We start from the raw sequence: 72089 nt of genomic DNA, 5'->3' as shown, positions 1-72089 counted from the left end.
TTCATTAAAGTAAAAGCGGTTTAGTTACATAAATTGACACAATAACCAAAATCAATCAGAGCATATTTAACTCAACCAATTAGTACATGCCAACTATATTCAAAATAACCAAAATCATTTATATCATCTATTTTTTGATCTGAAATTTTGTAAGGGAGATTCTGACCTGTCTTGCTCCTCATAACTTTTCTTCTAGCTTTCCGGAACCTACGTGTGAAACAATCACACGCTAAGTCTATGACTTAGTGAGGCAAATAAACATGTAATATAAACTATAGCTTGTAATCATGCATGAACACTTACTGCTATCACTTATACCCTTATTCAGGTAACAACTCCCTATAACACATATACAATTCATCATTACATGTACGAACATATATATACACCCATATATTCATCATTCATCATTTTCATCTTTAGCCTTATTCCATTCTCAATATTTTTATCGTTTATATCACTTAATACATTTCCTTTTATACCTAGCCTTTTAACTAACATTTGACTAATTTAATCATACCATCCACATATCATCATATAATATCATTCATAGCACAAAAGCATACAAATCACATGTAATATATGTTTGTTGTTATTGCTTTATTAGCCCATGGTACACTTGTGAGAACTATCGATATGTGAGTCTATAGAGGTTGTGCACTAATGCTGTCACCACAGCTCGTATCATTGCACCGAAGTGCACGTAGAATTGCACTGTAGTGCCATATAATAATGTCCATAAGGACCACATATCATTCCTTAAGGACCACATATCATTCCTTAAGAATCATATACATATAACAGGGATCAAGTATGTGTCTCACAAGACTTCATACATGTTCCAAAGAATATATATATATCCTAAAAGACCGCGTAGACCCTTGACTCTTGGCATGCCAACTATACCTCTAGCTCTCAAGACACATAACATGGGCATTGTCATTTCACATATTCATATATACACATAGTTTAATTACACGTAGAACATTTTCATATGATTCACATAACTTATATACTTTCTCACATAGTCACATAGATCCATGTCATATAACATATATCCAAAGTGCAGATAATCACATATATCATATCATATCGCTTAGATCATTTCTCATGTATTCATATAAACATACATATCATATCTTGTTCACATATGATCATATATACTTCATATAACTCATAGAAACACCTAGAACACCCTCACATAGTTTATATAAATATATCGTATTTCTAAACATATATCATTTAATAGTATTTTTATTTAAGTATTAATTTAATCTCTTTACTTAATTCAATTTCATATATTCCTTATAACCTTTTCATCTAACTCCATAGATCTTTAGCATATACTTTATCATATATATATATATATATATATATATATATTCATATCATCGCTTTATATTCAAGTTCCCTAATGGATATATTATTCACATTTCATTCTATAATTCAATCTTATTTCCTTTCCTCAATTCTCATTACATCAATTAACTCTATTTTACTAATTATCATAATGAATCATACCACTATGTACTTGTCCAACTCATGTTTCCATTATGCATATACTGTTACCCATGTTTACCTAGTTCCTATCATTTCTCATGAACTCACTTTCATCATATTTTCCTATTATTACATATTTTATCTCATAACCATGTATTCACATAGTCTTATATTTCATTATCATATTACTTATATTTGTTCTCCTATGACTCTTCTTAAACATCTATTTTTCATTTCCTTACATCTCTTGACTTATCTTCTATATTCCTATAATTTCATAACTTATTTTATATTCTCACATTAACACTTAATCGTGTTTGTACATAAACCACATAGCACATACAAAACATATCAATTCATATCATAAAGCATACATACACTCATATTCAACTCATGCCTTTAATCATGTAACACTTCAGGAAATAGACTCATCGCAAGTCTTATTCCCATCACACATAATATACTATTGAATATGCACTCACCTGGCCTCACTAGTCAATCTCGATCTCTAACCTTTCCCTTGATCAATCTTACTTGCCAAATGTTCCGGAATTGCCTTATGCTCAGAATCTACATAAATGTACATTTTAAGGCAAATATTAGATACCTACACCTTGTAATTGGATACTATCCACTTAAACAACTTATTAAACCCATATTCCTAATTTTCCTTTAGGGGGAATCGGTTCCCTCCTGTGGGGGTATCGATTCCCCTATGACATTCTGGAAATTCTTGTTCGTTTGAGGGGGTATCGGTTCCCCTTGAATGGGTACCGATTCCCCTAGCCTAGAAATCATATTTTGAGCTCGAAAATCACTTCATTTTCAGCTCAACACTTCATACTTCAACCCCTTTTATATACTAAACTCAAACACACATACTTAAGCCCATTTGTACTCATTTATCCCTTCTTAAGTCTCAAAATCCTATCTTCCCTATGGAATTCAAGAATCATACTAAATTTTCTACTTGTTCTAAATTCAATTCCATCACTTCGTATCTCCTAATTAAGTTGAGGACAAGTCAAATTCATCCTTAGAATTTCAAAAACCTTTCTATATCAAAAGTTCATTTCTAATCTCTTAATAGAAATTCCTTTCTAATTCTCTCTTCTTGATGTTTTAAGTTTATATAAGCTTTCCTTAAGCTTATATAACCCCCAAAGATTCAAAACCAACTTATAAATTCCAGAAATTAACAGTTAAAAATCAAACTTACCTTTAAGCTGGAGCTACGAGAAGAAGAAGAGAGTAAGAAGAAGGCTTCCAGAAATCTCCCAAAACCCACGTGTACAACTCTTATTTAAAGGAAACACAAAATATCCTTTAAGCTGAAAATACTAAATTGCCCCTTTAATTATCCATCTATGCTATTTAATCCATCATCAAAATTCTTTACTTAAATCCCAAAACTTTTAACTTATTTCAAAATTGAGCACAAAGTTTCCAAAATTTACATTTTAGTCACTGACCCGGCTTTTGGGATGCTACAAATCTCCCCTCCTTTTAAGAAAATTCGTCCTCAAATTTTCACTGCATACCATTATAATATAATGTCTTCTAATATTTTCATGTTGCTTCCTTTTCTGAATCTTTCCTGCTACCGCTAGCAAACTTACCATTCCCCAAACTCAATTCTTCATATACGTCCACATCTTTTTAAGTCCATATAATATCATTCATTATATAGACATTTACCCCAATCCTTATTCCTTATTATTATGAATCAATTGATCTTTTTTTTTCCCATCATTCACTATGTGCTTTGCACATGAATCAATCTTTTGCTCATTTCTCAATCCTTGTCTGTATTACTATACACACAATCTTTTCATATAACCCTTACGTATTTACTCAAAGAATAATCACCCGTTCTTATTCTTCTAATAATTGAAAATTATATCGTTTCAATATCAAACTTATAACTTATATCTCAATATACTTCTTGTCATACTTGATCTTTCAACTCCATCTTTAACTTTTTATATCCCTTTATTCTTTCATTTATACTCATCTCTGATTACCGATTTTCATCGTATCTTCGTAACTTTGATAATCTACTGTACTTATACAGAACCTTATTCTTCGCAAAGTCCTTATTCAAATCATAATACATATATCCTAGACTTCCTTCAAACATATTAATCTTTTACTCTTTCACTACATCACCTTTACATAATCAAATACATAACCATTTACAAATTTACGCCATACTCTGTTAGCTTAACCTGACATCATCTTTAATCTTTTGACTACATTCTTCATCACATAGCCTTGTCAATCATTAACCGTTCCTCTAATCATATGCACTCTTTCCGGTCGAAACTAACTCAGTATTAATTTGTTTAACTCATTCAACTCACATTCTTACTCATTCACAATGCAATTTTCTTGGGTTTAAACTCAGGCATTACAACTTCCTTTACCTTATAAATCAATCTTAAACCCTTGCAAAACAATACATATATCACTTGATCCTTTGATATGGAATACAACTAATTCAAATCGAGTCTGTAATTGAAAATCTTAATCTATGTCTCTCTTCGAGAGTGTTGATGTTTATAAGGTACCAATTCTCTTAATTCTTCTGAGATCTCTTTAGATCTTTAATACAATTCATCATTTCTTGAAAAGAACAAATTTTAACATCAATAATATTCTTTTTGTCTAGACACAAACCCTCCATACCTCACTTACATACATCATTTTTTTCCTTCAAATAACTTAACAACAATTTCTTAGACTTATCAAACTACATTCATATCCCTACACGTTACGATTCCTCTGTTTTCAAACTTAAGCATTTTAACTTTCTCTGTCTTATAAACTGATTGCTGATATAATCCTTCTTCAACTTTTCTATTACTTTATAACTTTCCTTAACCATACGAATCCTTATCTCCTTCACTACGTCACATTTACATGATCGAGATACACAACTATATCCATATCCGTTTCATATTCGGTTAACTTATCCTAACAATATCTTCAAATCTTTTAACTCCAATACACTTTTCGTCACATAATCTAGTTAGCCAATGCTAACTCTTTTCATCTAGAATGCAAACTCTTATAATATCCAAATTTTTGCTTATACACAGTACTATCTCTTTGTTTCAAATTCATCACACTGATTGCATTTATCTTATAAACTGGTCACTGATTCACTTATTCTTGAACTCTCCTATAATTCTAGACACATCCTTTGATCTTTTAACTTTCTTATGGTGACACTTGTTCACCATATTCAATCGGATCCATAAAATAATAAGAATACTTCATATCACTTTTCTGATTCAGACTTGTGAAACTTTCTATCACTATTCTAATATGATTTCAACTTTCTGAAATCAGTATTTGATCTTATGAGGCACTTCCTGAGGTGTCCGCTCTTCCCCCTGCCTGGCCAGGGCAGGTGAATTGCTATCACAATTAGGAAAATCACATCGTACTTCACTTCGAAATTACTATAATCATACTTCTATTAGAACGTAGCAATCTAATTCTATTAACAAGACAACACACTCCTTACACTATCAGATCAGAAATTTTTCACCTTATGTTGGCATGTACACATTTTATGACACTTTAAACTTCAGTTTATGCCGAGAATCGGCTAAACCTTAGCTCTGATACCATTAAATGTAACACCCCCATCCCGTACCCGACCCGGATACGAGTCTGAGGCGTCACATTGACTTTTCCAAACTTTGACTTATGACAAAATTCAAAGAAAATTTAAAACTTTCATTAAAGTAAAAGCGGTTTAGTTACATAAATTGACACAATAACCAAAATCAATCAGAGCATATTTAACTCAACCAATTAGTACATGCCAACTATATTCAAAATAACCAAAATCATTTATATCATCTATTTTCTGATCTGAAATTTTGTAAGGGATATGCTGACCTGTCTTGCTCCTCATAACTTTTCTTCTAGCTTTCCGGAACCTACGTGTGAAACAATCACACGCTAAGTCTATGACTTAGTGAGGCAAATAAACATGTAATAAAAACTATAGCTTGTAATCATGCATGAACACTTACTGCTATCACTTATACCCTTATTCAGGTAACAACTCCCTATAACACATATGCAATTCATCATTACATGTACGAACATATATATACACCCATATATTCATCATTCATCATTTTCATCTTTAGCCTTATTCCATTCTCAATATTTTTATCGTTTATATCACTTAATACATTTCCTTTTATACCTAGCCTTTTAACTAACATTTGACTAATTTAATCATACCATCCACATATCATCATATAATATCATTCATAGCACAAAAGCATACAAATCACATGTAATATATGTTTGTTGTTATTGCTTTATTAGCCCATGGTACACTTGTGAGAACTATCGATATGTGAGTCTATAGAGGTTGTGCACTAATGTTGTCACCACAGATCGTATCATTGCACCAAAGTGCACGTAGAATTGCACCATAGTGCCATATAATAATGTCCATAAGGACCACATATCATTCCTTAAGGACCATATATCATTCCTTAAGGACCACATATCATTCCTTAAGAATCATATACATATACCAGGGATCAAGTATGTGTCTCACAAGACTTCATACATGTTCCAAAGAATATATATATATCCCAAAGGACCGCGTAGACCCTCGACTCTTGGCATGCCAACTATACCTCTAGCTCTCAAGACACATAACATGGGCATTGTCATTTCACATATTCATATATACACATAGTTTAATTACACGTAGAACATTTTCATATGATTCACATAGCTTATATACTTTCTCACGTAGTCACATAGATCCATGTTATATAACATATATCCAAAGTGCAGATAATCACATATATCATATCATATCGCTTAGATCATTTCTCATGTATTCATATAAACATACATATCATATATTGTTCACATATGATCATATATACTTCATATAACTCATAGAAACACCTAGAACACTCTCACATATTTTATATAAATATATCGTATTTCTAAACATATATCATTTAATAGTATTTTTATTTAAGTATTAATTTAATCTCTTTACTTAATTCAATTTCATATATTCCTTATAACCTTTTCATCTAACTCCATAGATCTTTAGCATATACTTTATCATATATATATATATATATATATATATATATATATATATATATAATATATATATATATATATATATATATTCCTATCATCGCTTTATATTCAAGTTCCCTAATGGATATATTATTCACATTTCATTCTATAATTCAATCTTATTTCTTTTCCTCAATTCTCATTACATCAATTAACTCTATTTTACTAATTATCATAATGAATCGTACCACTATGTACTTGTCCAACTCATGTTTCCATTATGCATATACTGTTACCCATGTTTACCTAATTCATATCATTTCTCATGAACTCACTTTCATCATATTTTCCTATTATTACATATTTTATCTCATAACCATGTATTCACATAGTCTTATATTTCATTATCATATTACTTATATTTGTTCTCCTATGACTCTTCTTAAACATCTATTTTTCATTTCCTTACATCTCTTGACTTATCTTCTATATTCCTATAATTTCATAACTTATTTTATATTCTCACATTAACACTTAATCGTGTTTGTACATAAACCACATAACACATAAAAAACATATCAATTCATATCATCAAGCATACATACACTCATATTCAACTCATGCCTTTAATCATGAATTCATATGTAACACTTCAGGAAATAGACTCATCGCAAGTCTTATTCCCATCACACATAATATACTATTGAATATGCACTCACCTGGCCTCACTAGTCAATCTCGATCTCTAACCTTTCCCTTGATCAATCTTACTTGCCAAATGTTCCGGAATTGCCTTATGCTCAGAATCTACATAAATGTACATTTTAAGGCAAACATTAGATACCTACACCTTGTAATTGGATACTATCCACTTAAACAACTTATTAAACCCATATTCCTAATTTTCCTTTAGGGGGAATCGGTTCCCTCCTGTGGGGGTATCGATTCCCCTATGACATTCTGAAAATTCTTGTTTGTTTGAGGGGGTATCTGTAACCCCCCCAGACCGATGGGGGTAGCCCGATCCGATCCGAGAAGTCACATTAGGGCCACCGGAGCGACCCATTGTAAAAATAGCGGAAAATTTAAATCTTTTTATCAGAACATGTAAACTTATAAAATCATTTGTCACTATTTAAAAATAAAACATATTTCCAGAGTCGTATATAAATCAAAATACAATTACATACCCCCTAATCACATGTACCATACTCTGCAACAATGCCGGAAGAACTCCCTTACTGAAGTCGATAGATGCACTGGTACAATTCTTTTAACCTGAAAAAGTGAGTAATAGAGTGAGCTTCGAAAAGCTCAGTAATACAGAACTACCAGATGATGCTGAAAAACGTGCAGATACAGATAAACATATTTTCCTTATTGGTTCAGATATTTACAGATCTTTATGTTGAGCTGAGGTCCATTGATATCGCATGTAGTAACAAATAGTATTCATTTCAGATGGAAATATTTCGGATGTCTAGGTTCAGGAGATCAGAACAGGTTTTCTAGTGTGTTCCCAAAAATCATGTAACTTTTCAGATCTTTTTTTTCAAAACATATATATATATATAGCCCCATCCAACAAGTCCAAGTTGTGTAGGTTCCCCAGAACTATACACCCACCATCAAGTCCAGTTGGCCCTGAGCACACAGCCGAGGAACCGGTAAATAAGGCCCTGAGCACACAGCCGAGGAGCCTCCAGGTATACTTCCTCCAACATTACCCCCCCAAGTAAGATATGTCCGTCCGTAAACGAATATATCAAAAATCAAAACATAAATCAGGTCAAGTATCATATCAGAAATCAGGTCAAGTAACAGATCAGAATCCAAGTCAAGTATCAGATCAGAATCCATGTCAGATATCAGATCAGAATCCATGTCAAGTATCAGATCAGAAATCAAATCGAAAATCAGGTAAAATATTCATGTGAGTAGGGAACACACCAGAATTTACAGATAGTATTCAAAGATATTGGATAATCTTAACAAGTATGGGAACACGAATCTTTAGTATACCGATAGAATATCGGAATTCAGAATCACTATTGAAAGAGTTCAATAACTGACAGAATCATCAGTTATTCAGAAAGTGACTTGAGCTGATAAGGAAGAAATGAAGGTTCAAGACATTTATATTATCTATCGATTGATCGAATTATCGGACAACTCTTAGATGAATAGTTTCCAGAACTAATGCCTGTCGATTGGTCAATTCATTGTTCTTCCAGGGTATTTACTCTTTAATACCACAATTCTTATCCATAGACCATTTTCGGAATCATCGTTGAATAGATCTTCCAATGTCTTTATTTCATTTCCACACTTCTACAATATCATGAAATGCTGACGTACTTGATTAATTTGTTCAAACTCATTGTAATTGTACACTACGTAAACTCATCAGAGTTTCCAGACTTATCCAAGTCACTTACTAAATCCTCAGTCATTGAAGTTACCTATTTCATTTAGCAGTCATCTCTATTCCAGTTACTTCAGGATTTTCCAGAGTAATTCAAACGTTCCTGAATTTCAGATACATGTTGTACTTCCATTCCATTCAATTTGGTCTTCGTGGTTGATTGTCGAACAAACGTTCAATTCTTAGTACTGAATACAATCTAGAGCTGAGTTGAATACTTCCAAAATTTATCATCGAGCCAAACTTGAGAAGATGAACACATGTTCCAGTAATATCTATGTCATTCAGGTATTGACATAACTTTAGGGTTGATCTATTCACTTGAATTGTTTTCCATTACCTTTAAAGGTAGTCCAATACTTATCTTACTTGGATTCCTTAATTAATCCAAGACATTTACTTAATTTAGGCCATAAGGGTATTTTGGTAATTTTGATGTTCAGTTTTATTCCATTCATTTCAGAGCTCGAGGATATTCAATCATTCCTGAGCTTGGTGATATTCTTGGGTCATTTCTATTACAGGGGTATTTTGGTCATTTTACAGATTCACGGTATTTCAACCTTTTTCCTCAATCCGGTCTTATTATTTAATTCTAATTTATTATCTATTCCAGTCCGTTCGAACAATTCTGATAGCAGAATACCCCCGATAAATTACTCTTCAAGTATTTACTCATTATTTGAATATTTTCAGGTCAAGTGTCTTCTCAGACTTTACAAACGGAATATCATAAATTTTCCTGCACTAAGTCGGGATCTTAACAATTAAATCCGTACTTAATCGAGTTAAGTACGAATCCTCTAAGTATTTTCTCATTCAGAGTCATCTCAGACTATTCTACCTCTTAAGGGCATTTCCGTAATTTCTTAACCAGATAAGTTCGATATTAGCTCTTAACGAAAATAATATAATTTAGAGATCCTATGATTAATTGCTTTCTTGAACACTCTCTGATCTTGAAATAATTCCCTTAACACACTTCTAGTATCTTGTATAAACCCTCTTGGGGTTAAAAACCGGTTATCCATAATTTCTAAGTATAACTATCATTTCTTATGCACATCAATATATTTATCGTATCAATATGTCTTTTCAGATTTATTAGTCCACTTCCAGGGACAATTCTTATCATTTTCCAATATAAGGGTAATTTCCTATTTTTACCATACCGAAGTATTCTCATAATTTCCCATCCAAGTACCTTTAACATTTAATCCTTTGATGATATAAAATATAATTTACAAATCCATGTCTGATTTCTTTATCACTATTCACAAAATTGTAATTTAATTCTAACAATCTTTCAATCTCATATATTAGGCATTCGATCCGTATTCAGTTACAGAATTTCTACCACATTCATATCGAGTGAATAAATTATTCAACTCCACAAAAGTGACCAACATTATCTTATTCATGCATTTACCAATATCAACATGTTCCATAAAGCATAAAGAGGTAGTAAAGTATTACCTTGATTTCCGTGCAATACTGATCGACCATAAAAATTCCATTCGAACGCCTTTGATCTTCAATTCAACTTCCAATAATTCCTCAGATACATATCAACATAAATTATATCAGAAACGGAGCTTAATTACGATAAACGGATCGAATCGGGTGATAAATTAGTGAAAGACGGCTTACCGGGTTCGAATTTGGTGAAACGGACTTCGGATTCGGATTCAGGACGTCGAAAGCATAAAATATGACTTTTTGGAAATTTGAAATTTTCGGTCAAAATCAAAGTCAACGGGTTTGACTGACAATTTCGAGGCCTTCGGGTTCCAATTTCGTAAAACGGATAGTGGAATCGGATTTGGAACGTCGAAAAATGTCAGGATAGGTATACTCGGTCGAAGTCAAAGGTCGTTTAATGCCCGATCAAAGCCAGTCAAAGTTTTGGTCAACAGTGGTCAACTCCGGTCAACGGTCAACGGTCAACGGGTCAACGGTCAACGGGTCGGGTCAACGGGTCGAGTCGGGTCAACGGGTCGGGTAAACGGGTCGGGTCGGGTCAACGGGTCGGGTCGGGTTGTGACCGGTCAAACCGGTCAAAACAGTTCCAAAACCGGTCAAACCGGTCACTTTTCCCTTCCCCACGCGCAGTGGCGGCGCGTGGGGGCGCGTGAACAGTGATAAAATCCCGGAAAAATTTCTAAAAATTATTTTGAGCGATTTCGAGATACTTACAAAGCTCGGTTCACAATTTTGAACGGCGGAGAGCTCGATTTCAACAAATCGGGAAGTTTGACCGATTCACCTCCCAACGCGCCGCCGCCGCCGGAGAAAAAGGAGAACACCGGTGGACTCAGAACGGCACAAGGAACACGATGGTGCGGGAGGTGTCGTAAACGGATGACCCGATCGTCGTGAATCGATGAAAAACCAACTAAAACCGAGTTATTACCGACGATACTTCCGACTGAAATTCACGACGAACGGCGATGATTCACGACGAAAGGTTTGAGGGGTTTTGTTCCTCGGTTGACAACGAACACGATGGTTGTTTCGGCTTGTCGTTTGGAGGTCGGACGGCGAGTAGATCGGAGTTGGAAGTAGGGAGAACGGGAGAGGAAAACTGGAAAATTTTCCAGAAACATACGGGAGTCTGGGGGGTTTATAACATCTGATAATTAAAAATGGCTAAACCAAGAGTTTAGCCACTGAACTTCCTGCACTTCTTAAAACGGTCTGTCAACTTTGAAATCTTACAATTTAATCCCTTATTTCTTTCAAAATACCAAATTAAATCCACCAATTTATATTTTCTTAAATTTAGCCCCTAAATTGGGGTGTTACAATTCTCCCCTCCTTAAAAAAATTTCGTCCTCGAAATTCATTCAAGTCACATAATTGCATAAATGAAACTTCCATCAGTTCTTTCAAATCTATCAATAGTTTTTATAAAAGTACGATTCCTCCACTTATCCTTAACCAGCTGAGCATACATTCTTATCATAAATTTTTCCTTATTTCAATAAAAGAATTTAAAATTTTCTCGAGTAATCAATCTCTTCAGAATTCTCCCTCAGTCCAAGTAAATAATCAGAACAACTTTATTCTTGTGAAATTAATTCAGCATTGGATACGTGAATAGGCTCGTAGAGCAGCAACATATCTCAATTTCATTTCCGGAGCCGAGTCAGAAATTCTCAGATGAATAACTCTCACATGACTCATGAGATACTTTACAGCGTTTAGACAGATGTTACTGGTATTCCTTTTTGTACAAGTATAGCCTTAGCAGATAGAAACTTTGGTTTACTCAATACAGATAGGGACTCAGCCCTGGAGTTCCGGCTCAGAGAGGTACGATTGCAGTCTAGGGGCATGTACTGATCAGACATATTTTGACATTTGACCGGTCGGTCTATCTTGAAAAATTTTGACTCAAACCATAGCTCTGATACCACTAAATGTAACCCCCCCAGACCGATGGGGGTAGCCCGATCCGATCCGAGAAGTCACATTAGGGCCACCGGAGCGACCCATTGTAAAAATAGCGGAAAATTTAAATCTTTTTATCAGAACATGTAAACTTATAAAATCATTTGTCACTATTTAAAAATAAAACATATTTCTAGAGTCGTATATAAATCAAAATACAATTACATGCCCCCTAATCACATGTACCATACTCTGCAACAACGCCGGAAGAACTCCCTTACTGAAGTCGATAGATGCACTGGTACAATTCTTTTAACCTGAAAAGGTGAGTAATAGAGTGAGCTTCGAAAAGCTCAGTAATACAGAACTACCAGATGATGCTGAAAAACGTGTAGATACAGATAAACATATTTTCCTTATTGGTTCAGATATTTACAGATCTTTATGTTGAGCTGAGGTCCATTGATATCGCATGTAGTAACAAATAGTATTCATTTCAGATGGAAATATTTCGGATGTCTAGGTTCAGGAGATCAGAACAGGTTTTCTAGTGTGTTCCCAAAAATCATGTAACTTTTCAGATCTTTTTTTTCAAAACATAAATATATATACCCCCATCCAACAAGTCCAAGTTGTGTAGGTTCCCCAGAACTATACACCCACCATCAAGTCCAGTTGGCCCTGAGCACACAGCCGAGGAACCGGTAAATAAGGCCCTGAGCACACAGCCGAGGAGCCTCCAGGTATACTTCCTCCAACATTACCCCCCAAGTAAGATATGTCCGTCCGTAAACGGATATATCAAAAATCAAAACATAAATCAGGTCAAGTATCATATCAGAAATCAGGTCAAGTAACAGATCAGAATCCAAGTCAAGTATCAGATCAGAATCCATGTCAGATATCAGATCAGAATCCATGTCAAGTATCAGATCAGAAATCAAATCGAAAATTAGGTAAAATATTCATGTGAGTAGGGAACACACCAGAATTTACAGATAGTATTCAAAGATATTGGATAATCTTAACAAGTAGGGGAACACGGATCTTTAGTATACCGATAGAATATCGGAATTCAGAATCACTATTGAAAGAGTTCAATAACTGACAGAATCATCAGTTATTCAGAAAGTGACTTGAGCTGATAAGGAAGAAATGAAGGTTCAGGACATTTATATTATCTATCGATTGATCGAATTATCGGACAACTCTTAGATGAATAGTTTCCAGAACTAATGCCTGTTGATTGGTCAATTCATTGTTCTTCCAGGGTATTTACTCTTTAATACCACAATTCTTATCCATAGACCATTTTCGGAATCATCGTTGAATAGATCTTCCAATGTCTTTATTTCATTTCCATACTTCTACAATATCATGAAATGCTGACGTACTTGATTAATTTGTTCAAACTCATTGTAATTGTACACTACGTAAACTCATCAGAGTTTCCAGACTTATCCAAGTCACTTACTAAATCCTCAGTCATTGAAGTTACCTATTTCATTTAGCAGTCATCTCTATTCCAGTTACTTCAGGATTTTCCAGAGTAATTCAAACGTTCCTGAATTTCAGATACATGTTGTACTTCCATTCCATTCAATTTGGTCTTCGTGGTTGATTGTCGAACAAACGTTCAATTCTTAGTACTGAATACAATCTAGAGCTGAGTTGAATACTTCCAAAATTTATCATCGAGCCAAACTTGAGAAGATGAACACATGTTCCAGTAATATCTATGTCATTCAGGTATTGACATAACTTTAGGGTTGATCTATTCATTTGAATTGTTTTCCATTACCTTTAAAGGTAGTCCAATACTTATCTTACTTGGATTCCTTAATTAATCCAAGACATTTACTTAATTTAGGCCATAAGGGTATTTTGGTAATTTTGATGTTCAGTTTTATTCCATTCATTTCAGAGCTCGAGGATATTCAATCATTCCTGAGCTTGGTGATATTCTTGGGTCATTTCTATTACAGGGGTATTTTGGTCATTTTACAGATTCACGGTATTTCAACCTTTTTCCTCAATCCGGTCTTATTATTTAATTCCAATTTATTATCTATTCCAGTCCGTTCGAACAATTCTGATAGCAGAATACCCCCGATAAATTACTCTTCAAGTATTTACTCATTATTTGAATATTTTCAGGTCAAGTGTCTTCTCAGACTTTACAAACGGAATATCATAAATTTTCCTGCACTAAGTCGGGATCTTAACAATTAAATCCGTACTTAATCGAGTTAAGTACGAATCCTCTAAGTATTTTCTCATTCAGAGTCATCTCAGACTATTCTACCTCTTAAGGGCATTTCCGTAATTTCTTAACCAGATAAGTTCGATATTAGCTCTTAACGAAAATAATATAATTTAGAGATCCTATGATTAATTGCTTTCTTGAACACTCTCTGATCTTGAAATAATTCCCTTAACACACTTCTAGTATCTTGTATAAACCCTCTTGGGGTTAAAAACCGGTTATCCATAATTTCTAAGTATAACTATCATTTCTTATGCACATCAATATATTTATCGTATCAATATGTCTTTTCAGATTTATTAGTCCACTTCCAGGGACAATTCTTATCATTTTCCAATATAAGGGTAATTTCCTATTTTTACCATACCGAAGTATTCTCATAATTTCCCATCCAAGTACCTTTAACATTTAATCCTTTGATGTATAAAATATAATTTACAAATCCATGTCTGATTTCTTTATCACTATTCACAAAATTGTAATTTAATTCTAACAATCTTTCAATCTCATATATTAGGCATTCGATCCGTATTCAGTTACAGAATTTCTACCACATTCATATTGAGTGAATAAATTATTCAACTCCACAAAAGTGACCAACATTATCTTATTCATGCATTTACCAATATCAACATGTTCCATAAAGCATAAAGAGGTAGTAAAGTATTACCTTGATTTCCGTGCAATACTGATCGACCATAAAAATTCCATTCGAACGCCTTTGATCTTCAATTCAACTTCCAATAATTCCTCAGATACATATCAACATAAATTATATCAGAAACGGAGCTTAATTACGATAAACGGATCGAATCGGGTGATAAATTAGTGAAAGACGGCTTACCGGGTTCGAATTTGGTGAAACGGACTTCGGATTCGGATTCAGGACGTCGAAAGCATAAAATATGACTTTTTGGAAATTTGAAATTTTCGGTCAAAATCAAAGTCAACGGGTTTGACTGACAATTTTGAGGCCTTCGGGTTCGAATTTAGAAAAACGGATAGCGGAATCGGATTTGGAACGTCGAAAAATGTCAGGATAGGTATACTCGGTCGAAGTCAAAGGTCGTTTAATGCCCGATCAAAGCCAGTCAAAGTTTTGGTCAACAGTGGTCAACTCCGGTCAACGGTCAACGGGTCAACGGTCAACGGGTCGGGTCAACGGGTCGAGTCGGGTCAACGGGTCGGGTCGGGTCAACGGGTCGGGTCGGGTCAACGGGTCGGGTCGGGTCGGCGCGTGGGGGCGCGTGAACAGTGATAAAATCCCGGAAAAATTTCTAAAAATTATTTTGAGCGATTTCGAGATACTTACAAAGCTCGGTTCACAATTTTGAACGGCGGAGAGCTCGATTTCAACAAATCGGGAAGTTTGACCGATTCACCTCCCAACGCGCCGCCGCCGCCGGAGAAAAAGGAGAACACCGGTGGACTCGAAATGGCACAAGGAACACGATGGTGCGGGAGGTGTCGTAAACGGATGACCCGATCGTCGTGAATCGATGAAAAACCAACTAAAACCGAGTTATTACCGACGATACTTCCGACTGAAATTCACGACGAACGGCGATGATTCACGACGAAAGGTTTGAGGGGTTTTGTTCCTCGGTTGACAATGACACGATGGTTGTTTCGGCTTGTCGTTGGAGGTCGGACGGCGAGTAATCGGAGTTGGAAGTAGGGAGAACGGGAGAGGAAAACTGGAAAATTTTCCAGAAACATACGGGTGTCTGGGGGGTTTATAACATCTCATAATTAAAAATGGCTAAACCAAGAGTTTAGCCACTGAACTTCCTGCACTTCTTAAAACGGTCTGTCAACTTTGAAATCTTACAATTTAATCCCTTATTTCTTTCAAAATACCAAATTAAATCCACCAATTTATATTTTCTTAAATTTAGCCCCTAAATTGGGGTGTTACAGTATCGGTTCCCCTTGAATGGGTACCGATTCCCCTAGCCCAGAAATCATATTTTGAGCTCGAAAATCACTTCATTTTCAGCTCAACACTTCATACTTCAACCCCTTTTATATACTAAACTCAAACACACATTCTTAAGCCCATTTGTACTCATTTATCCCTTCTTAAGTCTCAAAATCCTATCTTCCCTATGGAATTCAAGAATCATACTAAATTTTCTACTTGTTCTAAATTCAATTCCATCACTTCGTATCTCCTAATTAAGTTGAGGACAAGTCAAATTCATCCTTAGAATTTCAAAAACCTTTCTATATCAAAAGTTCATTTCTAATCTCTTAATAGAAATTCCTTTCTAATTCTCTCTTCTTGATGTTTTAAGTTTATATAAGCTTTCCTTAAGCTTATATAACCCCCGAAGATTCAAAACCAACTTATAAATTCCAGAAATTAACAGTTAAAAATCAAACTTACCTTTAAGCTGGAGCTACGAGAAGAAGAAGAGAGTAAGAAGAAGGCTTCCAGAAATCTCCCAAAACCCACGTGTACAACTCTTATTTAAAGGAAACACAAAATATCCTTTAAGTTGAAAAGACTAAATTGCCCCTTTAATTATCCATCTATGCTATTTAATCCATCATCAAAATTCTTTACTTAAATCCCAAAACTTTTAACTTATTTCAAAATTGAGCACAAAGTTTCCAAAATTTACATTTTAGTCACTGGCCCGGCTTTTGGGATGTTACAACCATGATATTCGCAGTGAGCGTTTTCGTCATACCATCTCGGATACGGGGGCTTCATCGGATCCATTGGGTAAGGCGGCACCGCGTGAGTGTCGAAGAGCTGTTGGTATAACTCTTTGTACGTTATGGGAATGGGATCGAACTGCTCCCTTTCCCTTCTTGGTTCTCTTTGAGCTTGGGTAGAAGTACCAGACGGTACAATTGCAGTGGTTTTTGAGCTTGAGACCGTAACACCTTTGTTGGTATTATAAGTGTTGACATTGTTGATCTCTCGGTCTTTGTTTTTCATTGGAGGTTTTTTATTGGAGTCTCCTCCCTCAATTTTTCCTTGTTTAATGCCATGACTAAATCCGAGAAACCTCCATATGTAATTGCCACCAGGTGCCCGAAGTAAGGTTCCTTCAGGGTTTGTACAAACAGCTTTCTAGTTTTCTTTTCATCCAATGGTGGATGAACCTGCACAGACAAATCCCTCTATCGTTGTGCATATTGTCGGAAACTCTCGTTGTGTTTCTTCTCCAAGCTTTGTAGCATAACCCGGTCTGGTCTCATATCCTTGATATGCTTATATTGTTCCAGGAAAGATTTGGCTAAGTCTTTCCATGTCTTGATATGAGTTCGGCTGAGTTGCTTGTACCACCGGATAGCTGAACCGGACAAGCTCTCCTGAAAACAGTGGATCGGGAGTTGGTCATTCCCTCCGTATCCTGTCATTTTTTGACAGAACATAGTGATATGGGCTGATGGGCAACTGTTCCCATCAAACTTCTCAAACTCAGGAACTTTAAACTTTGGCGGAAGCACCAAATCTGGAACCAGGCTCAGTTCCCTTGCGTCTACTCCATAATAATCATAGTCCCCTTGGACCATTGTCATTTGATCTTCTAACATCCTGATCTTCTCTTCCAATGTTTTTCGCTTTGTCATCTTCATTGAAATCCGGGATATTGTAATCATCTGGATGATTATCAGGATTGGTTTTGGAAGTTTGCATCTTTGCGGTAGATGATGCTTTTCCTTTGACAGTAGAAGAATTCTCTTGTGGTCTGGGTAAGATCTCGGGTGAAATAACCACCTGTGGGGTTGGTGATATGGTTACCCCTTCAGAGGGACTTCCCCCTACTGCACTAGCTTGCTGTAAACCTGATAACTTGGCCACTATTTGGTCAACCAAGGACTCCTGGTTTTTCTTGATGGACTCCAGAGTGTTCTGACTGTTTTGAGCCATCTTATCTTCTAGTTCTTTTTGTAGTCTTGCCATGTTCTCCTTGATTTTTTCTATTTTGGCCTCCATTTGTATTTTCTTTGCTCGGGTATTATGCGGGTGATGCGTATTTAATGCTTGCGGTGGTAAGCTTGGTGTTTGCTCTTTCCCTTTCTAAGACATGTTCTGTTAGTTAATATGAATGTAAAAACATGGAAAATATAAAAAAACATGAAATATAAAATGCAAAGTATGCAATGTATGATGTATGCGATTTAGAGGCACTGATCCAGAAAAAGTGTTCATTATTATAAATAATCTTTATTTAGACAAAAATGTTTTATCTTGTAAGAGACATAAAAAAATAATCAAATGTATATTCGGACTAAATCCTCTAAACCTCGAACAGCTTCTAGTAGGTTGACAAGTCTTCTTCCTTCATCTGTCACTGGTTGTATACCTTGTCGAACCACTCCAGCTTCCATTGCCAGGCCATGTAGATGGCGAGCTGCCTTCTGTACTTGATCCAGGAAGTCTTGGATGACTGCGTCTCTGGCTTTCACCCTTTGTTGTGCTTGCTCCCATCAGAAACGCCACTGCAAACCCCCATCGAAGAGCACTATCTGAAGCTCGCTTGCTTGCTTTTTGAATCCTTCTACAATGGCTTCTAACTCAGCTATTGTTTTACCATCTTTCTCATGTTGTTTCTCCAGATCAGCCATCTGGATTCTCAAGCGTTGGTTTTGATACTGACAGTCTGCTAAGCGCCTCTGGGCAGTCTTTATCTGTTCCTTCCAAGCTTTCTCATTAGGTCCCTCAAACTTTCTCTTCAAGCTGTGAGCTTCATCTTTCTAGTACTCATAAGATACCTTCAACTTGGAGTTATCCTTGACCGTATCCTGATACCCTTTTCTCAAGTCTTCGAGCTCAAAACGGACTCTTTTCTGTTCTTTTTCAAGTTTGTCTGCTCGATCTTTCTGAGAGTCGGCATCTAGCTTCCACTGATAGCGCTCAGCTTCAAGCTCCTTTATCCTCTGCTTCAGCTCATTATTCACAGCTTCAAACTCCGTCTTGGCTATCTCGGCTTCAGAAGGGACAGGCCTGAGATGTTCTTCCATGGTACGGGTGTCCTCACAGTCTGGTATCAGAATATTGTCATTTTTCCTCAATCTTCGCCACTCCACATAATCCGGAGTAAGCATGTCCCTGGCTGCTACAACATCCATGCGGGATACTTTCTTCCATGACTCGGCTACTTCCTTAATCATGTTCTTATAACTGTCACCCTGATACATAAATTCTGATGTAGATAATCTATATGTTGCTGGGACAAATTGACGTGCTCCATACTGTCTAAGTGCCAACAACGGAGCATACCCAACCGCACCCCAAAGTCCAAGTAGGGTCATAGTGTCAGAATCCCTACACTTGAAAAGAACATCACTGTGGAACAACCAGGGGGCTCTCCAGGTAATATCCCGATCCTGAAGATGCGTGAAGACCTTTATCCATTTTTCCTTCGAAGCTCCTTCATGCCATTTCATAGTGATGAACTCTCCTAATGGTGAATAGGTAGTGTTGAATCGACGGTAGGCGAACCCGCTAATCTTCCAGAAGTGGCTGTGAATCCAGACTTGAAGGAGTTGAACACACCCAATGAACCTTCCTCCACCAGTTCTTCTGCAATGATTAAGGGACCGGAAGGTCTCGGCTAAGATGGTCGGTGCTGGGTTGACTCGCCTTGGAAGTTGTTCAAATAATTCTACTACGGCTGCGTCAATGCATCCCAAAACCTTCGGAAAGATGATCAAGCCATACAGACCTAGTGCAAAAAGGTCTATAGTCTTCCATTCATCAGGGTGGTCCTTCATTAGCTGCCTTGTGTGGATCCACTCAATTCCTTGCTCGTTACCTTTGTGCCGGAGTCGATCAGTCACCCATTTTTCATCAACCCCTGCAATCTTGGCCAGTCCGTTCTTGAAAGGCTGACTCTTGATATGTTTAATATATGCCCTCTATAGTTTGATGCTTTCGCAGTGTAGTAGAGTAGTATACTCTTCGATAGTAGGCACCATGTCTTCCCGGTTAAAGGTGAAACAACTATATCCCGGGTTCCATAATTGAATTAATGCTCGGAGTAAGGGCTCATCTGTCTTGACATGGAACAAGAGGGCGATATCACCATATCGTTGGCTGAACTTCTGCTTTCTGTCATTCTTCCAACTGTCCCAAATGTTTCGCAGCTCTTGGACATTATTCTGTTTCAGGCTGACAGCGGCGTAACTAACCAGTTCTGACACATAGTTCCCCTGAAGACTGTCTCCCTTCTCTTTTTGAGCCTTCTCGGACCATAGTCGTGCCTCAACGTTTTCAATCTCTTGTATTACAACACCTTTGTCCATTAATTCGAATTATTTTGTGTATAACAAACGCTTTTTAGGGATCAATAGCCTCTTGTAATGATGCAAATGCTAGAAAACAGTCACAAAGGCAAAAACGTTAGTAAAAAATAAAAACGAATGAAAAAAATGACCGAAGAAAAAAACACAAAAACATGGTTAAGGTAAAAAAAACAATCCTAGGTTTTGGAACGTGGTTTCAGGGTAGGCTATATTTCTCCATGACCTCCCGGTTTAGGTTTTAAAAAACGGTACCTGAGTTCTCCTTGTCGGTGCCCCCTTGGGCTTGCCAGACCCTTAGTCCTAAACCTATCACAGGCTTGTGTGGACTAAGTTAAACTCGAGGGGACACATTCCCTTATGCCCGCACGGTGAATAAATTCACACGAAGACATAAGGTATATGAATCCCGAAGGCTACTTGCTAGGCCCGCACGGTGAATAAATTCACACGAAGGCATCGCTTTCACCCCCACTTAAAACATGAATTGGAGCTCGGGTATAGAGCCTTAGATGAAAAAAACTTTGAAGTCTGAAATCATGAGAAAACGATTAGTCCAACTATTTACTCGAAAATATAATCAAAAGTAAGTAAAAAGGATCGAAATATTACCTTAAAATTTAAACTTACCCTTTTCGTTAAAAAGACAACTGGAAATTACCTTAGCCTGACTCACTTACCGGTCCCCAGCAGAGTCGCCAAGCTGTCGCAACCGTCTTTCGGTTTGGGCCCTGGAATTGGGCTTCGACTTGAAAAATGTGAATTGGAGTCGCCACCGATCATTTATTTTAAACAAAATGGGTTGATCGGACACCTTATTTCTTACCTGATCTGCGTCTTACCAGAAATATGCCGAGCTCGGGAGTCGGTTACGGTCAAGGAAGGATTAGCACCCTTGAACCGCCCTTTCGGTACTACGTAATTTCCAATTGTCTTTGATTAAGAAAATTGTAATTTAAATTTAAAGGTAAAATAGCGATCCAAAACTTACCTCTGATGGATTTAAATCGTGCATTTTAAAGAAATCAAAAATGTTAGATGAAAGGTAAGGAATAATGAGTAAAATAAATAAACCCAAGCAAAAAGGAAGAAAGAATTAGTAAATAAATGTCTTAAAAACACGAAGTAAAAAAAACAAGCGAAAATAAATAAATAAATAAGATAATGAATGGAAAAAATAAACACATAAACAATAAATTAATAAAATAAATTAGCAAAACTAAGCGAAAGTAAAAAAAAAAAAATGAAATACAAATACAAAAAATAGATAGAATGAAAAATAGTAATAAAATATGAAAGACTAAAAATGATAATATATAACTATTAAGTAATAATAATAAATAGGAAAAGAAATAAACACCATTCCATCGGAAATAGAAAAAGGGATACGAATTTGAAACAGGGATACATATTTAAAAAAAAGGATAAAGGTTTGGTCAGCTGAAAAGATGGTGGGGCCTAAAGGGTGATAATTCAAAATGTTAGGTTATATATAATATAATATGTATATAATAATAAGATATGGTTTTTAATACAGAGCAAATGAAAATGATAAAACTGTATACATATAATATTAGAGAAAATATAAAATATATGTATATATATATATAGTTAAATAAATAAAACTAGAAAAACTAATGGATAAAAATGTTTATATATATATATATATTAACGTATATAAAAGAATAGAAATAAAATAAATAAAAGAAAATAATAGTAATAAATAAAGAGAAATATACATAAATAAAATAAAGCAATAGATGAAACAATAATAATTAAAACTTAAATACAGGGGACTGAATTGAATGAAAACAGAAGTGGGTATCGATTTAAGAGAAATTGAGGGTGATAATGGAAGAATTAAAGAATGGAGGACCAAAACCGTGGTTTACTCTATTTTAAACAAAAACACGTGGGTCGTATGGCGTTGGGTCGGTTCAGCTGGCTCCACGGGTTGGTTAAATGAGAATTATAAAAGTTAATTTTTTTTAAAGGCTTCATTTCTTCTACTCTCTCGCGAAGAGTTTCCCCATCCCTTTGAAAACACTCTCAAGTGTTCATCAACCAGATGAACAACGGCCGTGGATTCCAGAATCCGGCCGCCTTGTCTCGCCGGCGCCGCCGTCCACTGGAAGTGGAAAGGAAAAAGTTTATGTTTTTCTAAAATATCTCCCTCTCCATATTTTGAAAATCCAGGTGGTTTTTTTTTTTAAAAATCGCATCAGGGAGCCGTGGATCTAAGGGAGAAGATATTGGATTACCCTCTATGTTCATCGGCCAGTAACCCTTTTCTGGGTTTTATCCGAACCAAAAACAGTAAAGTAATTACACATGCAAGACAAAACGAAACAAAGGTATGATTTTCTTACCCTTTTTTACTCCTTTTGGAACGTTGTAAATGCCTGGATCGTTCTGAAATTTGCTGTTTTTATTTTGTATCTCCAACCGTCCCTTATAATGGGTGATTTTACATCTTATTTATACTGAAAAATAAACCTATTTAGATTACATATTTGAGTCCTAATCACATTGATATTCTGTTGTTTTGTTGTGGATGAGTCCTAACACGTTGCTTTGCTTGTTGGCTTCGTGTTTGCCGAGGAAACCAGTGGCGTTGGGGCTTGCTGGGGCGAGAGACGTGCGGTTGTGGGTTTGTGATGAACCAGGGGTCTTCGGGGGCTCCTTGTGGCGCAAAAGGGAACTGGAGAGGAGAAAGCTAAGGTTCTGGAAACCCTAGCATGCTGGTCACGTGCTTTGGGCCACTGTTGGGCCGTTTGTTTTAGGGGCGAAAATCATGTGTCTACACAACTACAATAAAGTATTTCCCCTGTTATGAAACATTCCTCCATTAGAATATTATTGGTCTTGGTAGCACAATTTAATTGAGAGCTAGCTCAACTTGATGCAAAGACTATTTTCTTGCACAGTGCTTTGAAAGAAGAGATCTATATGACTCATCCAAAAGGATATGAAGATGATGGTTATGAGAAATGGGATTGTAAGATGAACAAATCGATATATGGATTGAAGCAATCTCTGAGGCAGTGGTACAAACGATTTGATAGCTTTACGAGGAGGCAATAATACACCAGTACGATGGTGTGTACGCGTTCTGACATTTCACATGTAGTTGGAGTTATGAACAGGTACATGCATGATCCTGGAAAAGGATATTGACAAGCAGTGAAATGGATTCTACGATGTCTCCAGTAAAGCGTAAACGTTGGTTTAGTTTTTACATAGGATGAAGAACTTGGTCAGTTTATGGTTGGATATGTTGATTCCGAATATGCTTGTGATTTTGATAAGCGTCGATTAACTACTAGATATTTGTTTACTCTAGCTAAAGCCCCGGTGAGTTGGAAGTCTACTTTACAATGTACGGTGGCTATGTCTACTACAGAGGCGGAGTATATGGCAGTTTCAGAGGCTGTGAATGAAGCAATTTGGCTTAACGAGTTGATGGATGACTCGAGAGTTGTTCAAAGTCACATTAGTCTCTATTGTGACAGTCAGAGTGTTATTCACTTAGCTAAAAATCAAGTCTACTATTCAAGGACTAAGCATATCGACATGAGGTATCATTTTGTGCATGAGATCTTTAAAGAAAGAAATATTTTACCTCAGAGGATTGCGATAGCAGAAAATCTTGCAGATATGATGACCAATGTGGTAACAATAATCAAGTTCAATAATTGTTTTAACTTGATTAACATCCTGAAAGTTTGAGCATCTTCGGGTGTACGGTGCTTGTGAGCGCAATTAGAGACACTAGAAAAGGATAGCTTCATGAGATTTAGGGAGTTGAAGAATTTGAATATGCGAAATATCAAGTCAAGGTGGAGATTTGTTATGTGTGACTTGTATATTTACAAGCTACAAGTTGAATAAAGTTCAAGTGATTTTCAAAATTGGCATTAATTTTAGTTCAACTTTACAACCATCAAAGAATTTGAATTCGAATTTACTACCACCAAAGAATTCAAGTTTGATTTTGTTACAAGTTGACAAGTGGCTTTGATGGACACCAAGTATTTGCAAGTTGGGAAGTTGTCAACTTGTGTATATGGGAAAATTATCCTTTGGTCCCTAAACTATTAGATTATTTGCAAGGTTGGTCCTTGAAGCTCAACTATAAATAGGCCCAAGCATTTTCACTTGAAATCATCCCAACAAGTTGTCTCTCCCATTTGTTTTCTTCATTCTCCCACTTTGTAATATTGGATAATTCTATGCAATCTCATTGTTGTAAAATTTTGTCGATAATGAAGTTATCATCCGTTAGTGGTGCCTGGGTAGTAGACGATATTTTCGTTGAACCTCGTACATTTGGTGGGTTCTCTCCATTATTATTTTTTATTGGTTTTTTTTATTGTGTTTCAATATTCAATAGTTCGATGAGTTTGTCCGTTGTATAATTTTTGTAGTTTTGATATTGACGTTTTAGGTTAATTTTGAAACTACGTTCGTGTAAGAAATAACTCGATTTCCCCAATAAGAGTAGCGATCGATCATTAGAGAAGCATTACAGCGGTGTGTTTGATTTTACTTTCGAGTGAGTTCCTGTATGCGGTTTGTTTGAGTGGATTCTCAGAAGCAGCCATTGTTAGAATCGTTGTGCTTAGTATCTGAACTTTATTCTCAAAACTTCTTCGATCTTGCTGTCAAAATGGCTTCGTGAGCTTCGTTACAACGATCGTTGTAAATTGAGAGAAAGCCAACCAAGAAGCAAACGTCGACGAGAGCCATAATAACTATGACCATGAATGGGTCGAAAATAACTGTAAAGAGCGGGGTTTTTATTTAAGTCACATCATTAGTTACAAAGTTAATAGCTGAATGATAAGAAAAATTTAAGGCATAAAGTATAGGGAATAAGTAGAAAAAAATAAAAGTATAATGAGTGAAATAGAAAAATGAATGAAATTGAGTAAATTAGAGAAGCGAATGCTCTGGGCGTAGACGGTAGAGATGATGGGAAGATGCTGAGATTCTATTTCTCCATCTAAACTCTATTGAATGACCCATTCGCTTCCCTAATTTGACAATTTTCCCAGTGTTCCGTCATCTTCTTCATTTCTAACACCATTTTACCACCTCTGCCTCTGCAACTTAGAGCCGAGTATACAACACTATCTCTTCTCTACTCCATGGATTAGTAATATTTATATAGGTCAAATTCTGAGTTGGGTCCCTGTGCTTGCTAAAATTGAAATTTAGTCGTATTGTTTTTTCATGAAATTTATGTAGGTCATCTTCATTATTTTAACTATAGTAACTAACAGTATTAACTATCTGTATCAGTAGATTAGATATCTGTTTAGGTTACCAAAAAATGATTAAATATTAAACTTAAACATGATAGAATAACTAAAACTAGAATTTGACCTGTTAATATTCGTATTTTTTTAGCCAGGCTTATATCACAAATAAGTATTTAAAGTATATTTTTTTTCATTTAATTATTTAAAGTATTTTTTAGTTAAAATAAATATCTAAAATTATTTTTTGTCAAAGTTAGTACCTAAAATATTTTATGTTAAAATAGTTATCTAAAGTATTTAAACTTTTCATCTAAATTATAAAAAGTTGGCATATGACATTAATTAAAAAATATTTTAAATATTTAAATAAAAATTATTTATTTTAAATACCTAATAAAAAAAACTTTAGATAACTATTTTTGATGAAAATAACTTTAAATTATTTTTGAATAAATAAAAAAACATACTTCAAATATTTATTTGTTATATAAACCTTTAGTTATTGTTATCTCGAATATTTTTCGGCGGACTCGCGAGGATCGTACGCTTTCACTTAGGAAGTCGCGTGGGTCGGCGACCGAGCTGAAGGCTAAAGTGGACACAAATAAGCAATCATAGTGCGAAAGTTTTGGTAAATGTCACATCACATCATTCGTTACTATGTAGTTTTACATTTTAACGTAATCAATGATACTACTTGTCGATCACCGATTGTATTTTATTAAAAATTTTAATAAAAATAATATTTTCTTTATCACGTATTTATTTATGTATTTATGATATGATTTTTATGTTTTTTTTTAGTTTTTGATCGTTTGATTGTTGTTTTTATTAATTTATTTTTCTCATGATTGGATTTAACAATGCCACAACTGATAAGGATGATATTTATTTGTTATCATTTTGATATTCTCTGTTTTGTACCATCATATTGACTTGGATATATGTTTTGTACTCGTGGATAGTTTTCTCATGTTACTTAACTCTGATTTACGATTTGTCGGTAGTCTTTCAATAATTTTATCTCCTTTTGTGCTTCGTTTACCGATACAATCAAATTTGTTCGTATCATTATTTTGTTCAATCATTGATTAGGTTTTTTTTAACTTTTTCTTTTTTATTGCCCCAGTGTGATCTAATTTTAGTGTCAATAGTTATAGGAAAATGTCATAATTATAATTTAGTTTACGTTTACGGTTAAACTTGTAAATCTTCATTTTAATTCTGGATATATTATTGTTAGGATGAGTAAAGTTCAAAGAAAATCTAGTTTTTAAAAATTTTAAGTTAATCGAGTTAAATTATTTGAGTCTATTCAATTTTTTTGTTTGATTTTCAAGTTTGAATTTAAAATTTTAAATAAAAAACAAAAAATTAACAATGTTATTTTACATTTTAACTAAGGTTCAGTCTCGCATGGCTTTTGAAAAATGATTTTTAAAAGTTGCAAAAAAAAACTTTTTAAAATGTTGTTTAAAAATTGCAATTTGAAATTTAACTGTTTGAGATTATAGTTAAAAAGTAAGCTTAAAAAGATAAAATGTCCATTATAGACACTATGTATGAAAAGATAAAGTAAGTTTAAAATTTAACTATTTGAGAAATTATTATTATATATGAAATATATCAATTTGAACTATAATAAAAAATAAAAGTACAAATTAAAAATATAATTATAATAAAATATATTGTATAATAACTCACTATTAATATTTTAATATACAAACCATGAATTTTATTTATTTTTAAGTAATTAAAACAAATTATTAAGTAATAAATTATTTTTTAAGAATGTTAATATTAAATTGTTTAAAATAAAATGTAAATACATAATTGAGAGGAGTCTATGCATTAGTAAGGGTAAAATTATAATTTGCTACTAAACACAAAATGGAAAAGCTATAAATCATAGCTTTTGCGGTTAGTTTGAAGCCACTGTTTTACTGTATTTTTTTACTTTTTATCCTTTTGACATTGATTTTGCGGTCAAAACAGGTTTTTTTGAGTTAATATTGCTTTTAAAAAAGTCACACCAAACAGGCATAAGTAATTCGATTCTTTTGTGATTTGGTATTTGATTTTCTTTTCTTTTTTCAATTCATCATTTCTTTTATGTATATGTTACTAAATTTGAATCTCATGCTTCTTAATTACTTTAGAATATCTGTATAACTTCAATTCTTTTTTATTCTAATTTAGTCTTTTAATTTTATATTTTATCCAATTTGATTATTCAGCTGTAATTTTTTATAAAATCTTTCTTCCTATCAATTCATTGATTCATTTATAATATCATCAATACTTTATCTTCCAAATGTATTCCATAAAATATTATAAATACATTATATAATTTTAAAAAGTATTTAATTTATTAAATTATATTACAAATCTTATTTAATATATATATATATATACATACGCCGACACCGTTTTTCGCCCGGGTGGGACAAAAAATAGTACGACTAAAAAATGAAGAGATTTTTCTTTGAAAATATTTTTTGAAATGTTGGGAGTCACCACCAATCATTTTAAGGTGCGATTGGAACACTTAAAATCGGGTAATTTTAATAAAACATTTTATTTTATCAAAAATATCAAATTTTGTTTGCAAAAACCAGAAATCAGGTTCGAGAGTCAATTACGCGTGGGGAAGGATTAGCACCCCACAACGCCCAGAAATTGGTACCTAGTCGATTACCCTATATTTAAAAATTAGAAATTTTGAGCTCGAGGTCTTATTTAATTTAAAAATAATCATGGATGCCAAGTTTGGAAAAGGATGTTGGTTTAATAAAACCAAAAACGATCACTCTCGAGCATGTAATGTGAAAGCTTTGTTATTGATCTACATAAACGAACATTGCCTTTGAAAAATCATGATATGAGAGTTTTGAAAAGAATGTCCACCTACTTTGGGAATTACTAGCGGTCACCCCCTGAGCATAATGCGGATGAACTCCTTAGGTAAATCAACATTGTCTTGTCCTTTAAAACTAAATGCAATCAAACAATTCATGATTGAACCTAATTATGCTAGGTGGGTTAGTTAAGGCTTCCCCTAGCCTAAGGTGTCCAATTATGTAATTTAAAGAACCTAAGAGACTAAACCTAGAAATGGAGGCTCTACTATTAATCTTATTTGATTTTAACCAGTTATTGAATCAAATAATCGAGACGGTCCCTTGTGCATTTAGGCGATGGCCAACTCAGATCACTCCCTAAATTAAAGGGATGAAGTGAAATTAAGCTTAAAGTGGAGGTTCTAATGTTAAACCTAATTAATTATGTTAAATGAATATCTAACTAAAGTCTAAGGACTAAATTGTGAAAAGATCTAAGATCAAGGTTCTAATTATTAACCCTAATTAATTTTATAACCAATTATTGAATCAAATAATCGAAATGGTCCCTTGGGCATTTTAAGCGAGGGCCATTTTGAATTATTTTCTAAATTAAAGGACTAAAGTGAAAGATTTCCAAAGTTTAGGGATTAGATCTAAAAGAATAGTACTCACTATAGATTAAAAGAATCTAAACATAATAGTATCAACCTAAAACTAAGATTCTAGGACTAAATTGAAAGAAATCTAAACCTAAAGGGTTCAATATATGAAAAATCTCTAAAACTAAATTAAAAAGAAACTAAAGTATCAAACAAACATTAAAATTAATTAAAAATATAAAGGGTCTAAATTGAAGGAATTTAAAATGGGGATTTAGAAATGAAATACCTCAAATAAAAACTGAAATACATTAAAACAGAATCATCAATGAACAATTCAAAATAAATAAAATAATAAAAATTGACTAGATTGTAAGAAATATAAACAACGAATTCAAATTAAAATATAGAAAGGATAAGCAGTTTCAAAATTGAAATAAACATAAAAAATGTTAAAATCTAGGACAAATAAAAATAAAGGTCTAGTGACAAAAAGAGAGAAATACGGCAATGGTTTCGGGGTATATGTAAGAATAACTCAAAAGTTAACACCAAAACATAACAACGGAAAATAGCATGATTAGGACTTGCACATCGAACTGATAAATAAGAAAAGGATATTAGTGACTAGAACGTAAAATCCGGCTAAAGTATAGGGCCCTTTAAGCGAATAACCCATTATGTCTAGTCATATTTTTTCATTTTTTAGGTTAACCTCTGTCTTAACCTAAACCAGCGCTTCCCTCTTTGTAAAAGCTTCACCCAAATCCTTTTTGAGAGAAGTCTCGACCACTGCACACGGTGGTGCTTTTCACCCTGACCTCTAACTGTGATGACCAGGTAACTAGATCGAATCCTAAACTAGATCTAGACTCGTTCTAAAATAAAATCGCACTCCCTCGTTAAATCGAAACGACCCCCTTAAGCGTCTAAACTTCGACCCATCAAAACCCCGACTCCGACGGTCGATAATACGGCGACAATCTCTGGTAAGGAGGTCCCAAAGACTCAGTTAAATGGACCCTTCACCCTCTCTTTTATTTTGCTTCCGAATGCAAGAAAAATAATTAAACGATTGCTGAAAAATCGAAAGAAATAAACCTCAAAAAGTGTTTTCTGGTATTGCTTCTTTGTCGAGAAGAATGAGAGAGATCCCTTACAAATTTCTTTTTTTCCGAAATGGAGGATCCCTTTACATGTTTCTGTTGTGGGTTTATATATACCCGATTTACACAAAATTTCCAAATGAAAAATTACATCAATTTCTTTTTGTTTCTTTTTTTGTGTTGCTCGTGCATGTGACTTTGATTTTGTTGAGGGAGTTCGGGAAACCAGCAATGACGAGGAAGGCTTGCTGGCAGTCGTCGTGGAGGAGAGGACCAGTGTTGTGCTTGGCATCAGTGATAATTTACACGAACCGTTGCCGGTGGGGACCAAATGTGGCGCGTGACGGAGTGGATGGTACTGACGTCGGGTACACGCGCCTGAAGATGCTATTTCCTGGTGTTTGGATCGTTGGATGGAGAGTGTTAGATCCAATGGTTGTTCCTCGAGCGGCAGCAACTCCTTTCATCTGTTAGGGTTTTTAGTAACCCTAGAGTTTTTGGGCTTGTTGGATAAACAGGCCTCAACCTAGTTTGGGTTTTGTGTTAAGAGCTATGTAAATGGGATTTTGGTAACGGGTTCGAATGGATTAATTGATTTGGGTTCAACATGGGATTTGTATAATGGACTGTTTAATTTGGATATTTGTTTGGGTATTCCATAATAATGGTTTAATTTGGATCCTCAATTTCCCAAATAACATAACGGTCACTAATCTTGATTAATCATTTCTCAAAACCCCTTTGGACTATTTTTCATCCATTCCACCAAGGCCAATTGAATCAATTTTTGATAGCTCCGAAATTCATTTTCAAATACCCGGACAAAATTAGGTTATTACAATATATATATATATATATATATATATATATAGAGTTAGTGAGTCATTTAGATCAAATATGGATAAGTGATATAATATTATAAATAATTATATTTAAATTTAAATAAAAACTCAAATAAATATATTGATTTAACTTAACTCAAATTTTATAAACTCAAAAGATACAAATAATTCAGACTATAGGGTATTGCTTGTTGAGTCATCTGATTATTCATATGTTTTAACTCAAATTACCGTCAATATTTTAATGATGAATGATGAGTTTAAAACTTATAATTTTTAATAGTCATAAAACCCACACAAAGAAGTGTCATAAAGTGATAGGATCATTTGTGCCCTTTATTCAATTAAAATAATACTTATAGATTCAGTGAACTTGATTTTCCCCCCTCAACTCCATGAATATTCATCCTTTATTCTCGTGCAAACCCAAGGAGAAGATGCTTTTTTTAACTGAATTTTAATCTGCAAAAAGAAATGAAAAAAGAAGAAGAAATTATCGGTCCAATTTGCAGCCGCTGGAACGTATAGTTATGATGATGCAAAAAGAAGTTGAAAAAGGAAATCGCAATACCAAGGAAAAGAGGAAGCATAGCTTGAAGTAAAAGCTGGTCCTGAGCATTGTGGATGGATGCTTGATGATGGGCTTCCCTGATTTCTGCAGTAGTCCGCTCAAGTTTTCTCAGCTTTGCCTTTGATTTCCGATATTCCAATTTCATTTGCTTAACTTTCCTTCTCATCTCCCATGCCTTTGCTTCCAACACTTTCAATTCCTTTTCGGTTCCTGTTCATTGTTAATCGCTTTTAATTAGACGGTGCTGGATGGAATGAATCCACCGAAAAACAATCAAATCAATAAGGTTTAAATATGTTGATGTGTTATGCATATATTAATTACAAATCTAATTCTTCGGTATCGATTTGATCCTCTTCAACCCTGTTCAGTCTTTTCAGCCTCCGCCTCTTCTGCTAAATATTTTTTATTAAAACAAATAATTATAAATCTAAAATATAAACAACAATGTGGACATAAACTTCTGTCAATCAAAAGCATATACCTCACAGCATTTCCATGCTGTTGTACGGAGGAGTTTTGATTTAGGGAATGGGGAGGGCTTTCTTTTTTTCATTATTTAAGTGGGTGGCTACTACACTTAACTGCGTAATCTGATTTACTTCCGGACTCGCTTATAAAACACGGACCCTATCGCGAGTCTACCCGACTAGTCGACCGTGTTTTAACTTTCGCGAGTCAACCCACAGAATCGACCGTTTGATTCGTAATCAGAGTGGGGTCAACCAATAAAAAAACGTAGATTAACCTCACAATAAAGTACCTCTCTTTCTTAAATTACATGTCAACTTTTTTTAGAATTTCTTAATTATTATAATTCAGGACAGATAATTTATTATAAAATTTTAAAATATTACTATTTATAAGGATTACATGTGATGGGTCTAAACGATACCTCCTAAGCATCGACACGTTGAAAACATTATGGATGCGCTCCATCTCATGCGGCAAGGCTAATCGATAAGTAACGTGTACAACTCGTTCCAAAACCTCATAAGGTCCGATAAAGCGTGGAGTTAGATTTCCCTTGCACCCAAAACCTAAGCCCCTCTTCCAAGGCGACTCCTTGAGGAAAACTTTATCGCCTACCTCAAACTTATGTCTTTACGCTTCAAATTTGCATACGTTCTTTGTCGATCGAAAGCTTTTTTCAATCGATCTTGAATTAATCGAACCTCTTCTTCTGCCTCTCGGATCAAAATCGGGACCAACTAGTATCCTATCACTGAGCTCTGTCCAACATAACGACGTTCTATATTTCCTCCATATAAGGCTTCATAGGGAGCCATTTGAATGCTTGACTGGTAGATGTTGTTGTAGGCGAACTCCTCCAACGGGAGATGATCCTCCCAACTACCCTCGAGGTTATCACACAACATCTGAGCATATCATCCAATATCTGAATCACATTCTCATACTGACCATCAGTCTACGAGTGGAAAGGCAATATTAAAGTGCATTAGGGTACCCAAAGCCTCATGAGTGCACTCCAAACCGAAGTAAGACGCGGGTCTCAGTTGGAGATAATTGACGTTGGTACTCCATACAATCTCACTATCTCCTTGATGTATAACCTAGCCAACCTCTCTATGGTGAGTCTATAAACCGGTGGGAAATGAGCGGATTTGGTTAACCTACCGACCATACCTAGATGGCGTTGTGCTTCCTTCGTGTCATGGGCAACTCAGTCACAAAATCCATGGTCACTCTATCCCATTTCCACTACGAAATCTGAATGGTTGAAGCAACCCTGAAGGAACTTGATGTTCTACTTTTACTTGTTAACACGCCAAGCACCTAGATATAACTCTGATATCTCATTTTTCATGCCATGACAAGCATGTTTATTGTCAAATAATTTTATTAATCTCAAATAAATAATTAAATAAGCTTAGTATAAAGATAAAAGGTTGATCTGCAGACAATAATTTTATTAATCTCAAATAAAATAATTAAATAAGCTTAGTATAAAGATAAAAGGTTGATCTGCAGGGATTTTGGAACTGCTGATGTGAATGATTTGATTCTAGTTTAGACAAAAAAGTAAAGAATAATAAGGGGGTTTTAATTAAAAGATTAAAAGTAAAAATGAAATAACTTGGAAATATATAATTTTTTTTGACGAAAGTAAAAAAGTTAGCAGAAAATCAATTTAATAAAGGAAGCCTCAGGCTTTGTTTTGCCTCAATTTCCATCGATAATTGAATAAGATTTTCACTTCAAATTCATGTCGGTTACAATCTACAGGGCCCAACCCTGTAACTTGTTTTTTTTCTAGAGCCAGCTCAATTTAAAGATTTGAAAAAATTCAACTCAGACTATGTTGCCTCAATGAGAATTGAACCATATCTCAATTTTCCTTAGCGGGCCGTTGCTAAGTGTATTTACAGGAAGTCGAATGTGCTACAAGCCAATCCTTTCTCCTAACTTTAAATCGAAACAACTAACAAGACAACAAGCTCTTTTTGATTTAAAAATGTTTGGATTTTTAAAGGAAATGTCAATTGCCAATCTAATTTAGCAGAAAATTGAGAATATAACTCGAAAAGTATTTATTGTTTTTCAATTCTCACAATCGGAATTGAGCATCGCTTCAGCCTTTGGCTTATGAGAAAATTAGTTAAGTATGATAAAAATCATACTTAACATTTTTAAATAAAGTAAATAAAAATTTAAAAAGTAAAAAACGAGAAAAGAAATGTATAAAAACTTTTATAAATGAAGAAAACAAATAATAAATAAATTCAAGAAATCTGAGATATGTCTTTAGGCTTAATCCAGTGGGGTATTTATAGACTTTTAAAACCATAAAAATGACTTAGAAAATGATAAAAATAAATCCTAAAAATTATAAAAGATAATACTTGAAAATATTCAAATTAAATCGTAAAAATAAAAGATAATTCATAATTCGAATATAAAAATTATGGATGAGTCATCATTCGTTCTAGAACGCTGACTGGACCTTCTAAAAACTACTGACTAGACGCCGCATCAGACACAATCATGCCCCAATTATGCGCACCAGTCCAGTCTTGACTTCAAAAAAAAAAATAAAATTACAAAATTGCGCCATTTTAGCATTGTTTCTGGAATCCAACGTCCTACACAACAAATGAATAGAAATGCCGAATCATTTACATTATCTGATGAACAAGGAGTAATTAACAACAAAATATTAACTATTTAAAATGCTCATCACCCGACCACTAATACAATTAATGAGGGTCTTGATACATCTTGTTTCCTTGGGTGAATAGAAAACGGATTGCAATGCACCTCCAAGGATCTTGGTTTTCGACTCCCCTCTCAACGAAATACATAATCATCCCCGGAAATATATGTTACCATTTTTCAACTCAAAACCAGGCGCCTCACCAAGATGAGTTTGCGCCATTTTGCTAACAAGCGATCATCGGTCCTATGAAGTTCTCTCACTTCCATAACCAACTCAGGCTCTACTTGCAACTAAGCTAACAATCCACCATTGGCGGTCAAATTTAAACGCAAGTAAGGCTCAAAGATCGAACATTGTCTTTCGACTCAAAGCGTCAACCACCATAATCTCTTTACCAGAGTGGTAATTAGGGGTGTAAGCAATTTAATTCGAGCTCGAGTATTGCTGAGCTCGACTTGAACTCGAAAAGCTTAAAGTTGGACTAAACTCAACTCGAAAGCTCACGAGATTAAAACTATTAAGCTCACTCGAAATCAAAATTAAAGCTCGACTTGAACTCAAAAAACTCAAACTCTGAACATTTCCAAGGGCTCGATTGAAGCTCGAACTCGAAAAAAAAAAACTAGCCCATTGTGGCATTCCTCATTTCATCATCAAATTAAATACTTCCTCCTCTACATGTAAAGCACTAGCATCTCTCATCATTAAATTAAATCACTTCTTTTTCTTAAAAGGATGCAAATGCATTGTGATCCAATGAGCCATAGCCTCTCTCATCTTCAACATGTCAATTTTACCATCATGTAAAGTACTAACAAATTCAGATTTGTTCGTACCGATGCTTGAATTAGACGGTAATAAATTAATTAATTGTTGTTGCTTAAAGAATATCGACTTCTTTATGCAAGTATTCGAGTGTCGTTTCAAGGGAGAAGTGCTCTTAGATTTCAAAACAAAAAGATGATGTTTGTAATCCTTACACCTTACTTTCTATTGTTTGTTTATGATTTCAGGTTCTAAGAAATCATCCCACACCTTTGATCTTCTTGATCTTTTGAAGGCTTGGAAAGGGCTTTCAACATCAACTTCTTTAATTGTGATGTCAAGAGTATGTTGAGAAGCTTCTACATTACATTCTTCTTCTTCCTTCTTCTTCGTTAAGAACATCATCTTCGATAGGTTCATCATCACAGTTCACTAATAACTCCTCAACTCTTGAAACACCAATAATAGTTGACGAACTTTGTGATTCACTAGACATATCTAAAAATACAAACAACAATATAAATAAAAATTCAAAGAAATATTTATTAAGAGATAAATAAAATAATAAATAATTAATAAAAGATAACAATGTAAAGCAACACATGTTACTGTTTACATCAAATGCTAAATATATATGTAAAGCAACACGTGTTTTCAATAGTAGCTATATATATTATCCGGCAGAATTCAAAAGAGAAACAAAGATTAATTTGACGATATGGTATTATCAAATCATTAATTATATGAATTATTAATGTATAAAATATTAATTTCATAGTAAATGTTAACATAAAACTTTAAACCCCCTTAAATTAAATATCAATTCATTTTCATAGTAAAGTTAAGGGGAATATACGAGGCACACGACAAACTTGTAAAGATTAGTACAAACCTTTATTCAATTCTTTGTAATATAATATATTCATCTCAATACAGGAACAAATTGTACAAATATATATATTATTTTATCTGAAGCAATTTTTAAGTAGTACAAGAAAGATATCGAAAGTAAAAATATATCGAAAGCAATGCAATAAAAATGGGTTTTAGGGAAATAAGTTAGGTTTTGTGAACGTGGAAAACTGGGGATTTTATGAAAGGGGAAAAAGTTATTTTTTTAAGAATATGTATGAATGTATTTAGTGCATGCTATAATAAACTAAAAATTTTGAAAAAAAATTTGAAATAATAATAAGAAGAAAACTGACTGAGGTATGAAGGAGATTACCGATGACAACTAACCGTGGAAATCGACGAGTGATGACGGTGACGGTGTTTGGTACATTGACCCGCCGATCAAGAGTTTTGAAAAGAAAATTTAGAGAGAAATAGAGTTTAAAACCTTAAAAAATAAGAAAAAGAAAGAAAGAAAACCAACCGTCGTATAGAAGAGGTGGTCAATGACGAACGGTGAATAACGGCGCCGGCAACCAACTATTGAAGGCAAATACAACTACCGATTAGAGTTTTAAAATAAAAATTAGAGAAAAGAAGTTCAAACGGTGATGTACTGAAGTGTTTGTAGCATAATGAAGTAGAAAAAAGAAAAGAAGGGAGATAACTGATTAAACACATGTTTCGATCAAATACATGCTTGATCAAATGGGTTTTTATTATCTAAGTGCAATGCAAATATACAACGCTGGATTTGGATGTCTAGTGTACACTACCCACTTGATAGTGATTTGCTGTTTCTGATTAAAGGTTGTTTGAGTTCACCTGATGAATAGTTTGGGCTTTGATCTACTTGGTTTTGTGTTTAATTTAATCTAAGAGAATGATTAACTTATTTAAAAACTTAAGCTGAAATATCTTGCATTCGCACTACTAAATGTATTTCTAAGATGACAAATGCCACTATATTTTGTATAAGTAATGCAAATAACGTGTTAAAATTTGAATCAAGATAGTCATATTTTATTTTGTAGCCATTATATTGTTGAAATTTATAATGCCAATTGTTGGGACCGTCGATGCACCTTATGGCGCAGCGAAAAACTAATTCGACGATCACATCAGTGGTCCAAGTACGAAAACTTATATTTGGGGAGGAAGAGAGATGATTATTTTCCCTTGGATTCCTTGAATAGCAACAATGCAACAACAATCACGAGCGGTTCGAATCGCAAAGTCTCCATGAAATTACGTCTCGACTTCTACTTGATTCACCCGGTTGATAGCAAAATTTTACTTTTCCCAAAACTATTTTGAGAAAACGTGCAAAGTCTAAGGAGAAGAAGAAACGGTTGCTAGGCCAATCTTTTCCTTTTATAATAATGTTGTCCTAACACTTAGGTTTTATAAATTAATTAAAAGAAAAAATTACACTAATTATATTCCTTTTAATATCTATTTAGCATATACGGGATAATTAAAATCATACATACATATCATATATATATATATATATATATTAATCTTAATTATATATTTTAATTTAAGTACAATAAAATTGTACACATGTAACTTATTATAATTTGCTCATCTCAACCCTTGGATGTGACCTTGTAGGTTCCTGTAACGTTAGTAGTAATATTAAAATCATTCTAACTGTAATACCCCAAAAATTTAGACAATGACTAAAATGAAAATTTTAAAAGTTTGATGGTCAAAGTATAAACTTGGAAAAAGTTTAGGGAATTAAGTGATAAATTTCCTAAAAAGATTTTTATTCCATAAATATGGTTTACTCTTGAGATTAGAGTTTTATGGAAATCATATTGTTGGATTTGGAATTTAGTAAAGAAAGAGTTAAAGCCGGTTAGGAATCGGTAAATTCTGATCGAATCGGAATTTTACAAAAATTTGAAGAATGTTATAAAATGGTTGGAAATATTATTGTAATATTTTGGATCAGAGAAATTTGGTTTGGAATTGTGCAATTTTTCAGATTAAACCGAAACTATGAAATTTAGTGACTAAAACGCAAGTTTTAAAAATTTCAGGGCATTTTCGTAGGTCAAAGTCAAAGTCAAATTAAATTATATTTGACTTTGTAATATCAGATGGCTTGGTTTGATGGTGAATAAGAATATTCATTAAGGGTGTTTTGGTCTTATTCCAAATAAATGAATATTATATTTATTTATAGTGGAATATAATTCAAACACAGATGAAATGCACTCAAAATTTCATCTAAATTTGCTATCTTCTTCTCCAACCAACGTGGGCTTCTTCAAAGGTAAGATACTATGGTTGTTAAAATTGATGATGATTATTGATGATTTTAATTTGGAATTTATTTTTATATATTGTGTTCATATATGGATCTAGTTTTGTTTAAAACAAACGGGGATCAATTTCAGTTGTATACAAATATGTATGAATTTTTAACTGAGGAAAGGTCAGAAAAGTCGGACAAGCAGATTCTGTACAAAACAGATTTGTTGGTGAACTTTGAAAATTCACCATAAATTGTACAGAATGAATTAGAAGGGTTTTTATATGGATAGATTCTATTCGAGTCTAGTTTTTAACGAAGAACGAAATGAATTCCAGTGTCTATATCAAACATAGTAATGATTCTTAAGGGTAGTGCGCATTGACTGAATTCTGGAAAATTAATGGGTTTGTGTAAGAGTTGTATAATTGATGTACTATGCTGGGAATTGTTGTTCGGGAATTGAAATGAGTGTTGATGTGAAATAACTTCAATACTGGAATTTTTAGTATTAATAATCTAAGTGATAAATGGTGAAGGACCATTTGAGTAATTGGAAAAGGGGTTCCATGTTAAAGGATTATAAGTACTGAATTATTTGGGGAAATGAGTTTGAAGTATGCTATGGAATTATTTGGGATATGGTTATGTTAGTACAATACTAACTTATTTATTATTATAAATTTGTGATTATACAGATGGGACTTGCAATTGAAGCAAGTCAAATATAAAAGGGTATATTATGGACATAGTGAGGCACAAATATTTTGAAGATATAAAGTGTCAAGGTGAGTGCAATACATGCATGAAATTATACATGGATGTTTATACATCATCGGGAAGACTTGCGATAAGTCGACCTTGTTTATATCAGCATGATATTATGTCATTTTTATAAATTGACATGACATTGAGATGTCACCATATGAAATTATAATGCATTGATCATGAAAAATGTGATATTTTACCATGAATGTTTCGGGTATGAACTGTCCAATGTTAAATTTGATAATATACTTTTCCATGGATGGATTGAATAAATAGACTATATGCCCAAGTAAGTCATTGAGGGACAGGGATAGTTGGCATGCCATAGAGTATAGCAGCTGCAGGTTATATTAGCACTATAGTGTGTAAGGACACTAAGTGCAGGTTTATGTCCGGATTAGCACTATAGAGAAAGCTTAGTATAGGTGGTGGGCACGACCTTATGTATTGTCCGGATTAGCATTATGGCGTAAGCTTAGTGCAGGTTTAGCACTACGGTGCAGGTATTTTACTCGTATACCCAGGGTCCTCAAGGTGTTATATTGGGCTATTGTTACGGTTTATTGGCTATGGATTATGTTTATTGGTTAATAAATGGTAACCATGCAAATAGCTTATGAGCTTACGGAATAATGGCAACTATATAGGAAAAATAAGCTTACGAGCTTATGGAATTTAAATGGTAAGTATTTTGGTAAAATAAGCTTACGAGCTTATGAGATAAATGTAAGAGATTTTTATATTTTGATCGTAAATATTGGATATGTTAGTAAAATGATTTTATGGAAATTGATATTTGATATTGAAAATCATGCATAAAATTGTATTGCACTGTTAAATATTTAAATTGCCTCATTAAGTTATACTTAGGTGTGATGATTTTCACGCGTAGGTAAAAAGCAAAGAATAAGAATAAAGAGTTCAGAACGACATCAAGCATCGAGAGGTATATTCAATATCAGTAAGACATCCTATTGTGAAATTGATTTTAGATAGTGGCATGTAATTTGAAAATGTTCACTTTATTTGTTGAATTAATTTTGGAAATTTTATAGTGATAAAAGGTTAATTTTTATGAATTTATATGTAAATTTTCGGAAGTTATTGTAGCATGAACAGTAACCACGGTTTTTAAGCAAATTTTCTAGATTGTTAAAGGGTACCGATTCCCCTGCTACAAGGAATCGATTCCCCCACTGTTCTGTTCACTGTCACTATTCGGGTACTATTCACTATTCATAATTAAAAATATTTCAAATTAAATTATTATAATGAAACGTAATTTTATATAATATGATTTTTATAATATCATTACTATTTTAAGAAAAAAATTTTAAATTGCTTCGAATCGTAAAATGGTTTTAGAAATTCGGATAACATATAATATGTATAGGTATAATTATAGGGTTATGGGGTTACACTAACACTACAAGCAATGAGTGACATCTAGTAATATCATTGTCATTTATGTTACAGGAAGCCATGATTCGACATAATATCTTCGTGACCAACTCTTTATGTATTATATACTTTGTACTTTATTAGAATAGACACACTTGTATAATCCATATATTTTTTTCTTAATATCTAGAGTAAACTATAATGAATGAATAATTTGTGATATCTCATATCAACTTATTCGAACATGACCATTCATTTCTAGTCTCACTAAATCAAGTGTCATGTGATATGTTTTTTATTATGTAGGAATGACAAATCATATCTTGATCATTCACACCCCACTACATCTATCATGGTATGTTCAATATCATCTTTATAGTGCAACCAGTTACAGAGTATGTTTAACTATATCAAAACATACAAAATATATGTAGAGATAGTAATGATCTCAAGTCTGAGGATCATACATATAGTCATCACCATGAGAAATATTGTGACCGTCACATAATAATCCAAGACATATGCTCACTATCTATCTTGTCTTATTTTACAGCACTAGTGTAATGCAACTATAAAACTACAAAAAGGAAGCTTCAACAATAGATAGAGTGGAAAGTGACCAGAGACGGAGGGCCCTTGGGCCTTGGCCCCTGCTCCAATTTTATGTTTTTTTTTACCCTAGTACTAATATGTAAGAGCCGACAAAATACTTATAAATAGAGTAAAATATTAAAATCTTTCATAGAAGCAAACTTGAGTTAATCACCCTCCCATCGGCTAAACACTAAAGCTCCTCCAATATTACTTTAATCTGATTCTCCATTGTTCAACACTCAAATTTTAAAGGTACGTAATTAAATAATATTATATTTATTATTTTTTAATTAGAATTATTTGATCTTATATTTAATTTTAGTATTCCTTTAGTTAATCTAATAATTGTTAAGCTGAATAGTGATTACTAAATTTTTTTTATGTTCGTAAATTAATTTTATATAAATGCAGCTTTACATGGGAAAAATCCAACAATTATTGAGCTTTTTAAGAGAAAAAGCAAGGAAACTTCGAAAAATACAAATACAACAACTGAAAATCAACTGGTACACCTATGACGTTTCATATTCGGAAGATAGACCCTTAAAGATAACTAGAAATCAGAAACCAAGTACCAACTCTAATTACTTGGAGCGAGATCCTGGTAAGCACAACAAATATGGGAATATCATTCTGAACAATCAAGAAATGCAATTCGAAGAGCTTATTGTTGAGGGGTCCATATCAATCAGTACTCTCTAAATTCAAAAAATATGGACATATTTCTCACCCTCACCGATTTCAAGCTTCCTAATACAAAAACTTTCGTTCATGGTTAGAATATTCTACTGAAAATGATGAGCCTTCTGTTTTATTTGCTTTCTTTTTAACAAACCATAGTCATCTATCACACAAGACTTTCACTATGAATGGGTTTCAAAATTGAAAGAAAGTAAATGGAAAAAGTTGTTATTTTAAGATGCATATAGGTTCGAAACCTAATTCACCTCATAAAATTGCTGAGCAAGAATTGTAGGATTTCTTAACCAGTCTAGACACCCACCACAAGTGTTGCATAAGCAAACATCATTACAAATTGCTAATAATAGGCTTAGACTTGAAACCTCTATAGATGCATTGTATTGGCTAGCTTTACAAGGGCTACCAATGAAAGGTTGTGACGAGAGTGAATCTTCATCTAATCGAGGAAATTTTCTTGAACTCGTGAAATAATTAGCCTCTTATAATAAAGATGTTGAAAAAATTGTATTAGAAAATGCTCAAAAAATGCTTCTTACACTTCGCCTGAGATACAAAATGAGATTTTACATATTCTGGTAGAGAAAATTAAGAGAGCAATTCGTGAAGAAAAATTTTGTGTTATTGATAAAGCAGGGATGTATCAAGAAAACAACAAATGGTATTATTTTACGGTATGTTGATAATTTCGATCTGGTAAAGGAACTTTTTTTCTCATTATTCATGTTCCTAATACTTCAGCAGTGACTTTAAAAGATGAGATATTTTCCGTTCTTTCTCGTTATTGCTTTGACATAAAGAATATTCGAGGCCAAGGTTATGACAGTGCAAAACATGTGAGGAAAGTGGAATGTGTTACAACATTAGTTAACAATAAGTGTCCTTTTGCTTACTATGTGCATGTTTTGCCCATCGTTTACAGTTAGCTCTAGTAGCTGCAGCGAAAGAGGTCATATATATTTATCAATTTTTTTGAAGTTATCATTTATTATCAATGTTTCTTGCCTCATATAAGCGCATCGATGAAACTAAAAATGCTTATTCTGACGAGATAAATCATTTGATTGAAGAAGAACACCATGAAACTGCAACTGGTTTGAATCAAACAAGTAATTTGCAGAGGGCAGGTGATACTCGATGGGGTTTTTACTTGAGATCAATTTCAAGCTTGATAAAAATGTTAGTGTCACTTGTGTTGTTCTATATAAACTCATTGATGAAGGAAATACATTTCTGAACGTGGAGAAGCGGTAACAACTTTAGAGATTTTGACTTCTTTGATTTTGTCTTCATTTACATCTTATGAAGAAAATATTAGAAGTCGCTGATTCACTTTCTCAATCATTACAACGAAAATCTCAGGATATTTTGAATTCACTACATCTTGTTGAGAGTTCAAAGATACTTTTGCAGAAATTTAGAGAGATAGATGGAGTAATCTTTTTATGGAGGTTACCACATTTTGTGAAAGTAACATAAATATCACAGATATGAGTTTTATTTATAGAGAAAGAGGATGCCGCACTTGTCGCCAATAAGATCATTTTACAGTTGAACATCCTTATCGAGTAGAAATTTTTTATGCTACAGTGATGTTCAACTACAAGAGTTAAATTGTAGGTTTAATGAGAAGTCGATAGAGTTATTAACTCTTGGTTGTGCTTTGGAGCCAAGAGATGGTGACAAATTTTTCAAGGTTGAAGACATTTATAATCTTTTGAAAAATTTTATCCGGGGATTTCACGGAAGTTGAAAAGAATGGTTTACGAACAAAATAACGTCCTTTTGAATAAATTTTATCCGGAGGATTTCACGGAAGTTGAAAAGAATGGTTTACGAACAAAATAACGTCATTATGAGGTGGAGTTATCTTGAATTCAGGTCTAAGAAAATTGTTGACAACTCTGACCTAAGTCAGTAGTTGCTAAATATAGGAAAGTGAACACTTATCCATATATATCCAAACGGTAATTTTTATATTCTTTCAATTTCTACAACAAGTGCTGAAAGAGTTTTTTTTACAATGAATATCACAAGAAACACTTCACAATAAAATGGAGCATGAATTTTTTTAGAGTTGTACGCTTATTAATATTGAAATAGATATTGTAAGGAGGTTTAGTACATATTATCTTAGATGCATTTTGATATTTGAATGACATTTATTGTGATTATCAGATATTTTAAAATAATATATTTATTATTTATTTATTTAATTTTTAATTAGTTATTTTATATAAATATAAAACTATGTATATTTGATGTTATTATTTATATTTTTTAAAATAAATAAATATTAAAGATAAAATTATATATATAACTAAGATGAGAGGAAGAAGACAATAGTTTTGTCTTCCAGATTGATGAAAGCTTGTTGATTGATCCTCGTTTTGTTTTGCTTGAAAAAATGATCGGTGAAGGATCTTATACTGTTCATGAAGGATTGTGAGTTGTTCATTTTTTTCCTCTTCACTTTTTTTCCCTTTTTCCATTTTTTTGGGGTGTTCTGCGTTTGGCTTTCTTGATTGGCTTGACTAGGTTAATCACATTCTTTGCACGTTCTTGGATTTTCATGATCTTTTGTTTTTTGTTGGACTTGTTTGGATTTTTCTCCTTTTCTTTGAATTCAATTTTGTTTTCATCTTTCTTTATGACATTTGAATTCTGTCCTTTCGTAGTTTGTACTGATAAAAAATTCAAGGGTTTAAAGTGGTTTCTGTTTTTTGTAACATGATGTGTTTAAGTCTTGGTGAAAAAAATGGGTTCTTTTGGAAGAGGGATTTGAGTCCCTTTTAGTTTAGGGTAAGTAAATTTTTTTGATTACTGTGTTTAATGTCAAGATGCAAGCTTTGTCTTCTTTTCTGTGGTCCCTTTGTGTTCAAGTGCTAAGGAGGTAGACTCATGATTCCTTGTTTGTTGAATTTATGGAACTATGTTGTCAGATTTGTAAGCATGGGTGATAGGACTGTTCTGTTGCTTATATAGTCATTTTAATTGGATTTATGATCGGTGGATTTCGATTTTGCACTGCATTTGGATAAGTTAGATCACTACTAGTTTAGCTTGTTGTTGATACTTCACACTTGAGAGCATTGATGAAAACTTCCTGGAGGTATATTTTAGGTATAATAACATTTAGCATTGATGTTGCACTACATGAAAACTTCACACTTGCCTGTTTCATTGACAAAAGATTCATCTGATCATCAGATGGATTTGAGATTGACTCTTAACTACATATAGCAGTAGGTGCCACATGCTGAGATTCTAGTTAATAGTATAGTTGACTGTTAAAAGATTCATCATCAGATGGATTTGAGATTGTCTCTAACTCATTTAGTTGCATGTAGTGTGGAATGCTGTGTGATTTTCACTAATAGCATAGTTGACGGTTGAAAGATTCATCATCTGATGGATTTAAGATCGATTCATCATCAGATGGATATGAGATCGACTCTAACTTCATTTAGCTTGCACACGTGTAGTGTGGACTGCAACGCAATTTTCATTAATAGCATAGTTGAAAGTTCAAAGATCCATCATCTGATGGATTTAAGATCGATTCATCATCAGATATATTTGAGATCGACTCTAACTACATTTATCTGTTAGAGCCACGTGTAATGTGGACTTCGGTGCAATTTTCATTAATAGCATAGTTGGCGCTTGAAAGATTCATCATCCGATGGATTTAAGATCGATTCATCATCAAATGAATTTGAGATCGAACCTAACTACATTTAGCTTGCACTACTCTAGTGTGGACTGCAAGGCATTTTTCATTATTAGCATAGTTTACGGTTCAAGGATCCATCATTCGATGGATTTAAGATCGATTCATGATCAGATAAATTTGAGATCGACTCTAACTATATTTATCTGTTAGTGTCACGCGTAATGTGGACTTCAGTGCAACATTAATAGCATATTTGACGGTTGAAAGATTCATCATCCAATGGATTTATGATCGATTATAGTTGTTTGCTAGTTGAATGGACACACCTTGGATATCGTGTCAAATTTCCTAAGCAGTGGGTAGCATGTCAATTCTAAAGACCTGTCATTATCATGTGTTTGTACATAAGTTATAAGTTGAACCCCGTCAAAGGTATCTTATTCCGATATTGTCTGCACGAAAGTGCCCCGTATATTATAGATGTGTTGTAAGGTATCTTATTCAGATATTGTTGCACGAAAGTGCCCTGTCTATCATAGATGTCTGGTAAAAGTAATTCTTCATTGCCTTGTATTTCAGCAGTTGTGTATGGCAAAAGAAGGCAAAAGACTATTTGTTTCATTGCCTTGTATTTCAGCAGTTGTGTATGGCAAAAGAAGGCAAAAGACTATTTGTTCCCAAAGGTCAAAACAAAAGCTTATGCTAATGCTTATTGATTATGTGCTATTATGTTTGGCATTGTTCAAATTTGATTGGATGCTTGCATATTGTGTTCTAGAAGGCTATACCATTGCAATAAATTTCAATTTTCTATCAACGGATGATCTCGATTTGAGATAGTGACAGTTACTTCATTTTATTCCAGCTACAAATCCAAACCTGTTGCTGTGAAGATTATTCAAACAAGTAATCCGTCAGCTGTAATTCGTGAACATAAAGAGAAATTTCAGAGGGAGGTTTTACTGCTGTCAAGGATGGACCATGAGAAGTTGCAAAGGTTTATACTTTTTTTTTCTCTCGTATATAAACTTGCTCTTAGCTTTTAGTGTGTGTCTAATTTGGTCTTTCCACCTTCCGTCTCTTTTTTTTTTTTCGAGCTCCTCACCGAAAACATCAATGATTAAGATTTGATGCCGTCTCCTTTCCATGTAATTGCCCAACCCTCCTTGCTAGCCAACCTGCCGACAGGCTACATAAGCAAACTAAGTTGTCAGATTTGTTGTGGGATACGGTTTCCCTGTGAGTCATCGTATATTCATCTATGGAATGTTCATTTTGAACTCTGAAAGTATAAAACTTTGCTGCAGCTGTGTATTTCTCACAATCTTTCCATTTCTAGTACTAATTATCCCAACTATAAAGTTGCAGTCACTGGAAATATTGTTCAAATTGAATATGCAGCCAGTTGAATGAATCTAAATTTGGTTTATGTTTTGTGCATGGGGGTGCAACTGCTGGCGTGTCATGATACAAATACTTGCGACTTTCTTGTATCATTGAAGTTGCTTTTCTGGCCCATTTAAACTTACGTTGTCCTCTCAAACTGGCATTCATGTCGTCATTAATTTCCTTGTCGTTCTAATTCTGATCTGCTTTACTGAAACAGTTCATCGATGCTTTGGTGGAGCCAACTATGATGATAGTTACTGAACTCATGAAAGGTGGTACTCTTCAGAGGTATTTGTGGAGCATGCGCCCCCATCTTCTCGAACTGAAGCATTCATTATTCTTGCATTGGATATTTCCCGAGCTATGGAATACTTGCATGCCAATGTCATTATTCATCGTGATCTGTAGCTAAGTAATTCATTATCTTTTCATCTCAATATTATGCCAGCAAATAATCTATTTCTTACATGTCCTTAATATCATGACAGGTAATTTACTTCTCACCAACAATAAATGTATGTCAAGCTGGCTGACTTCTCGGGCTAGCAAGGAAGTAATGGGTGGAAGGCCTTGCAAGGCCGTACTTACCTGTGGATGGCTCCCGAGGTGCTTTTCCTATAATGCTTCGAAACGATATCTAGTAGTGGCTTCTTCCTTCTAGTTCCGGTAACGACTAACTCGTTTTCTTTTATCTGAATCAGTTATACAGCAGAGATCCGCTCCCCATCAGACGAGTGTTGACGAACAAAGCCCCATTCAAGGGAAGGGATAATGTACTAGTGGCGTATGCAGCAGCAAAAGTACGCTGAAACCTTTTTTGATTCCCATGTCATTACTCGAACAATGTCTAATTATATATGTCTTCTGTAACGTTCAGAATGAAAGGCCTAGCTTAGAAGGTCTTCCAACAGAGATTGCATCTCTCCTGCAGTCCTGCTGGCCGCTGGGCAGCAGACCCGAAGATTCGACCGGAATTTAAGGAAATCTCTGCCTATCTCACAAGCTTCATCTACCGATGTTGCTTCACAGAGACAAAACCTCCTAGATGGTCGAAATCGATCGTTCCGGAAGCCATGCAGAGGAAGAGTGCTTGGATACCGTCCATGTTACGAACAAGTGTAAAGACGAGGGAAAGAAGTCGAAGACTTATATGGCACGCCTCATCTGTTTCGAAGACTGCTTATGAAGTAGGAGGGTTGATCATGTTTTGAGAGGAAACAGAAATTTACAGAGGTGTCATTGGACACCAATGCTTTTTATATAACTCAGAAACAATAAAAAATAGTTGATTTATATAAATGTCTCTCTCGTGCAAGTAGGGGTGTAAGGACACCAATGCTTTTTATATAACTCAGAAACAATAAAAATAGTTATTTATATAAATGTCTCTCTCGTGCAAGTAGGGGTGTAAACTAGCCGAGTCGAGTTCGAGTATTGCTGAGTTCGACTCGACTCGAAACTCTGAAATAGAGCTCGACTCAACTCGAAAACTCGCGAGTTTTAAAACTTTCAAGCTCGACTCGAACTCGAAATCCTGAACTGAAGCTCGTGAGCAGTTCGAAAATGCTCGAAATGAAAAAAAAATTCTTAAACTTAACTCGATTGAAGCTTCAAACTCAAACTCGAACATGAACCTTAAATACATAAAATATTACTTAATTTTAAAAATAAATCAATACAAATTTTAATATTATTAATAATTTATTTTCTAAAAAAATAAAATCTTAATATATTATATTTTCGAGTTGTTCACGAGCTTTTCGAGTCGAATATCGAGTAGTTCGTTTTGGCTCGTTAAGAACTCGAGTCGAATCCATTCGATCCGAGTATTTATCGAACCTTAATCGAATCGATCTGAAGTACTCACGATTGATCTCGAGCCTTTTTCCCCCAACTTGGACATCCGCAAATTCTCTTTTCAACGCCATGAAGCTGGTCTTTTCTTTCTTTTAAATTTTACTTTTTTAAGTTAAGTTGTGTTTTCATTGTAGTTTACAATTTAGGGTATAAACGATCCGAGTTAGGTTCGACTCGACATGAAAACTCGCGAGTTTAAAATTATTAAGATCAACTCGAACTCGAAATCAAAATTAAAATTCGACTCGAACTAGAAAAATTCGAACTCTAAAAATTTCTAAGAGCTCGATTGAAGCTCGAACTCGAGCTCCATTTAAGCTCCAATATGACGCTGCACAAAATCTTAAATCATATTTTTAACAAAACATATAACATTTGTCCCTTTAATCAACCAACAACACATTATAATACAAATATTTATCATATTTTTTAACAAAAACATAAAATCATTTGTCTCTTTAATCAACCAACAACACTTATAATACAAATATTTGAGTTATAAATAATTCTGAAACAAATATAAACGTAATTAAGATAATTATATATTTTTGAAGTTTTCTAAACTTCAAAAGTTTACAAAATATGACATATCTATTTTACAAAAGATAATATTAATGTCTAATTTTACTTAACAAAATGAGAACATGTTTAGATTTACTTAAAAAATGACATCAACATGTTCAATTTATTTAAAAAAAATGACAGCAACATGTCCAAACTTACAAAAGATGGCAGTAATGTTTCCAAATTTACATACAAAAGATGAGCTCATGCTCAAGTTCACTTAAAAAAAATGATGGCATGTCTAAGTTAACAAAAAAATCACCAACATGTCCCAATTACAAAAGATGACATCAACATGTCCCAAGTTTACGAAAGATGACAGTATGTCCATAAAGCATAATTCTAAGCATAATACATGTCAAAATGATTAAAAGATAATAAGTAATGATAAATTACTCTTTAATTTGTAGCATTGTAGATTCTTTCGAAGGTATTGGAATAATAATTTATTTCGGTTGCTTATCATTGTTTCTGGTAATTAAAAAATTAAGTCTATACATATATTTAATAAATAAACAAACTTTATTATAAAAATACATTTACCTTATTCTTTTTTTTACTCCATGAAGGGATCTACACAATCACCTGTACATCAACATTTATTTACATTGTTTCTAAAGTAAGAGAAGCCCTATAAGGATCTATTACATGACTTCCGACACTGAATGTAGCCTCAGAAGCCACAGTAGTTATAGGAACATCCAATACATTTACTGTCATCTAGATCGATGTGAAATTTGTTTGACTTTCCCTCTACCAAGCAATGACATCAAATTTAGCATCTTGACTAAAGATACACCCTTCATTCAAATATGAATCAAGTTCATATTTCACATGCGGTATAGATGTTTCCCCACTAAATAAACTTGCAAAGCTTACACAAACCACTAGATGTAAGATCACCTCCATGAACATCCATAGAAAATGCACATTCTCCACTTTCTTTCACATTACAAGACTAATACATCCTCAAATATTCATCAAGAGTTGATACATGATATCTTTTATCTTGTTAATATTTCCCTAACCAAATGTGATGGAAACATTTTGGAAATGCAATCTCTACAGCCCTTATTTTTAATCTAAGATCCAACACTAAATCTATTGCCATTAACAAATTACATTCACCCCTATACTTGTGAAATCTCTCTTTCATGTTTTCTACCATCTTTAACAAAATCGTCAAGAAACTCAGATTTTGCATCCAACGACACTTTAATTCTTTGTACTTCTCCAGAAACATGTTAGAAGTTGGATATTCAGAGCCTGATATAATGTTAGTAGTGACTTTAAACACTTTTAAAATTTCAAGCAATTTTTAATTTTTTCCACTCATCATCATAAGACAGTGATTAGAAGAATGATCATGAAAAGCATCTAGAAAATACCTTTCTAAACTTGATAACAGTCCAACATATCATATGTCGAATTCTAACTTGTCTGCATTCAGAATCAATTTTCGATCTCGCACATGTATTAACTATCAAGCTCACCAAATTGTTTGATTCGTGCATCACTTGAATTCAAGAAATCAATCGTGTCATGAACTTTTCAATGATGCTTTTCACTTGTTGGAGACCATGTTGCCCATTATGTAAGAATATGTTGAACCATGTTTAATATTTTGATATAACAAATTAAAGGCAAAATGTTTTTGGACTTGATTGAATTTGTTCAAAAAATTTTAAAAATAATTCAAAAGTCCATTAAAGGAGAATTTGAGCATAAAACTATTTTCATGGTACGTAGTATGATACTATTCTACAGTATCGATACTGTATGAATAATACCGATATTGTTCACGTAGTACTCATACCAAAGGTAAGAGAAGTATCGATACTCTCTAGGTAGTATCGATACTACCAGTGTTTTTCAAATAGCTCAAATTCTAGAATGTAAAATAGGTACTGATACCCAAAGGGGTATCAATACTACTTTACACAGTAGCATCAATACCATGAGCATAAAATAGTATCAATACTTGTAACACCCCCAACCCGTATCCGACCCGGATACGAGTCCGAAGTGTCAATTGACTTTTCAAACATTTATTCGTATAAAATAGTGAGTAATTTAAAAACTTTGATAACTTTAAACTTATTCAAAACGTTTACAAAAATATATCAGAGTTCATACAATTTATATCTTTAGACTACATGCCAACTACACTCTATATACAGTACATATATTTTCTGATCTGACATTTGGTAAGGAGACTGACATGTCTTGCTCCGCATTACTCTTACTCTTCTCGAAACCTACGTGAAACAATCACACGCTAAGTCGAAGACTTAGTGAGGCAAAATTATATGCACTTTATAACATATATCAATATATGCATGTTCTGTTCTATCATGCTATACCATTACATGATTTCCTCATATCATGAAAATCATATCAGATTAATTAACAATAAATACATACACATAAATCATCATTAGCAGTTTATCATGTAATCACATACTTTATGCTTAACCTTTTCAATCAAACACTATACACACACAACATCATATCATTTGTAATACATTTATCATATCACTAACATATATTTGTTTATATCTCTTGATTAGCCCATGTACAATGTGAGAACTATAGATATATGAGTTATGGAGGTTGTGCACTAATGTTGTCACCACAGCTCATATAAATGCACCGAAGTGCCACATAGAAATTGCACCGTAGTGCCGCTAGAATTGCATCGTAGTACCATATAATAATGTCCATAAGGACTACATATCATTCCTTAAGAATCATATACATATACTAGGGATCAAGTATGTGTCTCACCAGACTTCACACATGTTCCAAGAATACATATATGTTCCGAGGACCATATATCATTCCTTAAGAATCATACATATGCCAAAGATCAAGTATGTGTCTCACCAGACTTCACACATGTTCTAAAGAATACATATATGTCCGAAGGACACATATCATTCCTTAAGAATCATATACATATACCAAGGATCAAGTATGTGTCTCACCAGACTTCACACATGTTCCAAAGAATACATTATGTCCCGAAGGACCACATAGACCCTCGACTCTTGGCATGCCAACTATACCCCTAGCTCTCATGACACATAACATGGGCATTGTCATTTATAACAGTCACTTCACTTATTCATATCATTTCCTTTCTGTCATGTACCACATGTACGTGTATCATTGATCTTACAATCACATATTTCATATAGTCACTTGGCTTATTTCATTTCACATTGGGCATGTCTATAGCACATATCACACATACATATAACATGTAACATATAATAACCTATATCCATTTCATGTATCATGCACATATCAAAATCATAAATCAACTAACATTGTATTATTACATACTTTGTTCCATAGCCATATATTTACATACCTTATACTTACCTGTTACTCTATTTCACACATAGTCACATAATCACGTAATTTACTTACGCATAGATCATTTTCATATCTAAATCATATAACACCCAATTTTTCCTCATAAAGTTATATGTTATATTCATATAATATCATATTATCCTATAAGTAAATACTTATCTTATGGTTTGGTATCATCATTTATACTCAATTCCCTTCACTAATATATTATTCTCATATTACTCTATAGTAATCTTATTTAACTCATCACCTTTCTCTGTAGTCATATAATCTATTATATTAATCTTATAATTGATCACTTATACTATTAACATGTATGGTCACTTCTCATATAACCTATTTCACATTCCCATGCAATCATATAGACCATTCATATTAATTCCTATACTTATCACAATACATGTATTCACACAATCATTAACACATATGTATATATCACATACCCAAATCAAACATATGCCTATGATCATAAATTAATGCATTATAATATAGGAAATAGACTCGTTGCAAGTCTTATTTCCATCAACATCATAAACTAACTTGTATGCACTCACCTGGCCTCACTAGTCCATTACAATCTCTTACATTCCCTTTTTATCGATCTTACTTGTCAATGATTCCGGAACTCGTTTAGGCTTTGAATCTATATAATTATACATTTTAAAACAATTATTAGATACCTACACCTTGTAATTGATACTAACAACTTAAACGAACTTATTAAACCAATATTATAATTTTCCTTTAGGGGGAATCGGTTCCCTCCTGTGGGGGTATCGGTTCCCCCTTGACATTCTGGAAATTTTATTCGCTTGAAGGGGTATCGGTTCCCCTTGAATGGGTACCGATTCCCCTAGCCCAGAATTACATTTTCAGCACGAAAAATACTTCATTTCAACTTAAACACTTCCTTTCAACCTTTTTATATACTAAACTCAAACCACATACTTAAACCCATTTGTACTCATTTATCCCATCTAAATTCTCAAAAACCTTTCCTCTTATGAAATTCAATAATCATACTCAAATTTCAACATGTTCTAAATTCCTTTATATCACTCCAAATCTCTTAATTTAACTATTGACAAGTCAAATTTAACTTCAAATTCTACTTATCAATTCTTTTCCAAAATTTCATATAAAAACTCCAAATCTTTAATCTCCCTTAACCCCTCTATTCTTTGATTTTACCGTAACCCAAGCTTTCCTTAAGTTTATCCATCAACTAAAGATAAAAAAAAACTTAAAATTCAAATAATAATCAACTAATAAAACTCTCACCTTTGCCTTGCTCTCCCACGTATGAAGAAGAAGAAAGGAGAAGAGAACTCTGGATGTTTCTCATTTCCCACGTTTATATCACCTTTAAAAGAAAGATAAAAAATCTTTCTGGTCAAATGACCATTTAACCCTTAACTTCCTTTAATAATTACTAAATAACCTTCATCATATATTTCCAATAATCATTAAATTATTTCATTCTTATACGTTAATCACCAAATTCTGAAACTTTTCAATTTAGTCACTAACCCGGTATTGCGGATGTTACAATACTAGTCAAGCCCAACGGCTAGTAACGACTAATTTATTTAAATATTATAAAGGAAGTATTGATACTCTCTGTCCTGGGTTGTTTTATTTTGTAGAAAAATTATCCCCAACGGCTCCGAATCATCCCCAACTGCTAGAAACGACCACAAACACATTCCAACCTATAAAACCAAGTTGAGGACACTTGAAGAAAGTTTACAACACCTATCCAAGCAATCAAACACAAGAGAAGAGGTTTTTCATTCTTATTTTTCTTTCTCTTGTAAATATTTTGGTTCTTGTGAGCTTAATCTTGTTAACACCTATCTTGTAAGGGTTTTCTTGTTTACATTCTTTTATCCTTTATAAAGGGGTTTTGGTTCTAGTTTATCCAAGTGAAAACTAGGGAATTGTAAAGGTTAGGAGCTAAGATAGTGGATGCATACTTGGTTGAGAAGTCGAACCACTATAAATCGCTGTGCAAATTTTCCTATCCTTTTACTCCTTACTCCCTAAACTCTCAAAAAGCCAATTCACCTATTCTTGACAGTTTTCGGTTGTCAATTTAAGCTTAATAAATCCTAACAATTGGTATCAAAGCTTAACTCATTAGAAGGTTTAACCACCTTGAGACGATCTTTGAAGAAGCTCTATCAATTCCTAATACAACTGAGTAGATGGCTTTAACCTCTAGCTCTAACCACATTGAAGATTCTCAACCGGTCAACAAGTCACCTTATTTCAATGGAGCAAATTATGCCTATTAGAAGAATAGGATGATGCTCTTCATTTAAGCCAACAATCTAGGACATTGGAACTAAATCATGAAGGGATACTCCATTCTACTCAGTGATATGGATGAGTGGAGTGATGGAGAGAAAAATAAGTTCCAACTCAATTCAAAGGCTATGCACATTCTATTTTGTGCATTAGGCCCGGATGAATATGGTAGAATATCCTCTTGTTATAATGCCAAGGAGATTTGGGATAAGCTCTAAGTCACTCATGAAGGAACCAATGAAGTGAGGGAAACTAAGATTAGTCTTCTCAACCATAGCTATGAGAATTTCAAGATGAAATCGCATGAATACATCAAAGCTATATCGGATAGATTTCCCGTGATTATCAATGATCTCAAGGGATTTAGAGGTGTGATCCCTAATGGGAAACTTGTGAGAAAGATGTCTACTCTCTTCCAAAGTCTTGGTAATCGAAGAAGATGGTGATCATCAAAGCTAAGAAACTAAATACTCTCACTCTTGATGAGCTTATTGGTTCTCTTCTCACTCATGAGTTGATGGTGAAGGAAGAAGATGAAGATGAAGAAGAAAAAAAAACAAGAAGAATGAGGTAGACATTACCTTCAAATAAACCAAAGAGACAATCAAGACTCAAGTGAAGAGATGGATGAAGCTGATGAAGAAGAAGAAGAGATGGTCAAGCTCTTCAAAAGATTCAAGAGATTTATGACTTCTAAAGAAGTGAAGCATGAATCGAGTAAAAAGAAGAGTCCCCTGGTATACTTCAATTGTCAAAGAATGGGACATGTCAAGTATGATTGTCCCTTCCTAAAGAAGAAGTGATCAAGTAAAAAAAGGCATATGTGGCAACGTGGAGTGATGAAGATGACTATAATGATGAAGATGAAGTAGTTAACCTTTGCCTCATGGCCATCGAAGAAGATTCAAAGGTATCTTCTAACTCAAATGAATTAAATTCATATTCTTTTGGTGAGTTACAAGATGCTTATAATGAGTTGTATTTGGAATTTGAGAACATGAATTCCAAATATAATAAACTAATTTCAAAATTTAAAGTTGAAAATGATTTATTTTGAAAAACAAAATGAGACTTTGAAAAATGATTTATAGCTTTCAAACATCAAAATCAATGATTTAGAAAAAGAAAATTTTGATTTGAGTGTTAAGCTTGAGAGCTTAACAAAAGAAAAATAATTAATTTCTAAAAACAGCTCATTATGTTTAAAAATGGCAAAATGCTCACATTGTCAATTTCATTGTCATTTAGAACATTGTCCTTTAAAGAAAGGAAAACATTTTAAAATTAAACAAGTATGGATTCCAAAAGGAACAAGGGGCATTGAAACTAACGTCCAAGGATCCAAAGTAATTTGGATACCAAAATCCAAATAAATGTCTCTTGTAGGTGTGTGGGAGCAATAGTGACAAAGTGAAGAAATTGAGATGTTCTAGCCACACTTGAAAAGGAATGGATAACCTCTAAGCTTAATGTTTTTGTTTTGATTAATTGGTTGCTCATTTAGTTTTATGCATGCATGAGTTTTGATCTTAAATGATTATGCATTGTTTTTCATCTCATGTATGTTGAAAAGTGTATTATGATGAACATTTTAAAGACATTTCTAGTTAAATGCATATCATTTTTGTCTTTTTTAAATGATTTTTTTTAAAATTGTTTTAAAAGACATTTTTAGGTATTTGACCTACCTAACCCAAAGGTTGATGGCGACTCCAAATTTGTTTTCTAAAATAAAACCTGAACTTTTCCAAACCTTAGTCGAGTGGCGTTCATGAGCTTAAGGACCTTTTCGACAAGTTCTTCACGTTTAACTTATTCAATTGACAGTAGTGAATACATAAACTCATGGACCCATCATTCTTCTTGATAAATAAAATCGATGCTCCCAACACTGACATACTTTGGCGAATAAACCCTACCTCTAGGAGCTCTTGAATTTGGATCTTAAGTTCCTTTAATTCAGTCGGTGCTAGGGGTGAGCAAAACTCGGCTTGACTCAAAAAATCGTTTTATTAATTTCAAGTTATTCGAATCAAGTTATTCGAGTCAACTCGAATTATAAATTCGGTTTTTGAGTTTGAGTCGAGTTGAAATTTTGAATTTTTGAGTCACTCCAAAAACAAAAAAAAATGACTAAGTATTTTGACAATTTTATGATTTAGTCCTTGATTTCATTATTTCTTTAATTCTTCCTTCATTGTAAGTCCATTTTTTTTACCAAATTTGAACCACATGCTCCTAAACCATAGTAGAATAAATGTGTACTTTCAATTCCACTTTTTGATAAAAAAAAATATTTTTCAATTTAGTCCTTCAATGTTTTATAATCTATTTGATTTTTCAATTCGTCATTTATTTTAAGTTTATTTTTACCAAATTTGAGTCACATGCTCCTAAACCATATTAGAATACATGTTTACTTTCAGTTCTTCTTTTTGACAACACTTTTCTTATTTTTTAATTTAGTCCTTCATTTTTTCATAATCTCCTTATTCCTTCAATTTCTCGTTTATTTTAAGTTTGTTTTTACCAAATTTAACCCACATGCTCATATACAATAATAGAATACCTATGTAACTTCAATTGTTCTTTTTTTCACTAAAGGTGTACTCTTTTTTTATTTAGTCCCTAAACTTTGTATTTTACTCAATTTAGTCTTTTGACTACAATTGTTTGCAAATTCTTTCTTCTCATCAATTCCTTAACTCATTTATACTCTAATCAATATTTTACCCTCAAAATACTTTCTTTAAAATATAATACTTTAAATATATTTCATAATTTTAGATTGTATTTGATACATTAAATAGCATTATAATATGAAAGAATATATATATATATATATATATTGTTAGATAAAGTCAAAAAATTGGAACAAATCATTGTCATAATACTATAAATAATTATAATAAAATTAATATAGAAACCCGAATAACTTGATTCGATTTGAAAAAATTTCAAGTTAAATTCGAGTTGTAAAATATGACTCGTCAACTCAAATAACTCAATTTTTTTACTTAACTTGACTTGACTCGATCGAATGATCACACCTAGTCGGTACCATGCGGTAAGGGGCGATGAACACCAGAGCTAAACCTGGCATAACCTTGATGCCAAATTCTAACTCTCGATCGGGATGTAAACCCAACAACTCTTCCGAGAATACATCCGGGAAATCTGTCATTGCGTGAATTTCTTCTAGAATCGAACTGGAAACATGAGTGTTGACTACAAGGGCTAGAAACACCCCACAACTCTTGCTTAACAACTTGTGGGCCTCCAAGGCTGAAATAATCCATAAGGTAAAACTGAGTTCCTCACTTGCCATTACAATCTTGGTGTCATCTGATTTACGAAGCTTGAGTTATCTAATTCTACACCTCATACTCGTATCGTTCTCGGATAATAAATCCATCCCAATAACCACATCAAACTCTCGAAAAGGTAGTTTCATCAAGTCGACTAGAAAGATTTGGCCTCAAATTTCTATTATGCATCTACGGTGGACCTTATCCACTAACACATCTAGCCTTAGAGGACTTGAGACACGAACCTTGACTTCTAAGTCCTCGGCTTGAACATCTATCTTTCGGATAAGACATAAAATGGAATGGGTTGAACCCGGATCTACCAAAGTAGTAACAGGCATTCAAAAAACTATAAAGATCCCTGAGATAACGTCAGCAGCCTTACAATCCTCCTGAGCTGTGACTGTGTATTGACGAAGCAACTCTAGCCTCAGGTCCGACTATTGACCTGTCGGTACCTCTACTCTTCTGTCCAAAAGCTGAACTACCTCCTCTCTGAAAGGATCTCGAGCCCTCTGCACAGTTTGAGTCAGTCTCTGAAAAGTCGGTAGCGCCACCCTCCATGTATCAGGGCAGTTTCTGATAAGGTGCTCAAGTGACTCATATCCATAGCACACTCAAGAGGCTCGATGACACTCCCTGAATACCTTATACCGTAAAGTCTACAAGTACGGGGCTGCATGGCTCTAGCTAAACCACACATGCTCGCTACAGATGTCGAAGCCAGTGATAGTGGTCTCCTACGGCCCTCTGATCCCTGTCTACGAACTAAGCCTTGTCTTGATCTTTGAGACAGAGATGGTAAAGGTCTCCACGACCCTCGGGAGTCTCTATCCCTCTTGGCTGATGTCTGGAATGATTCAGTGGTGCCAAACTGTCAACGACTCTACCCCACTGAGCTATAAGACAAACTAACTCTCCTTCTCAGAATTCGCTCAACCGCCCTCGCTTAGCGGGTTAACTCGAAGAACACTCTCGGTGGGTCGGCTGTCAGGTGTGAGAGAATATCAATGTGATGGCCCTCCCTGAACCTCCTACGACTGTGCTCCTCAGTAGATGCTAACTCTAATGCATATCGGCTTAAGCGTAGGAACTTGCTCTCATACTCATATACTAAGTGGTCACACTAGGTCAACTGCAGAAACCTATCTCTCAGGTCGTTATTATGGGTCTCACCTATATACTTCTCCCTAACCAAGTCGGTCGGGCTTTAGTGCCATCATCACCCTTCAGTAAGGTGGTGATGCCATCAAGGTTTCCCTTAGGGGTAAGGTGAAGCTGTAGCAGAGTGCGAAAGGTCTCACAAAGCCACTGGTCTGCTGCTACGGGGTCATCATCGTCCGATCCTATAGAATCGATAATCCTATAGCGGCATAATCTCTCGTGAGGGACTCTTGCAGGGTTGCTAGGGGCGGTGCAGATAGAGCGGGTGCAATAGGTGCCCTAGGTATGGCCCTCACGATGTGCCTCACCTAAGGGTGTCAAATCCAGGTATCCGATTTTCGAGTACTAAAAGTTTCAGGTACCAAGTCTTTGGGTATTTGGTTTTTCGGCCTATGTCCTGACTCGGATATTGCGGGTACCTAGTATTTAAATTTTGTGGGTACCCTAATTCGGGTAATCGGGTACCCGGTTCTTTTTTTTCAATTTTGAAAATATTAATTTTAAAAAAACTTCATTTCTGAAAATAGATACAAACATATAAATTTATTAATAATTAAATAGGTAAATTTTATATTAATAGAAATGGATTCTGGAAGAAAATAAGAAAACGAAAGCAGTTTTACAAGGAAAATCCAGCTGAAATAGAGAATTATCTGTATCTAAAACTAAAATCATCATTTTCTGAATAGAAACGCTAAAAAATCAATAATAGAAAAAAAGTTTTCGATTAAAAATCTGAAAATCGTAGTGAAAGAAATATTAAAACGAAAAACGTATTGGGTTCAAATAACAGTTGGACTAATAAACATGAAGTTCTTTTATATATATATATATAAAATAAAGTAACCGGGTACTCGGGTTATCGAGTACCTGGAAAAATCTAATTTTGTAACCCGGTTGGGAAAATGTCAGGCAGGGTACCCAAACCGAAACTTCAATTTTTTTTTAAAAAAAGTACTCGGTTTTTTAAGTTCGAGTCGTCGGGTCGGATATTTTTGAACACCCTAGCCTCAGCGCTTGTGTGAGGTCTCTAAAAAGTGTCGCCTCATCTATCACAGCATCCTCCGGGATGCCTATGTCCTTGGAGTCGGGACGAACTCGTCACCCGTTTCTCCAATTAGAGAGGCACGACTCTCTTCACGACCCTCTTGACTATGGGTGGGAACATAAGCCATAACCTACGTATTCCTAGAAGAGAAAAGAGTTAGCATTGTTATTTCTAGACATTTAAGTACGCTTGATACTCTAGAGGCATGTACTTCACGGACACCTAACGACTTTAACCCGTGGGACCTAGGAAAGATTGAACATGACACTCTAACACCACTAAATGTAACACCCTAATTTGATCCGATCAAAAAGTTGATGGATTAGAATGTTACACGGGACCACCTAAGTGACTAGCCATTTTTTAAAAAAATCATTGACCAAATTTCAACATTCACACGTGACATAAAAACCAAAATAAAATATGTTTACAAAAATATAGTATTTCAAATATGAGAGAGCTCCCAACATCATTCTCCAAAATATGTAAATAAGAATTTATAGAGTTTACAACTCAAATACATAATAATGGTCAATGACAGTACATGTTCTCTACAATAATCGAGACGTACTCTGAAAGGATGGACGAGCCTGGAAATCCAAGTCTGACAATAAGCTCCTTATCTGGCACCTATGAACCTGCTCACAGAAACACATTGCATGCGTTGAGCTCACAATCTCAGTGTCACACCTTTGATATGGTGCGACTGATATCAACATATTATACTCAATTTCTTATTCAATTTCTCCTTCAATACTTAACAGGTTGTTTAGTTCTTTGAAACCTGATATAGGAAACTCGTTAAACTCGCCCTTTTCGACTCCATTTGATTGTGATACTAACACCACATTGAGTGACAACCAGAAGCAGTGTATCTCTACAGAGAATCTCTCAGACTTAGCCCTTCTTGTAACTCTTTACTTGAATTCAATAAAAACTTAAGTTTAGTGATGATTTTGAAAAGAAAAATAATTGATTGACCAAAATTAAATCGCATGAATAGTTATGTGACTAAATATGTAATTTACTCACAATTTTTAAGGGAGTTAGCATATTGGGGTAACTGAACAACGATTTAAACTTTAAGGGTAAAACGTCCTGAAAAATACTTTATGGACATATCGGTACAAATATTGTAATTTAGAAGATAATGGTGCATTTAATCCTTAAATCAAAGAAGAGCTTGACATGAACACATGAATTGAAGGCTTAGGAGATTATGATTTCTTTTACCTGTTTTGATTTATATGTGTGAAGCATTGCAGTAAGTAAAGCTTGGAAAACAAACTGAAATCTGGAATTCCTTTTCATTCACAAAAAAATGTGAATTATACATCACCTAGACTTGACCTCTTATAGCAGATTGATAACAAATTTAACAACCTACAGCTTCTAGAATGGATTCCTAACAACCTTGACACGTATGCAAATTAGTTATAATCCAGCTTCTTTATGTATGCCATGCATCAACAGCTAAACCACGTGAACATCACCCTCAGCTACATCATGTATCTCAACATTCTCCCCGCTTATTTTCCTTCCCTTTCTTAAAAAGATACTACACCCAACTTTTCTCGAAACTGCTCAAACACTGGTCTAGTGAGTGGCTTGGTGAAACCATCAGCCACTTGAAATGCAACAGGAACATAACTAACTCGAAGATGACCAGCTGCAATATTTTCTCGAACAAAATGCAAATCCAATTCAACATGCTTGGATCTAGCATGACACACGGGGTTTATACTCAAGGCAACAACACTCGTGTTATCACACCAAATCACAGGTGCATCACTCAAGGACAACCCAAGATCACGTAGTAAAGCAGCATACCAAGTAACCTCAGCAGCTGAATCAGCAACACTTCTGTATCCAGCTTCCATCGTTGATCGAGAGATAATCTTCTGTTTCCTAGAATTCCATGCAACCAAACAGCCCCCAAGAAAGACACAATACCCAGACATGGACCTACGATCAGTGGATTCAACAAATCCTAAGTTCAACATGCTAACCTTAAGTTTGTCATTCCAATTGTATGGGGCTTGACGGAGGCCATAAAGAGCCTTTTGTAACTTACAGACCAATGGAGTACCATCTGAAGCAAACTGTTCAAACCCTGGTGGCTGCTGTATATATACATCCTCATGCAAGTCACCATTTAAGAAGGCAATATTAATATCAACTTGCCTTAGGACCCAACCTCGAGCAACTGCCATAGTCAAAAGCACATAAACGATTGAGAATTTCACAACTGGACTAAATGTGTTATGAAAATCAATACCAAGAACTTGTGTAAACCCTTTTGCAACTAGTTGAGCTTTATACCTAAGCACAGAGCCATTAGGATTCCGTTTGAGCTTAAAGAGCCATTTTCACCCTACCACAATTATATCAGCAAGCAAGGGCACAAGCACCCAGGTTTCATTTTCAAGTAACGTTGAATACTCAGTATGTACTGCTTCAGTCCTTGCAACAGAATGAAGTGCTTATTGAATCGAGGTTGGTACAACGTCATCAAAAAATGTGTATACACCTTTGGCTTAAACACGCCACGTTTACTACGGGTCAGCATTGGATGAACATTACTGACTGTAGTTATTGTATTATCTACAGGCATTGTCTGAGTTCCCATGGTAACCTCAAAGGTCTTCTTGATTAACACTAGAAATGTCAAGCAGAGCAACAGATTCATTATCTGGCCCTGAATGTGTAGACCTGGGACTAGTATTATCTACAGCTAACTGAGAAGTGGCTGGCAAAGAACCAACATCTTACTGCAGCTTAGTCGTGTCCATTACAATATCGAGAGGCCTGCTCAAAGTTATATCAAGTGATGACTAGTTGGTAGACTTATCACTAGCAAAAGGAAAATGCCATTCATCAAACTACACATGGCGGGAGATAACAACACGCTTATCAGGTGTTAAACAAAGAAAACCTTTGTGTTGAGAGCTAACACCCAAGAACGTACATGATTAAGATCGAAAATCAAGCTTATGGGCATTGGATGGTCTGAGATGAGGAAAACATCTACATCCAAACACTCTGAATGATTCATAATCAGGCTTATTTTTGAACATACACTTAAATGGTGAACGTCCAGCTAACACCCTAGAAGGAAGTCTGTTTATCAAGTGCACGACCATAACTACTGTATACGACCAATAACTGGTTGGCATGGATGCTTGTGCAAGCAAGACTAACGCCAACTCAACAACATGCCTATGTTTGCGTTCCACAACATCGTTCTGTTCGGAGATGTGTGGACAGGTAACCCAATGAGATATGTCAGCTTCAGCAAGCAGTCGAGACAGACGACGATATTTACCTCCCCAATCACTCTGAACATCTAAAATCTTTAGCCCAAATTGTGTGTCTTTACAAGTTGATGAAACATATTAAAAGCATAAGCAGCCTGGGACTTATCCTTGAGAATATATAACTACGTGTGTCCAGTACAAGCATCTACAAAACTAACATAATACTTGTAGCCATTAGAGACAACAGGTGACGACCCTCATAATTATGTAAATACAAGTTGGAAAGGGAGCTCATACACAGTAGACGAATCTTAAAATGGAAGTTTATGGCTCTTTCCCATATGACAAGCAACACAGGTCTCATTAATATTTTGCTCAACATTACATCAAGTAATTTGCAAATTTGCGAAAGTGTTCCATGGGCAGGATGCCCAAGGCATCTATGCCATAGTTCATACAGATTACGTGAAGCAGTAACACTATTGGCTTCAATAGAAACATTATTATTACTTATGGAATCTACTTGAAACAAATATAGACCATCATTCTCTTATCCTTGCAATAACACTTCACCAGTTCTTTCATCACGAACGCAGTAATGAGAGGCATAAAATTCAAAATAGACCTCATTGTCCCTAGCAAGCTTCGAGACCGAGAGAAAGTTTTTAGTTATCTTAGGTACATGTAGCAAATCATTCAACATCAAAGCTCGAGAAGAAGAAGAGCATAAAGCAGTTTTACCAATTGCTATAATAGAAAGATAATCACTACTGCCAACAGTAATATTACCTGGTCTAGAGACATTCTTTTGATTAAACACGTTGGTTGAGTCGGGTGTTACATGATGCGTAGCCCCGTAGTCAACCACCTAGTGATCCCTTGTGGTAGTAGTAAAACGTGGCTGAGGCTGCGAGGAATGACAAAGTTGTGCCTCAACACGAGATTTGGTGCATCACACACAGTCATCCTCACCAGTAGAAACCATCTCAACACCGGAATAATTAGCGAAGCCTGACTCACTACGAGCTACTGCACGATCTGTTGATCGACCAGTGAAGGTCTGATCGAACCTATACCAACAGTTAACAACCAAGTGACCATTTTTGCCACACAGCTGGCACTGAACACGTGGACGACCACGACCACGTCCTCCACCGCGGCCAGAATTGTTAGAACCTGATCGTCCAGAACCGCTCAAGCCAGCTTGCACTACATGCACACTTATTGGAAGGTACTATTCCTGGGAATCAAACCCAGCCAATTGCGTTTCTACATCAATCAACATCGAGCAGATCTTTTCAAGAGACAACTCATCCTTCATGGTGGTGATGAACGCAATGTATGGTTGATATTCACGAGGGAGACCTTTTAATATGCTAACAACATGCTCGGCTTGAGGAATCGCACTTTCACATGAATCTAATGCATCACAAACCTCTTTCATGCGAGTGAGATATGTGCACATGATGTCATTGCCTTTCAAACCCAACCAATTGCGTTTCTGCATCAATCAACATCGAGAAGATCTTTTCAAGAGACAACTCATCATTCATGGTGGTTATGAACGCAATATATGGTTGATATTCACGAGGGAGACCTTTTAATATGCTAGCAACATGCTCGGCTTGAGGAATCGCACTTTCACATGAATCTAATGCATCACAAACCTCTTGATGCGAGTGAGATATGTGCACATGATGTCATTGCCTTTTTTAAGTGATTGGAGTTTGTAATGGAGGCTGATAACAACCATGGTAGATCGGTTCGCAAAGAACTGTAGGACCGTGCTCCAGACCGTCGCTGCCGTCTCCGCTCCAACAAATTGGGACAGCAAATGAGGGCTGATCATGGATAAAAGCCAAGACGCTAATGCACTGTCTTGTGCAACATAGTCTTCATACAACTCATTTGGCACCAAATCACCATGCTCGTTTACAACCGTTGCAGATGGAGAAGAGGCAGCTCCCGTTAACAACCGTTCCAGTTTATGAATGCGAACGGTCAGTAGAACTTGCTGCTTCCAAAAAGAAAGTTGACTCATCAAGAATGATGTTAACCTTCTTGTTTATAAAGGTCTTCCCTACCGAGAACTCCATGTGACGAGAACAACGCATACACAAAGGCAACCTCAGGAACGAATAGCGAATGATACCATGTGAAGCATTGCAGTAAGCAAAGCTTGGAAAACAAACTGAAATCTAGAATTCCTTTTCATTCACCAAAAAACGTGAATTATACATCACCTAGACTTGACCTCTTATAGCAGATTGATAACAAATTTAACAACCTACAGCTTCTAGAATGGATTCCTAACAACCTTGACACGTATGCAAATTAGTTATAATCCAACTTCTTTATGTATGCCATGCATCAACAGCTAAACCACGTGAACATCACCCTCAGCTACATCATGTATCTCAATAATATGTAATTTTCTCTACACTTATTTGAACTCGAAACATATCTGAAAGTAAGAAGAAATTACGTAAGCACATGGAACGGATCCGAGTGAAAAAGAAACGCAGGTAAAATCGTACAAATTAGAGAAGAAAATGCTTTGGGCGTAGACTGTGGTGATGATGGGAAGACGCTGAGATTCTATTTCACCATCTAAACTCTACCGCGTGACCATTCGCTTCCCTAATTTAAAAATTTTCCCAGTGATCCATCGTCTTCTTCATTTCTATCACCATTTTACCAGTTCTGCACTGCAACTTAGAGCCGAGTATAAAACACTATCTCTACTCAAGGATTAGTAATATTTATATAGGTTAAATTCTGAGTTGGCCCCCCTTCACTTGCTAAAATTGAACTTTAGTCGAATATACCTTAATTTGACATTATTTAGTTATTTTACTTTTATAACATTACTTTATAGCTAGTTAAAATTATTAATTATTATTGTTAGAAATATATTTATAAAAAACATTTTCAATATAAATTAATATCAACGCGATAAGTTCCAAGAGTGTGTTTTTTAAATAAAAATCCTCATTATTAATTTAACTAGAATAACTAACGTGTCAATTATTTGTATTGAAGAAGGATATCATAAAAACAAAAAGATTAAATCATACAAAATTACAATATAAAGATTAAATATTAAAGTTGAGCATAATAGAATAGCTAAATCTAGAAATCGACCTAATATTAATGTTTGTATTCCTTTTAATTATCGTCGTTTCGAATATTGTTCGGCGAACTCGCGAGGATCGTGCGCTTTCCATTAGGAAGTCGCGTGGGTCGGGCGACCGAGCTGAACGACAAAGTTGACACAAATAAAGCAATCATTGAGAAAAGGTTTGGTAAATGTCACATCACGTCATTCTTTACTGCGTAATTTACACTTCAATCTAATCGGCAAATAATTGATAAACCAAAGCAAAAGAGCAAAATACAAAGAGTAGTATGAATTTTTCCCCAATTTTATTATTCCAGTCATTTTCATCTTCAAACTTTTGTTGTATTCTTTTATATTTAATTTTTTTAATTTTCATTAAATTTATATTACGGATAGATTATTTTTAGGGTGACTGAAATTTAGTTTGATTATAAAAATTATTTTTAATTTTTTTTAAATTAATCGAGTTAAATTATTTGATTTATTCAAGTCCACTCAAATTTTTTATTCGGAACTTGAGTTTGAATTTTCAAATTCTAAATAACAAAAAAAAAACATTATTTTACTCAAATTTTTTTATTAGATTATTTTGTTTACAATCATGTGATAAAATTATATTGTAATGATGTTTAGTGACACCATCGTTGCTTTCAAGTACTGACTCAATGGCATAACGTAAATAGAGAGTTATCCATAAACTATAGCTCAAACGATTTTTGGATAAGATTTTATCATATCTCTCTCAACAAATTAATGTCCAGTTCAGACAATTGTTAGTTTCTTAACAAAAAAAAAATGAATTTGGAACATATGAATAGTTGAGTGACCATTTTATAACTTTTAACAATCGAAAGATTCAATAAAACAATGTCTTATAATTGTTGAATCGTTTCTAACTTTTAATAGTCGAGAGACTCAACAAACAACACAATGTAATCAAGAAATCATTGTGTATTTTATCCAATAATAAATAATGCTTATAAATTGGGTTAACTTAATTTTTGGGTAAATTTCGCGTTTAGTATCTAAACTATCAGTTTTAGTCTATTTTAATACCTAAGCTTTTAATTTTTCAAAACCATATCAAACTTTTAATTTTTGTTTCATTTTAATATATCGCCGTTAAAATCTTAACGACGCTGTATTTTTATGGGTAAATTATATCATTCATCACTCAACTATCTTCTCATTCCTATTTTGATACTAAAGTTTAAACGTTTTCAATTAATCTACTTAACTTTCAAATTGCTCTTATTTTAATCACTCTAATTTATTTTATTAATAATTTTGTGGCATGGAATTTATTATTATTATTATTTTATTAACATTAAAGTAAAAATAAAAATAAATTTGAAAGTTAGAGTGATTAAATTAAGAGTACTTTGAAAGTTAAGTAATTAAATTAAAAAAACTTTAGTGACCAAAATAAGAATAAAAAGATATTGATTGATGAATGATGTAATTTACCCATAAAAGGTACCAAACGTTCAAATCACCTATTAAGTTTTAAAGATAAGATAAAAATGAAATAAAAACTAAATGTAAAGTACAATTTAAAAAATTAAAAGTTTAAGTACTAAAACAATCACAAAATGATAGTTTAGATTCTATATGTATAGTTTACCCTTTTTTCCAGTCAACTTCATGGAATATTCATCCTTTATTATCGTCCCCAAGGAGAAGATGCCTTTTTTTAACTGAACTTTAATCTGCAAAATGAAATGAAAAAAGAAATCATCGGTCCAATTTGCAGCCGCTGGAACGTATAGTTATGAGTGCATGAAAAAGAAGTTCAAAAAAGAAATCGCAATTACCAAGGAAAAGAGGAAGCATAGCTTGAAGTAAAAGCTGGTCCTGAGCATTGCTGATGGATGCTTGATGATGGGCTTCCCTGATTTCTGCAGTAGTCCGCTCAAGTTTTCTCAGCTTTGCCTTTGATTTCCGATATTCCAATTTCATTTGCTTAACTTTCCTTCTCATCTCCCATGCCTTTGCTTCCAACGCTTCCAATTCCTTTTCCGGTTCCTTTTCCTTTTCCTTTTCCTGTTCATTGTTAATCGCTTTTAATTAGTACAGAGCTGGATGGAATTGAATCCACTGAAAAACATTGAAATCAACAAGGTTTAAATACGTTGATGTATTATTTTAAAATTTAATCTATTTACTTTATTTTTCGTAAAATTGAATTTTTGTGATACTTTTATCAGTTTGATTTTTAAATCTTTAAAAATAAAAAAAAACATATCATCAATTAAAAAATATAATATTGGAGTTCACTATGTTTACAGTTTCTTAAAGATCAAATTATTAAAAATTATAAACATATATGGACTCCAGGCAGTAGCGATGCACGTTGAATTCAGGGAATTCAGATTTTTTTTTCTTTAAAATCTCGATATTTTCTTAATTAATATATGTACGCCTGAAATTCTATGATGTTATTCTCAAATTTTATCGTAAAAAATTTAAATTAATAATATATATGTGTACACCTTAAAAAGAATTCTAGATCCACCATTTACTGCAGGTCAACTATTAACTATAAAATTGAACAAGAGAAAAGAAACGTCCACGTACCAGAATCTTCATTTTCCGAGATCCACGATATTTCCTTTTGGCAACTTTCGGTTTCTGGGAATCAAAACAATAAGGAATAAAAAATAAGAAAGAAGATAAATATTGCAACCACCGGTTCATACTTCATCGGACTTGTCCCACACCGTTTTAACAATCATGCTTGAAACTTAAAGCTAATAAATATATATTAAAGACGGAACTTCATTTAACTAACGAGCTATTAGGACCAAATAATAAATATTCAAATTCAGTTCGTTTTTGAGTGTAAAGAAACTGTCTAACGTTCCAAACTAAGAGCTTGCTTCAGCATGGACTATCGCCTGCACTTCCACGGGAGAACAGTTGAAAATTCGAGAACCAGCGGCTAGAGACCAATCCATCTTTGCCATCCTATCTGCAACCCGGTTTCCTTCCCGAACCACTTGCACGGACCTCAGATTCCAGTCCCGTCGGATAAACTCAAGAATGTATGGAGCTAGATGAGAAGATAACTCCTATGCGTAATCCCTCTTTTAACAGCAGCCAAACTTCTCTATTGTCTGTTTCTAAGATTACAGACCTCAGACCAAGATCCAAAACACCCCACACCTCAGCCTCGAACACCGAACACATTCCGATGGATTTTTCAGAACCCCCTATCCACGCACTCCCGCGTCTCGGATAGCCCCTCCACACACCGCACAACCAGATGAGCAACGCCAGGCTCCATCAGTATTTACTTTGCTCCAGCCCGACGGTGGTGGCTCCCAGCAAACAGTTCGATTATCCTCATTAACACACATCGGCCATGACCAAACTAATTCAACAACGACGAGTTGTTTGAATTGATGTTGAAAATCAACTCGCTCCCTGTCGTGATAAATTATTCGAATCGAATTCGATAATGACCGGATCTAATTCTTTTAGAACCAATCGGAACATTTATATAGATTACAGTTAATTTGAAGGTACATTCCCCTTGGTTTTCCTGTTAGATTATATCAAAATTTCAAATTCAATCCAACTCAAGGAAAAGGAGGGGGGGGGGTAACGGAGTTTTGAGGACAAATTTAAACCAAACTTATCTGATGTACGGCAAAACATAGCAAATGCAGATATAGATGAAAAGAACGAAGTTTGTTAGTGTGTACCGGTGGGTTGCGTTGAGACGACGATTGGCGTTTCCCCATTCTTTTGTTTTGTTGTTTCGTTTCACAACCCATTTCTGGTATTTCGTACAGTCGCTCTCTACTTTTTTTTTTTTTTTTGATAAGTCGCTCTCTCTGTACTATAACTGAATGCACACACATATATAACGACAGTTTTGTATGAGCCTTACAGGAAGCTTCGGAGAAGTAAAAAGTAGGCTGCGTTGCGCTTCTTCCTCAACAAGAAGCTTCAATGTGGACACAGCTTGAGGCGGGGAAGTAAGAATCGCGCGTTTTTCGTTCGATAGCCGTTAAATAATCTAATAGTCGGCCGTCTCTAATACTCTCGGTTGTTTGCTTTTCTTAACATGTAAGTTTATCCCTCGAAAAATTCTTTCTATTTTCATTTTTCATTTTTAGGAGTGGTAAGGTTAAACCAACAATCTAATAAATTATATATATATATATATATTAAACATAGGTGAATATAAATTAGTATTTGTTTTAAATATTTTTAATTATTTAATAATGAACGTTCAATTATTATATTACAGTCAGAGTTGTTTATTCGGTTAATTTGGTGGCCGACCGAA

The 72089-nt window shown here is 34.2% G+C and overlaps 1 protein-coding gene, 1 long non-coding RNA gene and 1 pseudogene across 3 annotated transcripts; 2 read left to right on the top strand and 1 right to left on the bottom strand.

Annotated features, from left to right (window-relative positions):
- The first annotated feature begins 30380 nt into the window (after positions 1–30380).
- LOC120154005 lies at positions 30381–31345 on the top strand. Its single transcript, XR_005518839.1, has 2 exons — positions 30381–30622; positions 30952–31345. It is a non-coding gene; the product is annotated as an uncharacterized LOC120154005 (long non-coding RNA).
- Positions 31346–31983: 638 nt separating this feature from the next.
- On the bottom strand, positions 31984–71781 carry LOC120153963. Of its 2 annotated transcripts, none has more exons than XM_039165831.1 (4): positions 71500–71781; positions 70370–70423; positions 69607–69823; positions 31984–32043 (listed from the first exon to the last, which is right to left on the bottom strand). In XM_039165831.1, exons 1-4 carry the CDS (start codon positions 71656–71658, stop codon positions 32039–32041), a joined length of 435 nt encoding a protein of 144 aa, XP_039021762.1. In that variant the 5' UTR covers positions 71659–71781; the 3' UTR covers positions 31984–32038. The 2 variants fall into 2 exon arrangements, with proteins under 2 accessions (XP_039021762.1, XP_039021755.1); XM_039165824.1 differs by lacking the exon at positions 31984–32043 and adding an exon at positions 69426–69501 and having other exon boundaries at positions 71500–71778.
- LOC120153954 lies at positions 45061–49033 on the top strand (annotated as a pseudogene).
- Positions 71782–72089: the final 308 nt, after the last annotated feature.

The sequence above is a fragment of the Hibiscus syriacus genome, unplaced genomic scaffold (assembly GCF_006381635.1).
Source record: "Hibiscus syriacus cultivar Baekdansim isolate YM2019G1 unplaced genomic scaffold, ASM638163v2 tig00002840_pilon, whole genome shotgun sequence".
Classification (NCBI taxonomy): domain Eukaryota; kingdom Viridiplantae; phylum Streptophyta; class Magnoliopsida; order Malvales; family Malvaceae; genus Hibiscus; species Hibiscus syriacus.
The sequence above is the reverse complement of the archived record's forward strand: the minus strand, read 5'-3'. Positions and strand labels throughout refer to the sequence as shown.

What these genes read in the sequence shown, in the direction of transcription:
- LOC120153963 (XM_039165831.1), bottom strand. Translation starts at nt 71,658, where the DNA reads ATGTGTGTGCATTCAGTTATAGTACAGAGAGAGCGACTTATCAAAAAA. An exon ending in CGTCTCAACGCAACCCACCG is followed by an intron (nt 70,424 to 71,499) that starts GTACACACTAAC and finishes TTTGATTCCCAG; the next exon opens with AAACCGAAAGTTGCCAAAAG. An exon ending in CTCGGAAAATGAAGATTCTG is followed by an intron (nt 69,824 to 70,369) that starts GTACGTGGACGT and finishes GAAAAGGAAAAG; the next exon opens with GAAAAGGAACCGGAAAAGGA.